Here is a 72,089-nt window from a genome sequence, read left to right on the forward strand (position 1 = left end):
AGAAATCATCCTGCAAATTGAGATTGGATCTCATACACATTCCAGAGAGAAGAGAAGCACTTCAGCCATCTTCGTCCAAGGAGTTCTCCTCCAGCCACCGCCATTCTTTCTTACAAGAATTGATCTTTGAAGAAGAAAGAAATCAAGAAATTGTTTCTTGACATCAGTTTTGCAGAAAAGACTGAAAAGATTTGGTGCTTAGAGTTTCCAGTGGATTCTTGCGAAGGATTCAGTGTGTAGGATGCACCCTGCTGGTTCCGTTCCACATACAGCTGTGTCATCTTCAGCAGGAGCGGATCTTGGTATCCTCTTTGGGCGTGAACACCAAATTTGGGAGATACTACATCTCTGGATCAGGTATATTTCCTCCCATCCCTTTTGGTTCAGATCTGGTTCAATTATAGTTCAAGTAGGATCCTTGAATATTGTATTCTTAAATTAGGGAATATGATTGCTAGTTGGAAAAAGGAAGGAAAATTTTTGAAATTCGCCCACCCATTCCGCAACCTTCATGGCATCCATTAGATGGATCCTACCATTCTTTCAGTGGTATCAGAGCCACAAGTTCAAATCTTGAACCAAAAGAAAATCAGATCTGAACCTGCGCAGATGAACAGAAGATGTTCTGCCAAGATTTACACAGATTGTTTTCTTTACTTCAAGAAACTGTCTTTTGTTAAGGGCGATTGATTTGAAATTAATCTCTGTTAAATCCAAAATTTATTTAGAACTGTTCTTTATTTATTTTGATTTAATGGACTGTTCGAACCTGGAGATCGCAGTGCAGATTTGGCGCAGATGGTCTGCGCACCCTTTTTCCTTTTTATTCATTTATTTTATTTAATTCGGTTTGTAAATAATTTTTTTTTATTATTTTCTAGACTGAATGTATAGGATTTGATCAAGCATGTAATTAATTAATAGAAATAGGATTTCTATAATTTTTTATTTTCTTGATTAAAGAAAATAACTTGTGATACAGTGAATCCCAAGAAATATGTTCTATATCCTTCTCTGGAAACTAACTTAACCGAAACTACGTCGATCGAAAATCCCAAGAAAAAGACTCGTGATACAGTGAATCCCACATGCCTCTGGAATTACCGACTTGGCCATATCGGTGTTGATCGAATAACAAGGCTGGTAAAGGATGGTCCTTTGGATTTTCTAACCGTAGAAAATCTTCCCACTTGTGAGCCTTGCCTCCAAGGTAAGATATCTAAGCGGCCATTTGACGGTAAACCTGAGAGATCTGCAGGCACACTTGACCTAATACATACTGATGTATGTGGTCCCCTGAGTGTTAGGACACGGAATCAACACGTGTATTTCATCTCCTTTACAGATGATTTTTCACGATATGGTTACGTGTACCTAATGAGACACAAGTCTAAAACCTTTGAAAAGTTCAAAGAGTTCAGATAGGAAGTCGAGAAACAGTTAGGGAGAGAAATTAAGGCCCTTCGATCGGATCGAGGTGGCGAGTATCTCTCTGACGAATTCAGGGACTACTTGAAGGTCAACGGGATACTATCACAATTAGCTCCTCCTGCCACACCTCAACTCAATGGTGTTTCAGAGAGGAGGAATAGGACCTTGTTGGACATGGTCCGGTCACTTCTTGTACGCTCAGAATTACCCACATCCTTTTGGGGATACGCATTAGAGACTGCTATCTACGTGTTAAATCGGGTTCCAACCAAATCGGTTCCGAAAGCTCCATATGAACTATGGACCGGAAGGAAGTCAAGTGTGAGACACTTGAAGATTTGGGGTTGTCCTACACACGTTAAAAGAACAAGTGCGGACAAGTTGGAGTCCAAACCAGTCGTTGCCTACTCATAGGCTCCCCAAAAGATTCGGTGGGTTATCTATTCTATCACCCAAGTGAGCAGAAAGTGTTCTGCAGTCGAAACGCCCAATTCTTAGAAACCGAATACATCCTGGACACCCATCGTCAGGAAATAGTTCTTGATGAGGAGAGCTCAGGAGCAGTGGGAGATGTCCTACAAGTTCCAGGTAGTGACCAACCTAGAAGATCCACTCGGGTATCCAGACCACTAGTCCGATATGGTTATGACCAGGGTAGTTACCTGGTGGAAGCCTTGACTAGTGAGGAGGATCCCATAACTTACGCGGAAGCTATGTTAGACATAGATTCCCAGAAGTGAGTGGAGGCCATTAGAGCTGAGATAAACTCGATAGAGACCAATGGGGTCTGGACTCTAGTAGATCCGCCCTCCGGGGTAAAAGCAATTGGTTGCAAATGGATCTACAAGAGGAAGAAGGGCCCCGATGGCAGCATTGAGACCTACAAAGCTCGTTTGGTGGCGAAAGGGTATAATCAAAAAGAAGGCATCGATTATGAGGAAACATTTTTGCCGTGGCCATGCTTAAATCCATTAGGATCCTGCTAGCTGTAGCAGCATACCATGACTACGAGATTTGGCAGATGGATGTCAAAACCGCGTTCCTGAATGAAGATCTTAGTGAAGATTTCTACATGCAGCAGCCGTAAGGCTTCATTGTTGCTGGTCAGGAACACATGGTATGTAAGATTAATAGATCCATATATGAACTTAAGCAGGCTTCTAAGAGTTAGAACATTCGTTTTGATTCTGTCGTCCAAACGTTTGACTTTTAGTAGAATCTGGATGAGCCCTGTGTTTACAGGAAGTCAAGTGGGGATAAGATCACCTTCTTGGTGTTGTACGTTGACGATATCCTACTCATTGGGAATGATGTAGGAATGTTGACTTCGGTCAAGGTATGGTTATCACAGCAGTTCTCCATGAAAGATCTTGGAGAAGCTTCATATATACAGGGTCTTCGACTCTATAGAGATAGATCGAAGCGAATAATTGGATTATCCCAGGCCGCTTACATTGACAAAATTGTCAACAGCATGGAGAACTCCAAGAAAGGAAACGTTCCTTTCAGGCATGGAGTCACTCTCTCCAAGAAGATGTCTCCCAAGACTTCTGAGGAGATTGAGGGTATGAGAGACGTTCCCTATGCCACAGCCGTAGGGAGCATCATGTATGCCATGCTGTGCACTCACCCGGACATTGCTCAGGCGGTGAGTGTGGTAAGCAGATTCTAGGCCAACCCAGGGCAGGAGCATTGGACTGCTATGAAGAACATACTCAAATACCTTCGAAGGACAAAAGAGTTTTTTCTGGTATTCGATGGTAATTCACTAAAAGTTCTAGGGTATACTGATGCCGATTTCCAGTCGGATCCAGATGATAGAAAGTCTACATCTGAGTATGTTTTCAAGATAGGATCGTGTGCTGTTTGCTGGAAAAGCAGCAAATAGGGGTCCACTGCAGATTCCACAACCGAGGCCGAGTACATTGCCGCAAGTGAAGCTGCCAAGGAAGCCGTGTGGATGAAGAAATTCATACACGAATTGGGAGTGATTTCGTCCAGCAAATCACCCATTCCGTTCTTGTGTGACAACAATGGAGCGATCGCCCAGGCTAAAGAGCCTCGGGCCCACTGGAAGTCAAAGCACATCGAGAGGAAGTACCACGTACTACGGGAGATCGTTGGTAGAGGGGACGTCCTAATTCAAAATGTAGCATCAGCGGATAATGTGGCAGACCCATTGACTAACTGACACAGAAGGTGTTTGAGAAACACGTAGAAAGTATGGGACTCTGGCTTGTACCAGATTGGACCTAAGTGCAAGTGGGAGCTGTTAGACAGTTATATATGCCCTTAGCTTCAATCCGATTTGATGTACTTTTGACATTTAGTGTAAACAAATAAAATGCATGTTTGATTCATGTTGTTTGGTATAATTCTGTGTAAGACCTTAAAACTGGACACTTATTGAGGCTCGTGTTAGTTTTAAATGTTCACAACCACTGGATAAGTCTGGGGAGATTTATCCTGCCATGGCTGATACTGGTGTGCCACCAAGTGTTGGGATAGTCTGTCTCGGCCACCAGGGTAAGACCTAAGGCACATGCAGTATGGGATTACTCAAATCCTTGAACCAGACCAGATTTTCAGTATTGCCCTGGACCTTGGAGACAGATGGGCAAAACTGAAAAGTTACACCTGACCCCTAGAATCGATTATGATTCTTCACTAGTTGTCGGATCAGGCTGTCTTTGATATGCCAATCAGTGAGATCCTTAGCGTGGACCAAAACCTGGGTATGTTGGGACAGTCTGAGAATTCATCTGAGTGGGTGATCATAGTGACAGGATCAGCCCCTTTGTCGGACAAAGGTAATGATAGGGAATGCACTCTCTCTGATGGAAACCAAACTGCCGGCAGTTGATATCAATCGTTGGAATTTTGTTTTGCAAAATTAATATACATATATATATATGGTTTCAAAATTGTTTGCAAATGATTTTAATTCCCGGGATCCATGTGAGTAGAGAGTGTGGCACTGTTCCTTGCAGCCGAGGGAGAGGTCCTCTCTTGTCGGGCAGTGCTTGATCATTAAGGGCTGAGAGGTTTAGTGTAAGGCCATTTAGGATAGTACCTGATGGGCTAATCTTGCACCAGCCCACAGTCCCTGGGTTTTTATAAGATGGCTTGGCCAAGGGACCACTTAATGTAAGTGTTGGGCCCATAGGGTCCATGTGATGGGCTTAGGGGTTCACTGAGCTTTTCAGTGAATTCGGCTAGGCCTTGTAATAAAGGTTGGGCCTGTTAGACAGTTTTGTATGCCCTTAGCTTCAATCAGAATGATGTACTTTATGAGTTTATGGTAAATGAATAAAGATACATATTTGATTCATGTTCCCTCGTGTTAGTTTAGAATATTCACAGCCAGTGGGTCGGTCTGGGGAGACCTATCCTGACAAGGCTGACACTGTAGTGCCACCAAGTCGGTTGGGGTGGCTTGTCTCAGCTACCAGGGTGAGACCCTACGCACATACAGTGTAGGATTAGTTGAATCTTTGAACTGGACCAGATTTCCAGTATTGCCCTGGACCTTGGAGATTGATGGGCAAAACTGGAAAGTTACACCCGACCCCTAGACTCGATTATGATACTGCACTAGGTGTCGGATTGGGCTATCTTTGATGTACCAATCAGTGAGATCCGTAGCGGGGGTCAAAACCTGGGTATGTTGGGACAGTCCGAGAATTCATCTGAGTGGGTGATCATAGTGACAGGATCAGCCCCTTTGTCGGACAGAGGTAATGATCGGGGATGCACTCTCACTGATGGAAACCAAGACTGCCGGCAGCCGATTTCAACCGTTGAGATTTGTTTTGCAAAATATATTTTATATAAGATATAAAAGTATATATATATATATGGTTTCTAAATTGTTTGCAAGAAGGTTTTAATTCCCGTGATCCTTATGAGTGGAGAGTGCAACACTGTTCCTTGCAGCCGAGGGAGAGGTCCTCTCTTGTCGGGCAGTGTATGATCATTATGGGCTGAGAGGTTAAGTGTAAGACCATTGAGGATAATACCTGATGGGCTAATCTTGCATCTGCCCACAGTCCCTGGGTGTTACAAGGTGGTTTGGCCAAGGGACCACTTAGTGTAAGTGTTGGGCCCATAGAGCTCATTTGATGGGTTTCAGGGGGTACACTGTCTTGAGCAGTGCATTCGGCCAGGCCTTGTAACAAAGGCTGGGCTGAACCCATGTGGCTGATGTGTAGATCAATGCTTGGGTCCCACGCCATACAAGGAAGCCCAACTGGGCAGCAATTTGGAAGGTTTTGAGTACATAACCTTAAATGGGCCTTAAGCCCATTTCAAACTGGGCTGATTTGATCAGTCATCTAAAGGGGGCGAATTCTGAAGTGGGTCAGCTAAAAGGATTGGGCTTAGACCCTATCCACTCAGAGAGTCCAAGATCTAAATAAGATTAAGATCTGGAAACCTCCTAATTAGATTAGGAGACAGCTGATCTGATCTGCAGATAAGATAAGGATTATCCCTTATCACTAAGGGACTTCTAACCCAAATATGATTTGGATTAGCAACTCCTAATCTGATTAGGAGCTGATCCCTTTAAGATTATAAAAGGGGAAGGGGGGCGGCAGCCTTGAAAAACACAATAACATCAATAGCATTCTTCTCTTTAAGAAAGAGAGATTAAGAGATTTCCTGCATACTGCAAATTCTCTTCTGCCGCCACCTTCCTGCCATTGCCATTCCTTCAGTTCGATCTCCAGTTCTTGGAAGCAATCAAGATTGGATCTTGATTTCAATCTTTTGGGAAAAGATTGATTGGAGCTATACTCACAAGCCGTCCAGTTGATTCTTGCGAAGGGTCAAGTTCTTTTGAAGAACATTGCTGATTCTGTTCCATCCTTCACAGCGCCATTTTCAGTGGGAGCAGATTTTGGATCCTTCTTTGGGCGTGAACACCTCCATTGGGAGATAGTATTTCTCCGTATCAGGTATAATCCTCTCCCACTCCTTTTGGTTCAGATCTGGTTCAGTTTATGGTTCAAGATTGATCCTTGAAAATATGATTTTCTAAATGGGGAATACGATTCCCAGTTGAAGGGAGAGAAAATTTTTTGAAATTCGCCCCTTATTCCGCAATCTTTTGGGCGTCCTCGGATGGATCTCTCATCCCTTCAGTGTTATCAGAGCCATGGTTCAAATCTTGAACCATCTTGTTTCAGATCTGAACCTGCGCAAATGGGCAGAAGGTGTTCTACCCAATTTGCGCAGATATGGGTTTTGGGAAATTTGTTCCCAAAATTAATGGGCGAATAATCTGAAATTAATTATATATAAATCTGATTATTATTTAGAATTGTTCTTTATGATTTTCTTGATTTATGGGCTGTTCGTACAAGAGGAGATCGAAATCTTGGTTTGCGCAGGGAACCTGCAAGATTTGCAGTTTCTTGATTTATTTATTACATTTGGTCTGTAAATAATTTTTTTTATTTCCTAGACTCAATGTATAGGTATTCGATCTGTTGTAATTATTAATAGAAATATGATTTCTATTTATTTTGATTATGAATTGAAGATGGCGGCGCAGAAAGGGAGATTTCGCAGAGAAGAAGATTTCGCAGATGGGAGAATCGCTATATGCGATTTGCAGATTGTGAAACTGCATTCTGTGATCTAACCTCTGTTTTGCAGGATGGATTGTGCGAACAGCCCTAATTTACTGATTCTTGTTTTTCTTTTATCAGTAATTAATTTCAGATTATTTTCTTGAATTAAAGATTTGATTAAAAATCAAACCCTAGACCCATTCGAACCAAGATTGGTTCAAACTGTTTGAACCAAATCTAGGGTTTAATCAAGGCTGAAAGTCAGCCCTAATTTTCCCACTAATGGGCCTAAGGATTGATATTTAATTAAATGGTTAATTCGGCCCAACCTGTAAAGGCCCAGTTTTAAATAGTTAAAACTGCTATAAGCCCACTTAACCCTTAAAGCTATATGGGTTGAACCGTTCGGCCCATATACCTAGATAATGTTAATGGTTAATATTATGGATTTAAAATGGGCTTCAAATGGGCATTACAGATAATTAATTGATTGGATCAATTTATCCCTGCATGTGATGTATGGATGTGTGATGTGCTACGTACATGGGCCATAAGTGCTTGGCCCATGCTCAATCGACAGTGGCTCTTGCGCACACCATGGCTGAATGCACATCATTGCCATGGTGTCCCTTTTGGTCATTGGATGACCTCCCTCAGTGGTGGGCCCCACACCTCATCATGAGGTCTCGTGCGGAACCCTAGCCGATTTAGGCCCACCAAAATCTGGCTTTATGAAAGTCAGTGGGAGCCACTTTGGTTTGACCTAAAGATAGAACTAGGGCGTAATTATCCATTCCCTCCAGATAATATGAGTGCATGTGATAGGGAGATTCATATGATGAACTCTCTAAAGGCCTTCCATCTTTAGCACGAAGATGGGTCCTTCAGTAATGAGGAAACGCACCAGAAAATGGGCTATCCGTTTGCTGTTGGGCTTGTCTAAGTGTTTCATAAGATGATAGGGGCATCATAGACCGATGTGGGAGGGGCTTCACCAGAAAATGGGAACTCTCTCATGGTACCTTGGCGTTCACGAATATGATGGGTAAGCACTCACTGGACAGAAAGGTTTACCTGAAAATGGCTCTGAACCTTGTCTGACAGAGGCCAAAGGGAAAAGTCATATGATGAGTGGATATGATCCTTCACAGAAAGGTGGTGGGGTTATGCAGCTGAAACAGTTGGCTTCATGCACCCTATGTGATTTCCCACATTTCCAGAGACAACCCGTAGTCTCCGTCACTGAGAAAGGAGGGAAATCTCAGAGATGAATAAATGGAAATGGATCGTAGATTAAAATCCATATCTATGAAATGAACATGAATCAAATTAGGTCGTGGACTGATGTTTGCTTTTTTATCAGAAAATGGCAAACGGATCTTTTGCAAAGCTACTTGATGACAACAAGTTGAAGGGCCCAAACTATGCTGACTGGTATAGGAACCTTATGTTGGTCTTAACCTCTGAGAAATTGGACAAGGTAGCAAAGAATCCTGCCTCGGATCGTCCGGGAGATAGGGCTTCTGAGGCCCGAAGAAGAGAATACCAAGAATGGGAGGAGAAAAACTCCCTTGCCCGCTGCTATATCATTGCCTCCTTAGACAATCCAATTCAGAGGCAGTTCGATCAGATTGAACTTGCTAAGGACGTATTGGACAGTCTTAGGACAATGTAAGAAGAGCAGAATCATTCTACTCGGCAGAAGGTCTTGAAACAGTTCATGACCGCGCAGATGTCCAAGGGCCAACAAGTTCACGACCATTATCTTCGGATGATGGGCTATATCAACGAACAAGAGGCTCTTGGATCCGGGCTGGATCTGGTAACTCAGATCGATGCTATTCTCAACTCTCTGCCTCCATCCTTTAATCCATTCATCATGAACTACAACATGAACAAGCTGAATGTCAGCTTGCAGGAACTCAGCAATATGTTGCAGAGGGCCGAAGAATTGATTAAAAAGGATGAGCCCATTGCCATGCTTGTTGAAACTGGAAAATCAGGCAAGAAAAGGAAGGCAAAGAGAAAGCCCCAGAAAAGGGCTGCCAAACCCAAGAAACAGAGGAAGGACAAGGCATCAGATGCCTGTCATTTTTGCAAGAAGACCGGCCACTGGAAAAGGAATTGTCCTGCCTACCTGGAATCCAAGAAAGGTAACTTCAAAACTTGTGTTATAGAAACCAATTTGTTGGTAGCTTCTGCGTCCTGGTGTATTGACTCTGGGGCTTCAACTCATGCATGTAACTCACTGCAGGGGTTCAAGGTAAGCAGAAGGCTGAGTGAAGGAGAAGTCACACTCTACTTGGTGACTACTGCAACTGTTGCAGCCGCGGCCATAGGAACCGTTGAACTATATTTTAGAGAAGGAATAATTGTACTCAAAAGATTGTCTTTATGTACAAAATTTAAGAAGAAATTTGATTTTTGTCTCAAAACTATGTGCAGATGGTTATTCTGTCTTCTTTAGTAATACGATTACTATTAAAAGAAATAACAGATTCATCGCATACGGGGAACTGGAGAACGGTCTCTATGTTCTACATCCTTCTCTAGAAACTAACAAAACCGAAACTACGTCGGTTGAAAACCCCAAGAAGAGAGCCCGTGATACAGTTAATCCCACGTGTCTGTGGCATTACCGACTTGGCCACATCGGTGTTGACCGAATCACAAGGTTGGTAAAGGATGGTCCTTTGGACTTTCTAGCTGTAGAAGATCTTCCCACCTGTGAGCCTTGCCTACAAGGCAAGATGACGAAACGGCCATTTAACGGTAAGCCTGAAAGATGTACAGGCACACTTGACCTAATACATACTGATGTATGTGGTCCCCTGAGTGTTAGGACACGAAATCAACACGTGTATTTCATCACCTTCACAGATGATTTTTCACGATATGGTTACGTGTACCTAATGAGACACAAGTCTGAATCCTTTGAAAAGTTCAAAGAGTTTAGACAAGAGGTCGAGAAACAGTTAGGGAGAGAAATTAAAGGCCTTCGATCAGATCGAGGTGGCGAATATCTCTCTGACTAATTCAGGGACTACTTAAAGGACAATGGGATAGTATCACAATTAGCTCATCCTGCTACACCACAACTTAACGGTGTTTCAGAGAGGAGGAATAGGACCTTATTAGATATGGTCCGGTCGCTTCTCATACACTCAGAGTTACCCACATCCTTTTGGGGTTACGCATTAGAGACTGCGATTTACATGCTGAATCGGGTTCCAACCAAATAGGTTCTGAATACTCCATATGAACTTTGGACCGGAAAGAAACCAAGTGTCAGACACTTGAAGATTTGGGGTTGTCCAGCACACGTTAAAAGAACGAGTGCAGACAAGTTGGAATCTAAGACCAGTCGTTGTCTATTTGTAGGCTACCCAAAAGGCTCTGTAGGTTACCTTTTCTATGACCCAAGTCAGCAGAAAGTGTTCTGCAGTCGAAATGCGCAATTCTTGGAAACCGACTATATCCTGGACACCCATCGTCAGGAAGTTGTTCTTGATTAGGAGAGCTCAGGAGCAGTGGGAGATGTCACACAAGTTCCAGGTAGTGACCAACTTAGAAGATCCACTAGGGCATCCAGGCCACCAGTCCGTTATGGTTATGACCAGGATAGTTACCTGGTGGAAACCTTGACTAGTGAGGAGGATCCCGTGACTTACGCGGAAGCTATGTTGGACATAGATTCCCAGAAGTGGGTGGAGGCCATGAGGGCAGAGATGGACTCAATGGAGACCAATGGAGTCTGGACTCTAGTAGATCCGCCCTCCGGGGTAAAGGCAATCGGTTGCAAATGGATTTACAAGAGGAAGAAGGGCCCCGATGGTAAAGTTGAGACCTTCAAGGCTCGTCTGGTGGCGAAAGGGTACACTCAGAAAGAGGGCATCGATTATGAGGAAACCTTTTCGCCTGTGGCCATGCTTAAATCCATTAGGATCCTGCTAGTTGTAGCAGCATACCATGATTATGAGATTTGGCAGATGGATGTCAAAACTGCATTCCTGAATGGAGATCTTACTGAAGATATCTATATGCAGCAACCGCAAGGCTTCATTGCTGCAGGTCAGGAAAACATGGTATGTAAACTTAATAGATCCATATATGGGCTTAAGCAAGCTTCTAGAAGTTGGAACATCCGTTTTAACTCTGTTGTCAAATCGTTTGACTTCGAGCAGAATCCGGATGAACCCTGTGTCTACAGGAAGTACAGTGGGGATAAGGTTACCTTCTTGGTTCTGTATGTAGATGACATTCTACTCAATGGGAATGATGTAGGAATGTTAACTACAGTGAAAGTATGGCTTTCGCAGCAATTCTCCATGAAAGATCTTGGAGAAGCCTCCTATATACAGGGTCTTCGACCCTATAGAGATAGATCGAAGCGGATAATTGGATTATCCCAATCTGCTTATATTGACAAAATAGTCAAAAGATACAGCATGGAAAACTCCAAGAAAGGAAATGTTCCTTTCAGGCACGGAGTCACTCTCTCCAAGAAGATGTCTCCCAAGACTTCTGAGGAGATTGATGGCATGAAAGACGTACCCTATGCCTCTGCCGTAGGGAGCATCATGTATGCCATGCTGTGCACTCGTCCTGACATTGCTCAGGCAGTGAGTGTAGTAAGCAGATTTCAGGCCAAACCCAGGACAGGAGCATTGGACTGCTGTGAAAAACAAACTTAAGTACCTTCGAAGGACAAAAGAGTTTTGTCTGGTGATCGACGGTAGATCACTACAGATCCAAGGGTATACAGATGCCGATTTCCAGTCAGACCCAGATGATAGAAAGTCTACATCTGGATATGTTTTCACGATAGGATCGTGTGTTGTTTGCTGGAAAAGCAGCAAACAGGGGTCCACTGCAGACTCCACGACCGAGGCCGAATACATTGCCGCAAGTGAGGCTGCCAAAGAAGCTGTATGGATGAAGAAGTTCGTTCACAAGTTGGGAGTTGTTCCGTCCAGCACATCACCCATCCCATTGTTGTGTGACAACAATGGAGCCATTGCTCAGGCTAAGGAGTCACGAGCCCACTCGAAGTCGAAGCACATCGAGAGGAAGTACCACGTATTGCGGGAGATTGTTGGTAGAGGGGATGTCTTGATACAGAAGGTAGCGTCAGCGGAAAATGTAGTAGACCCATTGACAAAGCCACTATCACAGAAAGTGTTTGAGAAACACGTTGAAAGCATGGTACTCCGGCTAGTACCTGATTGGACCTAAGTGCAAGTGGGAGCTGTTAGACAGTTTTGTATGCCCTTAGCTTCAATCAGAATGATGTACTTTATGAGTTTATTGTAAATGAATAAAGATACATATTTGATTCATGTTCCCTTGGTATGTTTCAGTGTAATACCCTTAAACTGGACACTTAATGAGACTCGTGTTAGTTTAGAATGTTCACAGCCAGTGGTTCGGTCTGGGGAGACCTATCCTGACAAGGCTGACACTGTAGTGCCACCAAGTCGGTTAGGGTGGCTTGTCTCAGCTGCCAGGGTGAGACACTACGCACATACAGTGTAGGATTAATTGAATCTTTGAACTGGATCAGATTTCCAGTATTGCCCTGGACCTTGGAGATTGATGGGCAAAACTGGAAAGTTACACCCGACCCCTAGACTCGATTATGATACTGCACTAGGTGTCGGATTGGGCTATCTTTGATGTACCAATCAGTGAGATCCTTAGCGGGGGTCAAAACCTGGGTATGTTGGGACAGTCCGAGAATTCATCTGAGAGGGTGATCATAGTGATAGGATCAGCCCCTTTGTCGGACAAAGGTAATGATCGGGGATGCACTCTCACTGATGGAAACCAAGACTGCCGGCAGCCGATTTCAACCGTTGAGATTTGTTTTGCAAAATATATTTTATATAAGATATAAAAGTATATATATATATGGTTTCTAAATTGTTTGCAAGAAGGTTTTAATTCTCGGGATCCATATGAGTGGAGAGTGCAACACTGTTCCTTGCAGCCGAGGGAGAGGTCCTCTCTTGTCGGGCAGTGTATGATCATTATGGGCTGAGAGGTTAAGTGTAAGACCATTGAGGATAATACCTGATGGACTAATCTTGCATCTGCCCACAGTCCCTGGGTGTTACAAGGTGGCTTGGCCCAGGGACCACTTAGTGTAAGTGTTGGGCCCATAGAGCTCATTTGATGGGTTTCAGGGGGTACACTGTCTTGAGCAGTGCATTCGGCCAGGCCTTGTAACAAAGGCTGGGCTGAACCCATGTGGCTGATGTGTAGATCAATGCTTGGGTCCCACGCCATACAAGGAAGCCCAACTGGGCAGCAATTTGGAAGGTTTTGAGTACATAACCTTAAATGGGCCTTAAGCCCATTTCGAACTGGGCTGATTTGATCAGTCATCTAAAGGGGGCGAATTCTGAAGTGGGTCAGCTAAAAGGATTGGGCTTAGACCCTATCCACTCCGAGAGTCCAAGATCTAAATAAGATTTAGATCTGGAAACCTCCTAATTAGATTAGGAGACAGCTGATCTGATCTGCAGATAAGATAAGGATTATCCCTTATCACTAAGGGACTTCTAACCCAAATATGATTTGGATTAGCAACTCCTAATCTGATTAGGAGCTGATCCCTTTAAGATTATAAAAGGGGAAGGGGGGCGGCAGCCTTGAAAAACACAATAACATCAATAGCATTCTTCTCTTTAAGAAAGAGAGATTAAGAGATTTCCTGTATACTGCGAATTCTCTTCTGCCGCCACCTTCCTGCCATTGCCATTCCTTCAGTTCGATCTCCAGTTCTTGGGAGCAATCAAGATTGGATCTTGATTTCAATCTTTTGGGAAAATATTGATTGGAGCTGTACTCACAAGCCGTCCAGTTGATTCTTGCGAAGGGTCAAGTTCTTTTGAAGAACATTGCTGATTCTGCTCCATCCTTCACTGCGCCATCTTCAGTGGGAGTAGATTTTGGATCCTTCCTTGGGTGTGAACACCTCCATTGGGAGATAGTATTTCTCCGTATCAGGTATAATCCTCTCCCACTCCTTTTGGTTCAGATCTGGTTCAGTTTATGGTTCAAGATTGATCCTTGAAAATATGATTTTCTAAATGGGGAATACGATTCCCAGTTGAAGGGAGAGAAAAATTTTTGAAATTCGCCCCTTATTCTGTAATCTTTTGGGCATCCATAGGATGGATCTCTCATCCCTTCAGAGCCGAACCCATGTGGCTGGTGTGTAGATCAATGCTTGGGTCCCACGCCATACAAAGAAGCCCAACTGGGCAGCAGATTGGGAACTAGTTAAGCACTAAACACTTATTGGGTCAAAAGCCCATTTCGAGCTGAGCTGATATGATCACCCATTTATGGGGCGAGTCTGGGATTGAAGTTAGCAAAAGGATTGGGCCTTTAACCTTATCCACTCTGGGAGACCAAATTCAAATTAGATTTGAATCTGGTAACCTCCTGATAAGATCAGGAGTAAGCTAACCTAATCTGCAAATAGGATTAAGATCATCCCCTATCCAAATACTGATTTGGATTGGGATAACTCCTAATTAAGGGGTTTCTTAAGCAAGAAGAAAAGAGGAGAAACTCTAAGAGAGAAAACAATCAGATTTTGAACCTGGGAATGTGTGCAAGAAATCATCCTGCAAATTGAGATTGGATCTCATACACATTCTAGAGAGAAGAGAAGCAATTAAGCCATCTTCGTCCCAGGAATTCTCCTCCAGCCGCCGCCATTCTTTCTTACAAGATTCGATCTTTGAAGAAGAAAGAAATCAAGAAATTGTTTCTTGACATCAGTTTTGCTGAAAAGACTGAAAAGATTTGGTGGTTAGAGTTTCCAGTGGATTCTTGTGAAGGATTCAGTGTATAGGACGCACCCTGCTGGTTCCGTTCCACATACAGCTGTGTCATCTTCAGCAAGAGCGGATCTTGGTATCCTCTTTGGGCGTGAACACCAACTTTGGGAGATACTGCATCTCTGGATCAAGTATATTTCCTCCCATCCCTTTTGGTTCAGATCTAGTTCGATTATGGTTCAAGTAGGATCCTTGAATATTGTATTCTTAAATTAGGGAATATGATTCCCAATTGAAAGATGGTAGGAAAATTTTTGAAATTCGCCCACCCATTCCGCAACCTTCATGGCGTCCATTAGATGGATCCTACCATTCTTTGGCTATCGGCTCATCCTTCCTTATTAATTCCTCAACTCCTTGCAACATATTGTTGAGCTCTTGGACGCTAACATTCAGCTTGTTCATATTATAATTCATAATGAACTGGTTGAAGGATGGAGGTAAAGAGTTGAGAATAACATTGATCAGTGTAACCAGATCTAGCCCGGAACCAAGGGCCTCCAGCTCATTTATGTAGCCCATCATCCGAAGACAATGGTCATGCACTTGCTGTCCCTTAGTCATCTGCGCGGTCATGAACTGTTTCAGGACCTTTTGTCTAGTAGAACAATTCTACTCTTCGTATATAGCCTTCAGACTATCCAATATGTCTTTGGCGAGTTCGATCTGATCGAACTGCCTCTGTATCGGATTGTCCAAAGAGGCTATGATATAGTAGCGGGCCAGGGAGTTTTTAACCTCCCATTCTTGGTATTCTCTCCTTCGGGCCTCAGAAGCCCTATCCCCCAGACGATCCAGAGCAGGATTTTTAGCCACCTTATCCAATTTTTCTGAAGCTAGGACCAGCATAAGGTTTTTGTACTAGTCGGCATAATTGGGTCCCTTAAGCTTGTTGTCATCAAGCAACTTAGCTAATTGTCCATTTGCCATTTTCTGGTAAAGTAGCAAAACGTTAGTCCACAACCTTTAGTTTGATTCACATTACCTACATAGATATGACTTTTAATCTATGTTCCATTTTCATTAGTTCATCTCTGAGATTTCCCTCCTATCTCAGTGACGAAGACGGCGAGATGTCTCTTGGAAATGTGGGAAATCACATAGGGTGCATGGAGCCAATTGTTTCAGCTGCATAACCTCACCACCTTTCTACCACGGATCACATCCACTCATCGTATGAGCTTCCCTTTAGCCTTTGTCAAACAAGGTTCAAAGCCGTTTTCAGGTAAACCTTTCTGTCCAGTGAGTGCTCACCCATCATATTCAGGTTACGCCAAGGTACCATGAGAGAGTTCCCATTTTCTAGTGAAGCCCCTCCCACATTGGTCTATGACGCCCCTATCATCTTATGAAACACTCTAACAGACCCAACAGCAAATGGATAGCCCAATTTTATGGTGCGTTTCCTCATTACTAAATGACCCATCATCGTGCTAATGATGGAAGGCCTTTAGAGAGTCCATCATATGGATCTCCCTATCATATGCACTCATATTACCGGAGGGAACAAAAAATATGCCATAGTTTTAATTTAGGTCAAACCAAAGTGGCTCCCATTGACTTTCATAAAGTCAGATTTCTGGTGGGCCTAAATCGGCTAGGGTTTCCGCACACTTCCCTTTTCAGGGTTGTGGGGCCCACCAAGTAAAGAGGGGTCATCCAATGACCTTATGGGTCACCATGGCAATGATGTGCATTCAGCCATGGTGTGCGCAAGAGCCACTAACGAGTCATCATGGGCCAAGTGCTTATGGTCCATGGTCGCAGCACATCAAACATCCACACATCACATGACATGGAAGAATTGATCCAATCAATCACTAGCTGTAAAGCCCATTAAACAGCCCAATGAAAACACAATATTAACAATTAATATCATCTAGGTATATGGGCTGAATAGCAGTTAGCAATTCGGCCCATATAGCTTTTCTCACATAAGTGGGCTTTTGTAGTTTTAACTCTTTAAAACTGGGCTTTATAGGTTGGGCCGAATTAATCCCTGCAATTGAACATTAGATTTGGGCCTGATAGAGTGAGAAAATTGGACTGAAAACAATCCCTTTTCAAATCCCAGATTCGGTTCAATCTGGTCCGAGATGATCCGAAACTGATTTTCAATTCAACAATTAATTAAGGAAAGATCTGAAATTAATATTTTTGATTTTTAGACAGTCATAAATCAGATATGGACTGTTCCCACCACCTGCAAAACAGAGGTTAGTCACTAGGGTTGCAGTTTCATAAACTGCAAAACGCAGAACGCGATCCCTCCATCTGCAGACCTCCAACGCCGCCATCTTCTTCAATCAAGAAAATAAAATAGAAATCCTATTTCTATTAATTAATTACATCCTTGATTGAATCCTATAAATTTAGTCTAGAAGAAATAAAAATAATTATTTTACAGACCAAATCGAATAGAAATTACAAAAGAGAATGCGCAGACAATATGCGCCAAATCTGCACTTCGATCTCCAGGTACGAATAGTCCAATAAATCAAGAAATAAATCAAGAACCATTCTAAATAAATTTCAGATTTAAACAAAATTAATTTCAGATCAATCGCCCTTAACAAGAAACAGTTTCTTGAAACAAAACAGCAAACTGCGCAATACCCGGATAGAACAACTTCTACCGAATTACACAGGTTCAGATCTGAATTCTTGGTTCAAGATTCGAACCTGGCTCTGATACCACTGAAAGGGATGGTAGAATCCATCGTATGGACGCCAAAACAATTGCGGAATGGATGGGCGAATTTTAAAAATTTTCTAGCTACCTTTCAACTGGGAATCGCATTCCCTAATTTTAGAATCAAGATTCAAGGATCCTACTTGAACCAGAACCGAACCAGATCTGAACCAAAAGGGAAGGGAGTAATTATACCTGATCCAAAGAAATAATATCTCCCAAAGTTGGTGTTCACGCCTAAAGAAGGTACCAAGATCTGCACCTGCTGAAGATGACAGCAGCAACTATGGAACAGAACCAGCAGGGTGCATCCTACACACTGAATCCTTCAGAAGAATCCTTTGGATGACAATGAGCACCAAATCGAATCAGCCTTTCAACAAAGACTGATATCAAGAACATTTCTTGATATTTCTCTGACAGAAACACAAACTGTGACAGATGGTGGCGGCTGCAACAAGAGGGAGCTAGAGAAAAAGATGGCAAACTGCTTTTCTTTTCTCTAGGATTTCTGAGATCCTATCTTACAAAACTGTAGGGTGTGTTCTATCTCCCTAGGGTTCAAATTCTTGTTTTTTTCGAATAGGGTTTCCTCCAGTTGCTTAATGATTAAGAAAAGATTTCATAATCATATCAGGAGTTGCCCTTATCCAAATCTATATTTGGATTAGGACTCTCCTTAATCCTATCTGCAGATTAGATAAGCTTTTGGGCTCATCCTAATCTCAGATCCGCCCCCTAAAACTGACTGATCAAATCAGCCCAGTTCGAAATGGGCTTTAGGCCCAATAAGGTTATGTGCTCAAATGTCTTCCAAACTACTGCCCAGTTGGGCTTCTTTGTGTGGCATGGGACCCAAGCATTGATCTATACACCAGCCACATGGGTTTAGCCCAGCCTCTGTTACAAGGCCTGGCCGAATTCACTGGAGGGCCCAGTGAACCCCCTGAGCCCATCATATGGACCCCATGGGCCCAACACTTACACTAAGTGGTCCTTGGGCCAACCCATCTTATAAAAACCCAGGGACTGTGGGCAGGTGCAAGAAAAGCCCATCAGGCATCATCCCAAATGGCCTTACACTTAACCTCTCAGCCCATAATGATCAAACACTACCCGAAAAGAGAGGCCTCTCCCTCGGCTGCAAGGAACAGTGCTGCACTCTCTACTTACATGGATCCCGGGAATTAAAACCATTTGCAAACAATTTGAAACCATACTTAAATATATATCACATATATAAATTTTGCAAAACAAAATTCCAATGATTGAAATCGACTGTCGGCAGTTTGGTTTCCATCAGAGATAGTGCATCCCCGATCATTACCTTTGTCCAACAAAGGGGCTGATCCCGTCACTATGATCACCCACTCAAATGAATTCTTAGACTGTCCCAACATACCCAGGTTTGGACCCCCGCTAAGGATCTCATTGATTGGCATATCAAAGACAGCCCAATCCGACACCTAGTGCAGTACCATAATCGGGTCTAGGGGTCAAGTGTAACTTTCCAGTTTTGCCCATCAGTCTCCAAGGTCCAGGGCAATACTAGAAATCTGGTCCGATTCAAGGGTTCAAGTAATCCTACACTGCATGTGCCTTGGGTCTCACCCTGGCGGCTAAGACAAGCCACCCCAATAGTTGGCAGCACACCAGTGTCAGCCTTGGCAGGATAAATCTCCCCAGACTTATCCAACGGCTGTGAACATTTAAAACTAACACAAATCTCATTAAGTGTCCAGTTTTAGGGTCTTACACACAGAAGTATACCACACAACATGAATCAAACATGTACTTCATTTATTTACATTAAATATCAAAAGTACATCAAAACTGATTGAAGCTAAGGGCATACAGAAACTGTCCAACACCCTCGACATGTTCAACCCTCACCTTGGCGGCCAGTGCCCTTTTTCAGGTGCTGCTTGGACTGCTGCGTAAGGGAATGGATCATTGAGTTTACCTGCAAAAGAGAAAAGTTTGCTAAGTATACAAATGGAGCGAGGAGAAGACAAGGTTCCAAGGTTTGGGACATACCACCATGCAGCTACTCGCAGCCTTATCCCCTAGTTGAGCGACAAGCAGCCCAACAAACTTAGAGACCTCGAGGAAGACCGCATCCCTACTCTTGAAGCGGATAGTCCGGGTATTTAGGATGCTTGGGGCCATCTCGGGACCTTCACTAGAAGAACCGACCCTGGATGTAGTGGTCTGAGGCACGAATGCTTGGATTGCCTCGGGTCTGCAAGGCGGAGAATCCTTTCCTTGGTCCTCCTCGACCAAGTTGATGACTGGAGGGTCCTCGGTTACAGTAGGAGCAGCGGGCTCGACTACAGGTTCCTAGGAAGTATTATCTCGGGTCATCTTACTCTTCTTCCTCTTTTTCATGCCCGAGAAGAGGTTGGTTATTGGGACACCCGTCATAATGCCTGAGGAAAGCAAGTACCAAGTCAGTCGAAGTGATAAGAGAAAAGATAAGGTGAAAAAGCTAAGTGTGTGCGTGCCAAGGTGGTAACCTACCCGGAGGACTCAGCCTGGCTTTGACAAGCTTGTCCTCAACCAGATGGTCGTCCAAGTCCAGATCGAGATCAACTAAGGCCAGCATCTTCTTTCTCATCTTCCTACTTAAACGATCTCTTGGGTCACTGATGGCAGTTCTCCACTGAATTGGGAAGGGCCACCCCCCTTCAACGATCACAGTAAAGTACCTAGTCTTCCAGGCCAGCACCTTAGAAGGGTATCTATGGAGCAACTTATATCCAGGTCGGTAAGTGATATAGTAACTGAATTTGTTGACCCCTTTGGGGCCAACAGGATTCTTCTTGATCGAGCAGAGCGAGGTAAAGGTATCTATATCTAAGGCCACGGTCATGGAACAAAGAAATGGTGTCGACCATAGTACGAACCGAGTTCGGGTGAAGCTGATTTATGGTGACACCAAAGAAGTTTAGGACTTCGATAATAAAGGGGTGAAGAGGAAACCGGAGCTCGGTGATCAACTGCTCCTTGAAGACAGTGATCTCACCGTCGTCATGCTCCTAGGGAAAGTTCTCTAGAGGAAGACTATATCCATAGTGGTCGGGAAACTTATAGTGGGCAGGAGCACTAATCCGCTCAGACGTCAAGATCAAAGGACCAAAGCAGTCCGGCCCCCGAAAAGGGCGAGTGCAGTGAGAGGACGAAGCCTTTTTACCAGAAGATTTTCGCTCTTGAACTGTATTTTCCTCGGTTGGGCTGGACTCCGAGATACGGGCTGATGTGACCATCTCGGTCGGGCCAAATTCTGTCTTGGACCGAGGTGCCCACCTCAGCATGACCGGACTCACTACTCATCTCAAACAGGCTATCCGTGCTACCACTAGACATACCGAATTGAATTACTGAAAACAGACTAAGGCGAGGAAAAGAAGGCTTACCCAAGGCAGAAGAAAGGAGACGACCTCAGAGACAAGGCAGAGACCACCGACTTAGAAGATAGTGCGCAACCTCCGGAACGCGAATACCCGAAATGAGACAAGGCAAATGGGACCCCAAGGACCCTATTTATAGCCATAGTAATCAATCTTGGACGGCTCATATCAACATGATCCAGACTCTCATAAAAATCGATCGCATGCCTCCCAAGGCCAAAATTGGTTGAGCGTGCATTTTGACATCCGTGGAGTTTGTAATCCGCATGACGTCAGCGCATCCCCAATACGTGACTTGGCTTTGCAATCGAAACGGTTGGGTCATCATGGTCTGACCTCCAGATCAAACCTTGACCCGAGAGAAGAATGGGCCAATTCCACCTGAGCTCGTCATGAACTCCCCACACCGGGTCAAGACCCCTAGCACTGGGAGTGGGGGGCAACTAATGAGGGGTGATTTGGCCCGACCTACTAATTAGTTGACATGTGGATGTGACCTACTGATTGGACAATAACTTGGCATTTTCTACCACCTCAGTAGGCCAGGTCACCTCAGGTACCTCAGGCACCTTGGGCAGTTCAACAAGGACCAAGGTTCGAGTAGCTTGGGATGGCCCAACCAGCCGAGGTGACACGTAGCAAAATTCTAGAAGCAACCCAGTTGTCTCCAAACTCTTCGGGATCACATCGTACAACTGTAGGTCTTATCCTTATCCTGCCCGGATCGGACGAACACGAAGTCCACCTCCTGTGCGGAACGGTCTCCTAACAACGTGGGCCAAGGATCTCGGAGGTGTTTCGTGAGACTTATAGCAACTCACCTATATAAGGGCATCTACCCCAATGACACAAGGTACGCGCGATTTACTGCTTACTAGCATTCCAACATTCAATTATTCAGCTCGCTCAACAAGAGTACTAACTTAAGCATCAAAGTGCCCACACCGGGTAAGCCACCCCTAGTTCTCTAAGTCTTACTCTCCTTGCAATTCGACCGGCCAGCTAAGCAACTGACGTCCAAGCTGCCCTCTAGAAAGAAACAACCAAATCGCGCACCATCAATAATAAATACAATAATTACAAAAATACAATAAATACTATAAATATATTAAATCAGTCAATAATGTAATCCCAAATAATAGTTTAGTCTCTAATAAATATAAATCAATACATTATAAAAAATACATGATTACTACAAAAAAATTGATAACAAAAATACAATAAAAAATTACAATAAATATTAATTTTAGTATATATAAATATAGATTCAGATTGTAAAATTATTATTAGTAAATATTATATTTTTTTTAAAATTTAATTTCTAGAATGATTAATTGATATAAGTGAAATTAGTTATTTACAATATTATATAGTTATTTAAATAGTATCATTATTTAAAATTTTAAAGTATTAATTATTTATTGAATTTAATATTCCATAAAATTATAATTTATGTTATTATCACATAATTTTGTTTAATTTTGTAAAACATTAAATAATTATTAATTTGAATATTATGAAATCCATTATACTTATTTTTCTACTTTTAATAATTTTTTTAAATTTATTACACATTTTTGTTATTTTAACTATTTAAATTTAGTTATGTTAAATATTTAGTTAATTAAAATATCTAGTTATTGAAATATTTAAATAATATGTAAAATATTTGATTTTTTTGTTATTTGAATTTTATTATTTTAAGTTATTATGTAATATTAAATATTTTCTTATATAATTATTTATCTATTTTTAATATTTTCTCATTGAAGATATTATTTATGAAAATATTTAAATAATATTTTACTTTTTAATAATTTTTTTTTTTGAATAACACTTAAATTGAATAATCCATAAAATTATAATTTATATTGTTAGTACATAATTTCATGATGAATTTTGTAAAAATATAGAGCAATTAATAATATAAATCTTTTTAAATCTTTTAAAATTATTTTTTTGTGTTTTTAATAAGTATTTTAAAGTTAGTATATAATTTTGTTGTAATATTAAAATAATTATAAAGTTTTTTAATTCAAATTTTCTTTAGATAGATATGGATAAAAAGTGGGGAGAGGATAAAAAAGAATTAGAGATAATTTAGGAGAGTATCTCTAATAAATTAAAAATAATTAAAGAAATAAATAAGAATTAGAAAATTTAAGAGAAAATAGGGGGTTATGGTGCCACTTGGCTAGACATTAGGAAAGCAAATCCCTCCTTTATTTATATGTTGTTAGAGATAATTTAGCCAATGTTGTTTGTTGTTTCCTTATTGGTTTAATGGATTGCATGAAATTAAAAAAATAAATAAATAAATAAAGAACAAATGGGCAGTCAATTCACTAGGCACCACAGCAAAATATGAAATAGAAGTTGGAATCAAAGTTTGAAACCATAACTGAAAACAGTAAGATTAATAATAATGACTAGTTACAATTTGGATATCTGTAATGAAGTCAACCCAATCTTAACGGGAAATACAGACATAATAGAAACTATCGTTTAAAACTTTACTATTGGAAGAGAGATCCAAAGAAAAACAATCTAGCTACCTAGGTACTACTTTCCTACTCTCCCTAGATGTAATGAAAACAAAGGCCGAAAATAATCCTACAACTCCGACTGTAAATACCTGCAGACATTACAGCAAAATGGTGGAGGGAAACAAGAAAAGTTGAATATCAAATGAAAGCAACATAGAAAAGGGAAGATGTTGGTAGGTACATATCCATCAACTACCCCCCTTCTGCTTGAGAGTGATCTTGTCCCCTAGACTGAGGGCAATCCCTTGGGTCTTGCTCCTTATCCGAATGTATCCACTCAGCTTTCCATCTGCTTGTTTCTCAACACTGACATTTACTAGGGCATCCTCCCCAAAAACGCTCTTCGCATACAAATTAGCAGCAAGGAATCCACAAGCTCCATCCAGTGCAGACCTAAAACCAACAAGCCAAGAAAGACAAGAAAAGAGAAAGTAAAAGAATTTTGGTCAGATACCAGGTGAATGCCCCCAAGAAAATCCCCAGAAAAAGAGGACAAATAAGTATAAAAATATCCACAAAAAAAAAGCTAAAAAGATGAAAAACTTGAAAGCTAAAACAACTATCCAAATGCTCATAGATAAAAGGTTCTCTAACTTCTTAATTAGGAACATTAAATTTAGGCAATTCCCATGGTACCAAAAAGGTACTGTACCTAGAAAACTTTAACCAATCAAATTCTCACATGAATTTAAATGAAAAACACTGATTGATTGGTTATAAATATCTTAGGTACCATAGATTTTCAGAACCATTACAGACTCTTCAATTTCACCAACTTCAGACTAGGAGCATATTCTATATAAGACAACTGAAACACTAGGTTCTTAACTCCTTATCCAGATAAAGGGAATATTTTTAATAGGTCAGACCCTAGTCCAAATATTTTAGGTCTGGATAGAGGTCCAGACAAAGTAAAGTTTTTCCTCCAGTAGATATTTGGTGTAATCTACCACTTTTCAACCGTCTAATAAAAAGCAAGCTTACAAAAGACTTCCCTAACAGAGTAAGAACATACGATGCAGTGAGGCATTTCATATTTGTCGATTTGATGATGTGATTCAAAAAATCCTTCTCATCTTCAAATGTAGTGTTTACAGCCACCTGAAATGCAAAATACTTACTTGAATAGTAGTTCCAAAAGCATTAAGTTTGTAACAATCGGTCACTGATAAAAAACACATTGCGCAACAACAGTTTATCACATGCTGCAATTCTATATTACCCTCTACTAGCCAATCAAATAAAAATGGGTAGCAAAATGTAAAACCTTCTGTTAGCATTAGCACATTACTTAAAAGGTAAAAAAATATGACGTTCAATAACTAACTTATTTTTTGGTAGTTTAGTACTGTTATCATCGCAGACCGCCTTCAATATCTAACTTGTTTTAACTAGACCAAAAAATAATAGAAAAACAAATATAGATAAAAGCACAGTAGCACACCTCATCAGTTTCTAAATATGACTAAAAACAGTATCCAAAATTTATGAGGTACAACCCTGGTAAAGGTGAACGAAATTAGATTTTTGGAAAACCTTCAGTGGGGAGAGTCGATTCTATAACTGAGTTTCACAAGGTTTATATTCCATGTCATCATACAAAAATTTCCTCCTATTTTATTTCCTTCTTGGGCAATTCAATTTGTTGGGATTTTAGTTTAGGAAGACCTTCAAGATCATGAAGCCATGGAAGCATCCGAACTTCTTGATCTCTAGAGAGTTTCTTTTGGACCCTACTGGGATAGACTGGAGAGTGAGTTACAGATCATTTTGGATATTGCTTTTCATCTTCTTTCTTCAAGGCTATATGGATCACTGTAGATATTGCTCATCTTCTTCCTTCAGGGCTCTTAACTGTCCACCGATATTTCTTCTAAAAGCAATTTAGTCAAGCCCTATATTTCCACAGTTTAGTGATGCAGGGCATCAACCTGTGCTGCCCCAACATAGTCAATTGAAACCCATCCAACCTCTCTATCAGACCCCAAGCAGGCAACGAGTTGTTTAAACAGTGGGACCACCCAAGCTATTCATGGTATTTTGCCTCTTATGCTTTCTTATTTCAAATATGAAGTCTGCACGGGAAACAAAGTCTTGTTTTCAGAAGATGTTTGGATTGGTGAAAACTCCCTTAGAGATAGATTCCCTTCTGTTATTCCTTGTCAGAAAACAAAAGAAAAGTAGCCTCAACAGTGTTTGTTGATGATTTGATTACTCAGTTAGGGGCAGTCTTTCTAGATCAATCTTGTAGGGATAGAAGAATTTGGAAACCTTCCCCTTCTTGTTTTTTTTCAATTGCTATTCTTTCTACAATATTTTGCTTCAGACTTCTAACCTTGCAGGGAACTTTCCTTCAAAGGAGGTGTGGGGTAGCCCTGTACCTCCAAAAATGCAGGCCTTTTGCTGGGAAGTGGTACTCCAAAAAATTAATACCTTGGATTTATTGCAAAATAAGAGGCCAAATATGTGGAAGGGTTATGTGGAGAGCCACAAGGGATGATGGAAGCTCTATAGGTAATCCACGCCCATCTGGAATAGGGGGTGTTTTCAGAGATGATGAAGGTAAGATAATGGCTCTGTACTCAGGTCCAGTAGGAGTTGGAGATTCCTTAAGAGCAGAAATCTTGGCACTACACCAAGGAGTAAGATTTGCCAAAATGTTGGGGCTACAACAGACTGAGATAGAGGGGACTCCAAATCGGTAATTGCAAGGATGCAATCAGGGCATCTAGGAATTTGGCAACATAGACAGCTGATAAAGGGAAATTGTTAGTATAACAAGGGACGTGAGTAAGGAGATCAGAAAATGGATTAGCTGAAACCTTGCAGAAGCCAGAGGAGCAAATTCCATCCCATAGGTGATAGGAGGGGACTTCAACGTGGTGAGGTTTATGGATGAATGAAAGGGAGGAATTAGGACAACCAGGGATATGAGAAGGCCTGCAGAATATGTGAATCAGTTTGAGCTGATGGACCTCCCCCCTTCTCGAGGCTCAGTTCACCTGGACAAATAATAAAGAATCCCCAGTCTTGATGAAGTTAAAGAGAGGTTCTTGATTTCTCCAGGTTGGGAAGACAATTTTCAGCACATAAAACAGGTGGCTCTCCTGCGACCTGTCTTGGATCACTCCCCCATTCAGCTGGTTTGTGGAACTCGAGGGACTAGAAAATGACCATTCAAGACGGAAAACACCTGGTTTGAAGAGGAAGGGCTGGTCCCTTTACTATCAGCAAAATGGTCAGATTTACAATATGAGGGAACCAGCTCTTTTATCTTGCCAAAAAAGATCAATCAAATTAAGGAATTTCTGAAATCCTGGAGGCTGGAATATCAAGGTATTCAGAATCAGAGAAAAAAAAAAAAAGAATTGTTTAGAGGCATTTAAGAAAGTGGATTTGGCTGAAGAAAATGGCCCTTCATCAGAAGAGGAGAGAAGAAGAAGAGTATCAGCAAAAATGTCCCTTGACAAGCTAGCCTATAAAGATGAAGTGAAATGGAGGCAAAGAGCCAGAGTTAAGTGGCTTAAAGCAGGGGATAAAAATTCTAGTTTTTTCCACAATATGGCTAATGCAAGGAAAAGGCTAAACCATTTGGAGAGGCTGGAACTAGGAGATCAGATAGGAGAGAGTTGGCCAGAAATGAAAAGCATTGCTGACAAGACCTCTCCCAGTTGATCTTGAAATAAAAAGACGAGCACATAAGGTGATAAGATACCACCCGAGAGAAAAAAAAGACTGACTGCTGACATAGAACCTCCACCAACTACAAGACTTAAAATAAAGAGACAGACTAGTACATGAGCATCAACAATCCTAGTGGGATCAAGGCCCTACTCTTCCCCTTCAAACACCTCCTCCTGATCGTCGTCACCTTCATTCCACCTCCCACCTCTATTTGCCTTTCTTCGGGGTTCTTCTCTCTTCTTCCTCTCAAACTCTTCGAAGGTTTTCCTAGCAAATTCCTCGCCACCCTAGAAAAACAGACCCAAGCTTTTTCCAATCTCTACATCTTTTTCAGCCACCCTCAATGGAGATACTTCCTGAACTCACCACCTTCCTTTCCATGATTTTATCGCATTCTCTTACAGAGGAATAGAATTGTTCCCTAATGCTTCCCCCCACTGTTGAGTCCCCAACTGCTTGTCCAGGTTAGAACCAGCCCGGGAGTCGTTACCAGCAGCACCTTCATTTGTCGAATTTGTAAGACTGCTGCCCCTTCTCTTGTAAACCTTCTTGTGTTTCTTAGTAGGCCCAGTCCCAATCAAACCACCTTTTAGTTGAGAGAAATTTGGTAACATGAACAGTATGAGAGTATCTTACTCCTGACGTTCTGCAGGGTCTTTTGGACTTCATTGATTCAGCAGCATCTCAAATATTCTTAGCCTCCCCCCTCCTACCCAAGTCCACACCTATCTTTCTAATCACCACCTCCTCAAAGACAATGATCTTCCACTGTGCTCTCAGATTGGGGCAGGGCACAATGACTCTAGCCCACAGTTCCACTTCTTTCAACATCAATAGCATGACCATCTCCTATATCGGTGTTAGGAACCTGCCTAACTCAGGACTCTTCGAGGGGCCAACCTCCTGAATTCTTGGAAGGAGAGAGAGAGAGAGAGAGAGAGAGAGGGGAGAGAGAGTTTTAATGCTGAAAGAGTCAATGTCCTATTCCTTTTCTGCTCTACTACTTGTGTTACAATCTTGATTGTTACAGTTGTTACAAGTGGATGGCAGTTGTTACAATTGGATGGAAGTTGTTACAAGTGGATGGTTAGTTGTGCTGATGTGGCCTCCTCTTGTAAAACTGATTAACTGCCTTCTGTTGGTCTGTTTCAACAGTTTTGACAATCCTCCCTTCCTTTAGAGCGACCTTGCCCTCAAGGTCTAATGTAGGAAAATTTGATTGCAGATCTAAGTAGGATTCCCAGGTTGCATCCTCTTCCGGAAGGTTAGACCAAACAACTAATGCTTCTGGTATGACTCTGCCACCCCGGCGCACCCATCTGAAATCAATGATGCGAGCTGGCTCAGTCTGCACTTGTCCTTCTTCTGAAAAAATATGGGAAGGGTTGTACTTGTAATGACTCCTGACTTCGGCCCTTCCTTTAGTAAGGAGATATGGAATACAGGGTGCAGTTTGGATGTTGCCGGAAGGTCCAGTTTGTAGGCCACTGATCCTATTCTCTCCAGGATTTTAAATGGGCCAAAATAGCGCGGGCTGAGTTTGTTCCACTGTCGGCTTGCAACTGAAATCTGCCTGAAAGGTTGTAATTTGAGAAATACCCAATCACCTACTTCATATTGGACATTCTTGTGGTGTTTATCATAGGTGTGCTTCATCCATTGCTGTGCCTGTAAGAGATGATGTCTCAGTTCCCTTAGCACCTCATCTCGTTGTGTTAGCTGTTCTTCAACGGCCGCTACTGTGGTGGTTCCTTTTTCATAAGGAAGTAGAGGGGTGGGTCCCGACCATATAAAGCTCTGAAGGGTGTCATCCCCGCGGCGCTATGGAAAGTGGTGTTGTACCACCATTCGGCCCAGTGGATCCACTTCACCCATTGTCTTGGTCGATCTCCTGCGAAGCATCTCAGATATGTTTCGAGACTCTTGTTAACCGCCTCTGTCTGTCCATCAGATTGGGGATGGTAGCTAGTTGACTTGAACAGTTTAACCCCGTGTAGGCGGAAGAGCTCAGCCCAGAAACGGCACATAAAGATAGGGTCCCTGTCTGATACAATTGAGCTGGGGAGCCCATGTAGGCGCACAATTTCCCGGAGGAATAATTTAGCAACTATGGCTGCTGTAAATGGGTGTGATAGAGGTAGGAAATGACTGTATTTCGTCAGTCTATCTACTACCACAAGGATAACTGTTTGGACGGTAGAAACGGGCAATCCCGTGATGAAATCCATTGATATATCATCCCAGACTTGGGTTGGTATTGGGAGTGGTTGCAAGAGGCCTGCTGGTGCTGTAGTGGCTGACTTGTTTTGTTGGCATACTGCACACCCGGCTATGAAGTTCTGGATAGATGTACGCATGCCTTTCCAATGAAATTGTGTGGCGACGCGCTTTTGTGTTCGTAGGATGCTGGAGTGGCCACCTATGGGTGAGACATGGAATAATTCCAGGAGCTTCCTGAGATGAGCAGAGGCTGTCGGTATTTCCAGGCGTCCCTTGAAGAAGAGTAGATCATTCTTAATTGTGTACCCGGGGTGCAATGAGGGATTTGCCAATACTTGGGCCTTCAACCGCTGTAACTCCTTATGGGATTGGGCTTCTTTTCGCAGTAGATCCAGGAGTGGAGAAGTTGGGGAAGATACTAGTAACTGAAATGACTGTGGGTGCCATGAGAGGGCGTCCGCCACTCGGTTAGCAGCCCCTGCTTTGTATTCAATTCTGTAGTCATACCCCAGTAGCTTGGATATCCAGCGTTGTTGTTCCGAGGATAGAACTGATTGATCCAATAAGAACTTCAGACTTTGATGGTCGGTCCGAATTGTGAACCGTCTACCGATCAAGTAGGATCGCCAATGTTGGACTGCTAAGACTATTGCTATTAATTCTCGCTCATAAACTGATTTGGCCCACTTTTGTGATGTTAAGGTCTTGCTGAAAAAGGCTAGTGGTCGCCCTTCTTGCATGAGAACAGCCCCAACACCTTGACCGGAGGCATCACACTCAATGATGAAATCTTTTGTGAAATCGGGCAGTGCTAATGTTGGAGGGCTCGCAACTGCCTGTTTCAATTGCTCAAAAGCTTGTTGGGCCTGGGTTGACCAGTTAAAAGCGTCTTGTTTCAGCAATTGGGTCAATGGGGTAGCTATTAAGCCGTAGTTTCTGATGAAGCGGCGATAGTACCCGGACAGGCCCAAGAAGGCCCTCGATTCTTTCACACATTTGGGTTGCGGCCAGCCCAGTATACTGGAGATTTTATCTGGGTCAGCCGCTACAGTCCCCTTTTCTACAACATGTCCTAAGTAGTGAACTTGGTTTTGTCCAAAGGAGCACTTGGACTCTTTAGCGAACAGCTGGTGGGCCTCAAGTGTTGCAAGGGTGACCTGTAGATGGTTCAGATGTTCCTCCCAATTGGGGCTATAGACCAATATGTCATCAAAGAAAACAAGGATGAACTTACGTAAATATGACTGGAATATGTCATTCATCAATGCTTGAAATGTCGCTGGAGCATTGGTCATCCCAAATGGCATGACCCCATCATGTGTCCTGAAAGTTGTTTTGTGAACATCCTCCTTATGTACCCTTATTTGATGATACCCAGCTCGTAAATCCAGTTTTGAGAATATGGTGGCTTGACTGAGTTCATCAAGCAGCTCATCAATGACTGGTATCGGAAATCGGTCTTTAATGGTGATGTTGTTAAGGGATCTGTAATCAATACAGAACCGCCACGTCCCATCTTTTTACTTGACTAATAGTACCGGTGAAGAGAATGGGCTGTGACTGAGTTGTATTATCCTTTGCTTAAGCATATCTTGAACTTGCTTCTCGATTTCAGATTTTTGAAAGTAAGGGTATCGGTAGGGTTCTTTGAACACGTTGTGGCAGTCCTTGGAGTTCTTTGAACACGTTGCCATAGTGCTGAAGGAGTTGTTGTAGGCGGCTTTGGAAGTCTCTAGGCCCATCTGGGCTGTTGTTAGCTAAGGATGGCCTGGTCCAATTTGAGTCCATGTGCATGAATATGGGCTGATCTGGATCTCCTCTTTGCTTTGTCAGTGTTGCAAGACTGATGGGCCTTGGGCCCTTGCATGTTTGCCCTTGTAGATGGACTGTAGAGTTTCCTGATGTGAAGTCCATGGTGAGATGGGCCCAGTCACAGACCACGGGCCCTAGTTGTCTTAACCATTGAATGCCTAGTACCACGTCTGCTCCACTGAGATGGAGAAGATATAGGTCCACCGCAAACTGATGACCCTGAATCTTTAGTGGTAGGCCCATGCAAATGCTATTGCAAGATAGGCTGTTACCGTTGGCCACATGAAAGGCCGTTGTTGGTTGAACCGGAAGTCCCATTTTATCCACCAAGACTTGAGTTATGAAGTTAAGGGAGCTGCCACTGTCTATGAGGATTGACACTTGGCGTCCTAGAATCAGCCCTGCAACTCTCATTGTTTGAGGGGATGCAAGTCCCATAAGGGCTTGTAAGGATATTTCGGGCGTGCCATTGGATTGTATTTCCCAACCTGGGTTAGATTCTCCGCAACCGGTGATGTCGTCTTCCTCTTCGGCATCTGTTTGGAGGAGAAATGCTTGTTGTTTCTTGCAGCGATGGCCCGGCCCAAATTTCTCTTTGCAGTTGTAACAGAGACCTTTGTCTTTGTAGGCTTGCATCTCTGCCCAGGTCAGCCGTTTGAAAGGAACTAGTGGGCCTGGGCCCAGTACTCCTTCCTCCTTGTCTGGTGTTGTCGTTCTTTCTTGCTCCCTTCTTGCTCCTGGACCCCATGGTCGTTGCACCTTTCTTGCTCGACTGAACTTGTCCTCATACAATCTTGCTAGTGTTGCCGCATTGATGACCGAAGTGGGCTGCATCGCTTTCACTTCCAGTCGTAGTTCTTCTTTTAGGCCGCCAACAAAGCTTTCCACCAACGCCTTCTCCGTCCACCCTTGGACTCTCACGGCCAGCCTTTCGAACTCCATTCGGTATTCCTTTACTGATCCCACCTTCTGCAGCTTTGCCAAATTTTCATCAAGATCTTCGAACCCAGATGATCCAAAACGGACAGTCATGGCGTTCGTGAAGTCTGCCCAGGTTTGACGAGGGTGCCCCCTTCGGTACCATTGAAACCAGAGGATGGCTTCTCCTTCAAGATGCGCAGAAGCCAGAGCTACCCTATCTTGCCCCGATGTTTCATGGTAATCGAAATACCTTTCGGCTTTGAGAATCCAGGGAGTTGGGTCGCCACCTGAGAAGATGGGGAAGTCGATTTTGGCTATTCTTGTTGCCGCCCCTGTTCTACGACTGTTTTCATTGCTGCGCTCTTCTTGGCTTCCTCTGTCAATGTTCGTTGCCCCTTGCTCCAATCGAAGGAGGAGAGCAGTGAAGCCTTCCTTCATTTCTTTGAGATCTGAAGACGTTCGATGGATCTCGACCTCCATCTGATCCACTCGGGTGTCTACTGACGTGTTTCTTGTCTTGGTCATGTTGACTCTGATACCAAATTGTTAGGAACCTGCCTAACTCAGGGCTCTTCGAGGGGCCAACCTCCTGAATTCTTGGAAGGAGAGAGAGAGAGAGAGAGGGGGGGGGAGAGTTCTAATGCTGAAAGAGTCAATGTCCTATTCCTTTTCTACTCTACTACTTATAGTGTTACAATCTTGATTGTTACAGTTGTTACAAGTGGACGGAAGTTGTTACAATTGGACGGCAGTTGTTACAAGTGGATGGCAGTTGTTACAAGTGGATGGTTAGTTGTGCTGATGTGGCCTCCTCTTGTAAAACTGATTAACTGCCTTCTGTTGGTCTGTTCCAACAGTTTTGACAATCGGCATCAGTGGAACCTCTTAAATCCACCTCCTTCTCCTTCAATCCATTCTCAACTTTACTAAAACACTCATTCGCACCACTCAGACCTTCCTTCACCGAAGGGTTAGAACCCGAAGTAAACTTACCATCGAGCACCTTTTGATTTGCAGCTTCCACAACCTCCACATGATCGCCCCTGTTCCAAACACAGCCAGCAAGCTCTTCCACACTATTATTTGGGCTTTGCTCCGCATCACTACAGACAGAAACCTTCGGTAGAATTGCAATATCCTTTTTCTTCCTTTTATCACCACTAAAGACCTCTTGTTCCCCTCGTACCCCTCTCCTATTTCGAAGCTTATCCAGACTAATCTAATTGAACCCTTCCCAATAACAGCCTTTGAATGTTTAAACTTTGCTACATGTTTTCTATTTAACTTAAACCAGAGTGAGTTGAAGTTTTTTCTTCTACTTCTTGATGGAGATTTTGGGAGGTGGGCCCCAGCTGCATCAACATCCTCAAATGGGTCCCACTTCTTTTTCCTTTATTTGAAACCTTCCCCAACTCTCCCTTCTCTACCTTCCCAGAGTCTTGAGAATCAAAAAGTCTCAAGTCGACCCAGCCATCCTCATAATTTTTTTGTTCCCAAACTGCCCTCATCTTTAACCTTCTGCCTTTCCTTTGCTACCATCCCGTTCAACTTACTGTTCGACCCAACCAAACACTGAGAATCTCTCCCCTCCTTCCCAAGAAAAAAAAAAATCATCCAACCAACCACCAAGGTAAGTTCCTTCTACCACCAGATTGGAGCAGCAAAGAAACAAGGACAAGATGAATTTCCTTCACCTCAATTAAAATCCATGCACAAACAAAGTTTTTCCACTCAATGGTTCTTGACTCTGCAAACCTAAAATTTCCATATGCATTCCCAACATCTCTAAATGTTTGGAAACACCAGGCATGTAGAGGAATGCCAAAGACATTTATCCAAACAAAGCTCAACGACCCCATGTTTCTCGACGCTTCAACAAGAGGCTTCCATCTCCCCAACCTTATAACTGGAAACATAAGCAGATCTTGTTCATAAATCATAATCGAGGATGTCAAGAGCTTCTTTCTCACTGCTGAAGGTGAAAAGAAAGAACCCCATGCTAAGCCTCCTCACCTGAAAGGATCTACTTGGATTCCACTTAACCATTGCCCAAACCCACACTTCTTTCACATCTGGCTCAGAATTAACAAAGCGACCAACCAAGCTTCTGTTTAACAGCTTAAGCCAACCAACTGTTCCTCCAGTCGAGCTAGCGACCACCTCTTGCATCATTGAATCATCTCGTGAGCCCACTAGTTACTTGCCTGACACCTCACTCCTTTGTTGATGCATTGTCAGTATCATCAGAACACTCCCCTTCACTAGCAACATTTGCAGCACCAAAGGTCTCTTCAAACTTGCATCAAAGGGAATTGGAAGCCTCCTTCTCAAAAGAAGAAATATGGCATATGATAAAAAATTTGGAAGTGGACAAGTCACCATGTTATGGGCCCAGGCATAGGATCTCGTCACGGGTCAGTCCACGGGTAGAACCTCTAGCTTCCCCTTGCCCCTGCCTTTGCGTGCAGACCCTATCGTGGCGACCTAAGGGGTGATTTGTCCAAGAGATCACCCTAACTCTCCTCAACTCGTCTCTTGACTGAAATTCTTCGATGCCTTATTCTCTAGTCGCAGCTCCTTAAATAGGAGATTACAAGAGGTGAGGGTCCTCCTTGTAGGAAGACTCCTTGTTGAATTCGCCTGCTTACAGATAAGACTCCTAACTTGGGAAGGATAAGGCTTCCCTAAGATAAACAAACTCCTACTACTCTTCTAATAAATAAAGTAAGAACAGATAAGAGAAACTGCTAAAGATAAGTTGTTGCTGGCTAAGGATAAGATAAGCTGATAAGATAAGCTGCTGCCCACGTGGGCCCTGCATCACTGCTGCTGCCGGCGACGGTAAGTCTTCCCCACAAACGCATCCACAACGATAGTATTACCAATCTCTTCTACAAGAAATGTTGGGAGGTGGTAAAAGTGGACCCGTTAAAGGTATTTCAGGACTTCCATCAAAATGCAGCCTTGGAAAGAAGCCTGAATTCTACCTTCATCTCCTTAATCCCAAAGGTGGAAATTGCAACAAACATTAGGGATTTTAGACCGATTAGTTTGTTAAACAGTTTCTATAAAATCATGGTTAAGGTCCTTGCAGAGAGATTGAAAAAGGTATTAAATTTTGTGATAGAAAAAAAAAAAAACAGTTTGCTTTTGTGTTGAGCAGACAAATGCTAGACAGTGTCTTGGTGGCAAATGAGCTAATTAACTCAAGGAAAAGAGAGGGGAGGCCTGGGATGTAACGTAAACTGGACTTGGAAAAGGCTTACGATCATGTCAACTAGAAATGCCTAGATTTTGTCTTGGAAAGAATGAATTTTGGCCAGAAATGGAGGAATTGGATCAAGGGTTGTATCGCCTCTCCAAAGTTTTCCATCCTGGTGAATGGTCAGTCTGCTGGTTTCTCAAGAGTTCAAGAGGTTTACGGCAAGGGGACCCCTTATCCCCCCTCTTTTTCATTTGTGTGATGGAAATTCTAGCCATCTTTACCAGCCAAGTAGGGGACGAAGGGCTGTAGAATGGTTTTGAAACAACCTCAGGGGGGTAGAAGGTTCAATTGCTTCAATTTGCTGATGACACCCTTTGCTTCATTGTTGCTGATGTGGAACAATTGGAAGTTTTGCTAGGGGTGTTGAGTTGGTTTGAAGTGGTGTTGAATCAAAGTATATTGGTCGAAGAGCAGTTTAATTCCAGTTGGAAGGATAGAGAATTAAGAAGCTCTTACTAATGTGCTGGCTTGTTAGGTTGGTTCTCTGCCTGTAAAGTATCTAGGGCTTCCTTTGAGAGCCAAGTGCACCTCCTCTATAGATGGGATCCTGTGATGAATCGTGCCTCTTGGAAATCTAAATACCTAGCCTTGGGAGGTAGAATTACTCTCATAAAGAGCTCCCTTTCAAATTTACCCTCTTACTTTATTTCTCTTTTCCCAATTCCGATAAAAGTGGCTCAAAGAATTGAGAAGCTACTGAGGAGCTTCTTATGGAGAGGTTGGGAGGAGGAAAAGAAAATCCACATAGTAAATTGAGACCAAGTGTGTGCACCAAAAAGAAAAAGGATTGGGGATCAGAAATCTGAAGACCTTCAACAAGGCTCTATTGGGGAAATGGATTTGGAGATTTGGAAAAGAAAGGGAAAGTTGGTCGAGGAAATTACTAGCATCAAAGTATGGTACAGAAAAAGGTGATTGGGTAACCGTTTCAAACTTCTCTTTGGGGTGTTCTTTATGGAAGAAAATTATGGAGGTTGCTCAACTTCTAAATAGAGAACTGTCCCTTAAACTGGGATCTGGTCACAGACTGAGATTCTAGAAGGACACTTGGTGTAATAGCAAGCCTTTAGCTGAGTCCTTTCCCTAGTTATTCCAGCTTGTAGAAAATCAAGATGCAATGGTAGCTAGTGATTTAAAAGGCACACTTGAGGCGCACCTAGGCACATAGGCAAGGCGTATTTTAAGGTATGCACCCCACCTAGGTACTAGGTGCAGCCCTATCAAAAGGGACATGCTTGGTATGCCTGGTGCACCTAGGCATGCGCCTTGCAAGGATTAAAGTATCAGTATCGCGTATCGTATCGGACAACTTGGATTCGGATACGCTTTGGAAATGCATGGATACGGACAAAAGATTTGGATACGCTAGGGAAACACATAGAAATTCCATAAATGTATCAATAACACCAAATTTAAAATCAAATAACCACAAATAATCTATAAATACCTAGTAAATGTATATTTTAATGGTAAGTATGAAAAATATATTACAATTAATATGTCAAGATGCATAAATATCATACAATTTTATAGATAATGCATCAATCAAGAGTTCAAGACACATAAAATATGTACATATTTTATTTTAATTATTATATCAATTATTTTCTATTTTACTATTTCTTACTTTTTTACATTAACAAAAAAAAAGTCAACCAAATATTAAATTCCCAAACGTAAGTAAAATATAAATTAATAATTTATAAAAATATATAATTTTAATTTAAAATAAATCAAATTTGTTAAAATTTCTAAGATATATAGCAATTAAAAATTAAAAATTATATTATATATAAGTTGCAAATTCTTAATTGCTAATATAATCATTACATATTAGTATTTTTGTTTCTATAGTTTTTCTAAAATTAAAAACCATTTTTGGTATAAATTTTCATTGATAGAATTGATAGATTCTTTTTAATATTATATTCCCAAATATTTTGTAAATATTTAATATGTTGTTATTTAATGTGAGGTAAATTAAAATATTAATTAATAATTTATATATATATATATATATTAATTTTAAGTATTAAAATAATTATTCTATTATTAATATTTCTATTTGCATACACTTCTTGATATCAAAATCATTTTTTGATTTTAATGTGAATTTGATAGGTTATTTATTTGGTTATTGCATTAGTTTATAAAATAACAATTTTTAATATTATTCTTTTAATTTTTAGTAGGATTTGTTAAACATAAATGTGTTATTTAATAGAATTACATGTAGTATGCACATACAGTAAAATAGAATTAATTGTATTTCAATAATTAACATGAGAGTCAAGTTGGACCAATGGTTTAGAGGTGAATTTAGAATCGCATAACGTGTAGGGAGACTTAGGTTCGAATCGCCCCTTCCTCAAAATCTGTTTTTAACAAAAAGGCAGGGCCATGCGATGTATCGGTCCGTATCGCATTGTATTGTACCGGTACACATCGATACGGGCTCATATGCACCCGTATCGACTCGATACGCACTGATACGCACGAATGGCGGGATAAACTTACAGTCGTGACGTATCACGTACCAGGTAGGGTCGATACCGATACAATACACCCCACATCGGGTGTATCGTGTCGATATTTAAATCTATGGCACCATGTGCCTCAGCCTAGGTGTGCGCCTTTTGAAAATTTCACGTTTTTTGTTTTATTTTAACCTAGCGACTAGGTCGGGAGCTCCACTTCGGTTCACTCGCTCACTTATTTTCTAATGTTGTTCATTCATTCATTCTAATAAAATATCTTCTCAAAAGGCAATTAAAGTTATAAAATCATCATTTGTATGTGAGAATTAAGAATTTAAGACCCTAGCATGGACTGGTTTGGGCTTGCCTCGAGGGGCATGGTAAAAAGGCAGCCCGTAGAATCAGAAATGCAATATATTTTACATCACTCTTTTTTGATAAATGATGCTTTACATCACATTAGCTATTTGAAGTAATGTAATTGAGGAAAAAATCAGATTGTGGATATTTTTTGATAATTGAGAATTAAATTTATTAAACAAGAAGAATAAAGCTTTACAAGCATCCCTTGGAGAGGCCCGAGATGCAGCCTCCCCTAAGCATTACAAGCGATCAGAAATAAAGATTACAAAGCTGCCCAAAATAACTGATCCCTAGAGGACCCCTGTTTAGGAAGAAAATCAGCAAGGCATATGACTCCCTACCCACCCATTGGAATCTGCACACTGTGTGTGTTGATAAGCATTTCACTTTTTTTATGAGATCCCTATAACTCTAAACAACTAAGTCTGGATTTGACAACCAGCCGACTATCAGTTTAGAATTGCCTTCAATTAGCAAGTTCTCCACTCCTAATTGTTTGGCAATCTGAATCCCTTGTACTGCGGCCAGCATCTCAGCTCTTATGGAATCCCCTATCCCCACCGGGCCTAAGAAAAAGATGATGTTGCCATTCTCATTCCTCAGGACTCCTATGCCAAACGGCCATGGATTACCTTGACTACTTCCGTCAAAATTCAATTTAATAACCCCTTGTGTTGGAGTTACCCAGCCTTGCACACACTTCGGTTAGGATTCTGGGTTTTACATACTTGAAAATGCTTTATATGTTTGATTTTATTTTTAAATTTTCATTTGAATACGCTTTATAAATGTTATGTTTATGTATTTTAATTTTACATAATTGACTACTTCCGTCAAAATTCTTGACTACTTCCGTCAAGAATTCAATTTAATAACCCCTTGTGATGGAGTTACCCAGCCTTGCACACACTTCGGTTAGGATTCTGGGTTTTACATACTTGAAAATGCTTTATATGTTTGATTTTATTTTTAAATTTTCATTTGAATACGCTTTATAAATGTTATGTTTATGTATTTTAATTTTACATAATTGGTTTTTTAAACCATTTATTTTAAAATTTAAGTTTACACTTTTTATTAATATAATTTTTTTTGAAGAGTAAAAAAAAAAATTATTAGAACTAAAAAAACAAAAGCAGTCCAAATACAAGCATTTCCCAGGTTTAAAAGATAACACCTGCCCAACATAGAGAAGAAACTAAAACAAGAGCTCAAAAAACAAGAAGGTACTGCAAACAGTCCCGAGGTACAGCAAATTAATAGTCTTCTTCAAGGAAATCATCTTCTCCACCTTCCTCATTCCATGCCTCTCCTCCTTCCCCATCCACGATCTTCCTTGAGCTTTCCACCCTCTTTTCTTTTTTAAAAACATTGAAAGCCCTTCTAGTGAACTCCTTTCCTCCCCAAAAAAAAACAGGCCTAAGCTCTTACCCACCTGAACTCCCCTGTTAACCAGACATTTAATCTCCATTATTCCCCCCTCTCACCTATAATGGTTGAAGAAGACGCATGTGAATTTTTTCCACTATCTCGATTGCCCTTTTCCACCTTATCCACCATCTCTAACCTCAGTTCCCAACCTTCCTCAGAAGCTGACATCCTCTGCAGCTCTACTCCTTCTAGATCTTGTCCTTTAACTCCCCGAAGCTCAGAACTCTTCGTATTCGAGGCTTTACCCTTTGAATCTCTCTTCTTATAGACTTTCTTAAATTTGTTAGTGGGACCAGCACCGATCAGCCCAACTTTCAGTTGAGAGAAGACTTTAGAGACATGAACAAGGTGAAACCTGCTTTCATCTTTTCCTTTCCTTAAAATCTTTGGAGCAACATCGTCCCTAACCTTGATATCAGTTCTTCTAACCCCAAGTCTTCCAGCTGGGACTTCAAAACATAAACCCTCTTCTAGATCTTCTGAAGAGCCACTTTCTTTTTCTGTGCCTGCTCAACATGACTTCTTTGTTCTAAGCTCTTAATTTGACCTTCTTCAAGACCCTCTCCTTCTCTCCTCCCCTTCTGTGTACTTTCTTCCTCCCTTACACCCTCCTCTCCTTCCTTTAAACCAACCTCCTTTCCTCCCCTATCTTCCTAACACCTAACAACTTCCTTATTAGACAAAACCAATCGCCCCTCCTGAGGCGAAGCAACAGGGATCTCAACTTCAAAAGTACCAAAACAAATAGACTTACCCAGTGGAAGATTAAGCATTTTCTGCTTCAAACTCCCAACACTCTTCTCCCCATGGGCGAGCTTACCTCCAACACCCTCAATTGGGCTAAGCTCATCCTCACTATCTCGGCTCCCCTCAACTCACACTTCTCCTTCCATCTCTGTCAAATTTGGCAATGACCCAAATCCATTCCTCTGTCTTGTCAAAGTGAAGCCTGTGAGAAGCTCTCCTCTTTATCCTCTTAAACTGCTTAAACTTGGTGCCTAATCCATTTCTATCCTTTGTTTCGTTTTGTTTGAACCCCCTATTACTGCCGCTCTTAAACCTCAATCTTAGAGGGTGGTCCCCACTCCCAACACCCAAGGCTTCGATCAAATACCGAGACTCGCTTACCATCCCACCCTCTAAGTCCTGCCTTTCCACATTCTCCTTACCAAAACCATCCATGTGCCTCCCTTCTAACATCATAGCTTTGCATGAAATTACCAATTTACCCCTCGACTCTTCTCCCCCATCATCTCCCTCATTCAAACGACCCTCCATCTTCCCCTCTTCACCAGAGCCATGGACCTGCAACTCCAAACCAACTCAATCTCTTCACCCTTCCTATTTTCTTTTCAGTATGTGCTTTAAGGAACGTGTTGCCTTCCCCCTCAATGAAAATCCTCAGATCGTAATTCTCACCTACAAAAAGCTAGAGATAAGGAGCTTGGGATAACAGAGGCTGCATCGACCTCCACCAGAATTCTCGCAACGTCAATTTTCTCCCAAGTCCTATTCCTTTAATCGGCGTTCAAGAACTTACCGTAGGCATCTCCAATCGTTTTGATTGATTCGACACTCCACACATGCAGGGGGATTCCCAGGACTCCAATCCACATCGCCCTCCTCCTTTTACCTTCTTGAATATGTCCTATTGCAGGAAACCACCAGCTTAAACGTAAACCACAACTCCTCTTCATCTTGCCTTCATGTTCCAACACCCACTCTGCCTCCTCTCTTCCATGAAACATAAATAGAAACAGTCCTCCATTAACCTTTTAACACCCAAAACTTTCTCTTTACCCCACTCAAAAGAGGACCAAGGGTAAGTATGGGGATGAGGCTAGATAGGGTGGTCTCCTTAAAGGACAAAGAAGGATTAGGGTTAAGGTCGCAGGGGGAAATAATGGGTAGGCTTTTGCTTATGGAGAGATTTAGCAAAGTCGGGTAGTAAGAGTAGCCAGGGAGAGTGTCCCTCGGTCGTACTTTACAACCTCTTTTTATAAGGGAGTTCCTAAGACTTTAAGGAGAAGGATTCCAAAAAGGATTTGATTCCCATTAGGAAAGGGAATCCTCATCTTTATGTCGGTTATCAAAGGAACGCCACTAGGGTTTCGCCACGTGTCTGATGAGATCCTCTAAAGACAAAGTTCCCTTTTCCTTGAAGATTCTCACCTAGCACTTGCAAGCTACATCTCATCATGGGTTTCCTCGTGGCCACATGTCAAGGACAAGGTTTGGGTTTGACTGGCATGCTCGGGTGTCCGCTCGATCACCTTCGAGGTGCCTCGTCACAACTCATTGTGACCAAAAAGGATGTCAATCACCCGTAGGTGGGTATTCGCTAGTATCGGGGTGTATCTAATGCTCATTACAGTATGGGCTGCCATTCTACATCCATCGCAAGGTGCTAGTGATATACCTGATTAATATCAGGCCTACGATGTCAATTTAGGTTTGTCATGAGTCTCAGGCAACACTCATTGCAAATCGTAGGTTTGAGGAGGCAATTCATGCTTATCGTAGGCCATGGATGGCTTTCTGAGCTCATCGCAAGTATATATGTGTCTCTATTTCAATACCTTTATCATGATTACGGCAATGGAGGATGGCATGTACTTACACTAGGCTTCCACGTCTTTCTCCTCCAAATCCAGTCGAATGAACCTTCCGATTAAGCTTGCATTTATAATCTTCAACCTCTCGTCAAGCTCTCCAACTTGATTGAAATCGATTTGAATCTCTCCTTGGTTCAATCATTGTGTAGAGAAGGGGTGGGAGCCAATCACTCATCTTCTTTTTCATTACTATGAGACCAAGAAACAATGGTACTTTTTCCTAGGATTTTTGTTTTTTTTAATTTTTGTCTTTTTTTTAATTTTCTTACATTTTTTATTTTCTAGCTTTTTTCGTATTTTTGTCCCTTGCTTCAAAAAGGTGCATGCCTCACCTTGTGCCTTGCACCTCAAGCGCAAATTGCCCCTTGCGTTTTTTTTTTGTGCCTTGCGTTTTTATAACACTGGTGCCACTATATTGGGTTGCTACATCTCGCATTGGCCTATGAACTATTAGGTCTTCCCCTAGGAACCAACCCAAAGGATGCTAGTTTCTGGAGTCCAATTATAGAAAGAATTTAGAAGAGGCTTGATGGTTGGGAAAAAGGGTATCTATCATTGGGAGGTAGAATCACTCTAATTCGATCGACCCTAGATAATCTTTTAGTCTTTAAGGCACTGGTCAATGTGTGTACAAAGATTGAGAAGTTATGAGAGACTTTTTGTGGGAACCAAAGGAGTAAAAGAGATCAGAGTTAGGTGGGACGGTGGAGAGATAAACTTTGGACAAGGATGGTATTAAGCATACATGGGCTCTCAACTGATGGATGGGATGGTGGAGCACTAAATTGGGCACTCATGCCTCTCCTTAGAAGGCCATCAATGGTATCTTACCTTCCTTTGGTTAAGTATGATCTATGTAGTGGAGACCATATTAAATTCTAAGAACATGTGTGGCTGGGTCCCTCCCCTTTAAAAGATCAATTGCCATCTCTTTTTGCTCTGAGCCGCTTCAAAAACAAGCCAGTTTCTAATTTCCTTGTCCTTCTAGCTCTACTTGTGGCATTGGTTGGGATCTGGGTTTTCGTAGGGGTTTAAGGGATTCAAAAACTCCTCATGTCTCTAACTTGTTACAACTATTAGAAGATGTTTTCCTTGATTCTTCCAAACCTGATGGCCAAATTTGGACTAGGGATGCAATGAAGAAGCCAGATATTCAGATCTGATCCAATCCGATTTAATTTCATAAGAAATTAATAAATTATTAAAAGAAAAATAAAATATAATAATTTAAATAAAGAAAAACAAAAAATACAAGTATCTTTTCAACTACTTTCATCATATATATACATGTTTTTATAAATAAATAAATAATATAACAAATTTACAAAAATGCAATATAAATAATATATTTATAAATAAATAAATATATTATATGATCCGATCTGATTTCTGATTGGATCCTATTATATGATCCAATCCGAAGATCTGAACTAGGGAGATCCGAATTCGACAAAATAGGATCAGATCGAAACATGATCTGATCCATTTGCACCCCTAATTTGGACTTCTTTCCCCTCCAGTTCCTTTACTTGTGCTTCATTTTTCCAAGCCTTGTCTCATTCTGATATGGCTTCTTCGCAACCTTTCCCAGTTAAGGAGGTTTGTTGTAAGCCTATTCCGCCCAAGGTTAGTGCATTTTGTTGGGAAGTTGTTCATGGAAAGATTAATACCAGTGATTTATTCAAAAGAAGCGACCACAATGGTGTTTATCCCCCCCCCCTAGATGTTTTTTTGTGAAAGGCCAATGGTGAGAACTGTTATCACTTGCTAATTTCTTGTTCTTTTACTACTTGTATTTGGGAATGGTTTCTCTCTTTATTCGGCTGCAGGTGGACTCTGCCAAATAATGTTCAAAGCCTATTTGCCTCGTCATTCTTTGAATGGCCACACAAAAGGAGTAGGATTATGTGGAAATGTATAAGGGTGGCGACTGTTTCAACTGTATGGGAAGAAAGGAATGCAAGGCTGTTTCAGGACAAGGAAAGCTCCAAAGAGGCTATAATTTAAACTGTCCTGATCAGAAAAGCTAATTGGTTAAATTCCATGGATAAATTCTTTAATATGTTAATGGATAATCCTCAAAGGAGCTGGAAGGCAGTGGCTGAATCACAACCTAGTAGATCAGTAGCTAATCTAATATGGTGCCCACCAGACAGGGGATTCATGAAACTCAATTTTGATGGAAGTTGTATGGGTAATCCAGGACCTTCAGGCATAGGAGGTCTGTTCAGAGATGAGAAAGGTAATGTTATGGCACTTTATTCAGGACCAGTTGGGGAAGGAGATTCACTTAGAGCAGAGGTGCTGGCTGCAATGGAAGGAATACAAAGAGCTAAGTCTGCTAAACATCAGAAAATTAGTTACTGAAGGAGAATGCAAACTGGTGGTGAATTGGTTGCAGTGCAATGATCAGAGGATGCAGATTTTTAGCTCTCTAAAACAGAAATTCAAATGGACAACAAAAGATATGGAAGTAAAGGTCCAATGGGTTAAGCAGTCTGCTAACTCTAGGGCAGATGGTTTAGCCAAGCAAGGGGTGGAGAGGGAGAATCTGTTTTGTAAAACTTTTATAGGTTTTCAGAGAGAGACAAGTCTGTCTCTCAATGTCTGTGTGTATATTGTACCTCTTGTATCTATCTTTTTATCTTTAATATAAATCTTGTTGTTATTGATCGAATAAAAAAACTACCACCAATGCTACTGCAATTGTAACAAAATCATGGCAAAGAAATATCTATGGTAAGTTTGTTTAAATTGTTGGACTAATGTTCTAAACCATTCTCTTTTATATGGAAATACATACAACTCATCCATCAGTCATAGCAAAAAATGCCTCCACCCAACAAGAAAATCACAAATAAACAAACAAGAAAAATGACACTTTCCACTATTTTAGGCAATTCTATCAAGAGAAAAAGAAATAATTATTGCATTGAAAATAATTCATGCAATAAAATGATATACATACCTTGTTTTCCCACTCAAACTCAGCCCACATAGTTCTGAATGCCACATCAGCGCATGTTGCAGGAGATATGTAGTCCATTATATCAATGTGGATGTCATTAAGGACAATAACAGTTCGCTCAAGCACATTTGAAGTTTCATAAACAATGTTCCCAAATATAACTCCTGTTTCAGTTGAAGAAACCTTAATGTTGGCTCTTATCTGTTTACTTGATTCTGGAGCTAGTGTATAATTCTGTGGGCGATCAACTAGTTTAAGATCACCCATGGTGGCCAACTCCAAACACAAATTCTGGAGAGTCTCCTTAGTTCGGTTGATAACTGTAACATCAAGCACAATGTCATAATGATGGACTGTCACATAAGCTTCAGCATATACAGGATCACTGAATCCTGTAAGCTGAAGAATGCGATTCAGCTTATTCTCATCATCTCCATCCTTAGTGAATTCTCCTGTTGCACGTTTCAAATCATCCTGGACTTCATCTTCCAATTCTAGCTGGCTCATACCCTGGAAAATCAAATTTATTTGACAAATTACCATAGTTGTTATATATTAAGATCAAAACCACCAAATTGGAAGATAAAAGTACAAAATAACCTTCTAGACAAAAAAAAAAACACCAAATAAGTTCACATGTAAATGTCTCATATATGAAACACCAAAACATTTCAGATCCAATATTTAACATGCCCACATAAGTACCAATTCTGAGTACTTCAACTTATAACAGGGGAAAAAACTAAAAGAAATGAAAGCTAAGCTCTCCCCAGGATCCAATATTTGAGATCCTGGACAGAAGTGGTAATAAACAGTAGCTAGACCTGTTGAAAGTGTAAGATTGGTTTGGAAACCTCCAGCTTTTAACATGTTAAAGTTGAACTTTGATGGCAGTTCGTTGGGTAATCCAGTAAGGGCAGGAATACGAATTTTTAGAAACCACTAAGGAGTGGTGCTGGCCCTATTCTCAGGACCAGTTGGTTTTGGAGATTCAGTTCAGGCTGAAATTCTGGCTCTCTTACAAGGTTTGAGACCTGCAGTACAGCTAGAAGTAAGAGAGTTGGAAATCAAAGAGACTCACAATTAGACCTCTCCCCCCATGTTTGTTGCCTTTGCTTGGGCTGTGGAGAGACAATTACACATCTTTTATTATCCTGTCCTCTTGCTTCTTTTGTGTGGAATTGGTTTTCTTCTCTGTTTAGTTGCAGGTGGACTCCTCCTCCGGATGTGGTCGTCACTCCTTTTGATCTGAGTTTTTTCACATCACCAAAGAAAAGGGACAAAATAATGTAGAGGGCAACAAGAACTGCTATTGTTTGTTCCTTATGGGAAGAGAGGAATAGCAGGATATTCCTCTCTTCCTGTTTAGTTGCAGGTGGACTCCTCCTCCAGCTGTGGCCACTCTTTTTGATCCGAGTTTTTTCACATCACCAAAGAAAAGGGGCAGAATAATGTAGAGGGCAACAAGAGCTGCTATTGTTTGGTCCTTATGGGAAAAGAGGAATAACAGAATAATCCAAGGAGTGGAAAGAACTAAGGAGTAAGTCATTGACTCCATAGTTGTTAGGATCATACATTGGCTGAAAGCAACTAAACTGTTCAAAAATTTCTCAGCTGAGGATATGCTAAGTGGATGGTCAGTATCTTCAGTTGCACAAAGTGTAGTTCAGCCCCTTTGGGCACCTGTAGCACAACAAAGAGTAAAATTGAATTTCGATGGAAGCTCATTGGGAAACCCAGGGCCCTCTAGAATTGGGGGAGTTTTCAGGGATGGGGAGGGCAGAATGCAAGCACTTTATTCTGATCCAAAAGGTATGGGAGACTCCTTAGGGGCTGATGTTATGTCTCTACTTCAAGGTATGAGATTGGCCAAGCAATGGGGATATCAAAACCTTGAGGTAGAAGGAAACTCTAAACTTCTAAGCTTGGGCGTATGGACCCTTAGACAACAGATGAGGGAAATACTTTGCCTAGCAAGAGAAGTGGGAGTAATATTCAAATGGGTAAGGAGATCAGCCAATTCTTTGGTAACAACTTAGCAAAGCAGGGGACTCTCAGGGAAAGCTTGTTTTGAGCTGTACTGTTGAGATTTGTATGGGGTCAACACTCATGCTATAAGTGGTTGACACTTTTGTATTTAACTGTTATTTTAATGAAAGTTACTGTTTCCAATAAAAAAAAATGATATTCTAGCAAGGAGATTCAATTCTACTTTTAGATGGATATGGACTGCAAATGGGTTGGCGGATGTTTTGGCAAAGCAAGGAGTTAATAGGCCGAATTTATTTTGGGCAAAGTTGTGATCTGATGTATTTTGGGGCTTCTATGTAACTTAAATGTGAAATTTGGGGATGACATGTTGATCATCAAATTGTATTAACTATTTTTAATTAAGTTAACTCTGCTGATAAAAAATAGACTATGGAACACCCCCACCCCCCCCCAAAAAAAGAAAAAAGGAAAACAAAAACAAAATCTAGAACCTCCATAACTGGAACTCCAATTGACCACAAGCCAAAATCAGACAGGTAAGTTAGAGTAAGATCATCTTCCATATCCTAATTAAATGTTTGCACTTTGCATCAGTGGTCACAGAGCAGAAAAAAGCATTCAAGACCAGAGCCAGAGCCCTAATCTTGCAACTAACAGGTGTCTATTGCCATGAATCTTTTACTTTCTTATATTAAATATATGGAGTAAAAAACCCAAAAAAAAAAAAAGAAAACTTGCAGACATCCTATAGATAACTTCCAATGCCCATTAATTTTTTTCCAAACTAAATAATACTAGATAAACACTTCCAATGTCTACTGAATACTTTGTTCTAGTGCCAATTAAGGAAAGACCTTTCACAACAGTTGATAACAAAGTATCCCACAAAGCCTACCACCATATCTGAATTTGAAATTTGCAGGACCCCTACCCTTGTACTACATCAATTTGGAATCAGAAACAAATCCATAGGCATCAGAGAAAACCCTAGTAAAACATGTCAATCCATAGCTATGAAGAAGATAAGGATTGACTCCATGGTTAAATTGATCCTGGCATTTAGAGTCACTTCCTTTGGCTATGACTCAAAATTCTTTAATGGATCACAAAGTTGAGCAGAAATTTGTTACAATCAATTGAAAATTTGACATTTTAAATGCCAAGATGGAAGCTTACTCATAAAGAAGGGTATTGTTAATTTGTGAAAGTTCTATAAGTGCCACATCTAATTGAGTATCTCAGCCTACTTTGGAATTGATTTTTTTGTGTTTTTGATCAATAACTCACATATTTCATTAAAATTTGAGAGAAAAAATACAGGTACAAAAAATGGAGATAAACTCTCTTATCTCACCTAACCAAAACAACAAGACAAGAGAAAAATTACAAGATAGCCCAGAATAAAGAGTCCCTAGTTGCCCCTTGTTTAGCTAACCCATCAGCAAAGGAGTTAGGACTTCTTTTAGCCCAACTCATCTTCACCTCAATATTCTTGGTTAACCAATTAAATCTCCTCTTCTCATTGCTGTAGTTCCAAAAATTAGCAGTATCATTTCTCAGCCAATCCACTATCAGTTTAGAACCACCCTCTATGACCAATTTGGTGATGTTCAGTTCAATTTCCCTTTGAGTTCCTTCAATAACAGCTGAAATCTCAGCTTTGGAATTGAATTCTCAGCTCTTTATTCCTACACTACTTCCGGCAAATTTCATTGATGACAACAATGGTTGTTATGCTCAAGCTTTGGATCTAATTTTTATTCTTCCTCACTTCAAAACTGATGAACTATTTCAAACCATGGGAGAATGATGACAGATATGAAAGCAAGGAAAGAATCCAAGGAGAAATAAATCATTTTTTCAATTCCTATACCAATTTCAAATCTATCTATCAATATTTTATAGTTGTAGGTATCATAAGAATAGGGTCTTAAGTTTTCTAGGAATATATTGTTATTAGTATATCAACATCACTATTTATGGTAATTTTTGAATTGCTATTTATATCCATAATTGCTAAAATCACAACTTTCTACTTTTAGTAATTTCTATTTTCTACTGTCTTCACATTGAGTTGGTTTTAGTAGGATTAGTAAAGTGCTATACAATTTTTAGGAGTTAGAGTCTTTATTTAAGATTCCCCAAGGGTTTGTCTTAGTTTTGAAGTTGTTAAAAGTTGTTTTAGGTCGGTTTCCTAGTCCAAACTGGAACCTATAAAGGGACGTCCGTGTGCTTATGATTAATCTATAAATATAGTCGTAATTAAAAATAAAAGAATTGATTTGATGAAATAAAGTTTGGTTTAGTGAATCCTGGTTATTGCCAGGATTTTTTCTATTTTTTCCTCTCAAGTATTTCTTCTTCTATGTGATCTATCTATCTCTTTGTTGTGTACTATAACAAGAGATCTTTTTTTCTAATTTTTTGCTCATTCTTTGGTGGGCAACAAGATGTCTACTTGCTTCTCCATTGCTATTCTTCATTCTTAATGACCCAATGCCCCCCCCCCCCACTCTCACCCCACAAAACCCACCACCAGATTTGAAGTTTGTGGGACCCCCTACTTTGTCCTACTCCTACATTAGTTAGGCAGTCAAGAAATAAACTATCCAAAAAACGTGTACAGCAAAAATGCAAATTCTGATATGGATTAACAGAAAAACTACAAATGGTATGATGAGAAATAATCATATTCATAGGGATTGAATCCCACCTTCACCAGGGTTGGGGAGTTACAGGTTTGGGCGTTGGGGGATGGGTTATCCCCTGTTCTATAGCTCCATAGTACCCAAAAAAAAAAAAGTAATATTGAAGGGTTAAAAGATGAAAACACATTTAGAATTAAAAAGGAAAAAATCAAATCATATCTGAAATAGGAGTCAGAACGAGTCTGCACCATCAAAAATGAATGGAGTCTGCACCAACCAAAGAAACAAACCTGCTCAGAAAATGTATTTCATTCACCATACCTCATTCAAAAGCTTCTGCCCTATTTATAGACTTATATGGTGGAATACTTATTATAAGAGAATATTGACTTCTAATCTATAAGCCAGAATATTTTCTAGGATTTTGTAGAGATCTCCTAAGATCTCTAAAATATTCTCTTAAAGAAAGTAACTATATTGCCAACTAAACTCAAAATAGGAAATAATCTCTTCCAAGTACACTCAAGGTAGACTTAATCTCTTCCAAGTTTACAAAAGAGGAAATTTTGGCAATCTTGCTAACTAAAAGGGTTGATATAGCTACCCACAAAATTTTCTTCATGCATCCAGCTGCTAGTGGATCCATGAATAGCATGTAGCTCATGACAGAATTCTCTTTTTTAGCTGATTGTGCCCTTCATCACCATCTAATTTATCAATCTAACTTAAATCTTCAAGTATTTTAGCATTCTATATATTTTTCTATCTTTTTTTCACATGTATGCTTGTCTTATAGACCAAAAGCATGACTATTTTGAACAAGCAGTTATTCCCATTGTAAAAATCTATACCGGTATGGAACTGTCACTACACAAAATGGCCGCTGTTGTTACTAAATTAGCAACACTAACTACCAAAGAATTCCACTCTCTAAGAATTGATCATATATGTGAACTCTCATGTTGGCCAAGATCTTATGAGCCATATTCCATCAGGATTGCTCAAAAGCAAACAACATTGGTGAGAGAACAGAAGCAAAATAGTAAAAGAAAAACCTATATTTATGTGAAAATAAGAAGACAACAGGAGAACCAAGATAGATGTTAACGTTCATAGCCACCCTCCCCACCCAACACATACAGAAAGGAAGAATGAAAAAAAAAAAAAAAAAACAGCAAAATCATCCCACTATTGTAGTTCAACTGGAGAAGTATATCAATACTTATAGGAAAGCAAAATGTAAGCACGAATCTGACAACTAATTACTTAACTTCTGTAAATATGGAAATAGAAGAATTAAGTATGTAGCCTAAATATGAGAAACCATATTTCATAATTAGCTCTAATAAATAAAAGAAAGACAACTATATGATTTTATCATGTTTATTAAGCTTTTTAGAATCCCAAAAACAGTATTTTCCTCTCACCTTCCTGCTCTTCAAATGGTAGAAGTCTATTAGGTCATCTGGTTGTGCATGAGAAATCTGAGCCTTTGCTTTTATCTCCTCTGTTTCTCGGAACTGCTTATCTGCAAGCATTTTAACAAAACTCTCACGACATGACTGCAACCATATTTTCCTCATCTCATCACCAGTATTGCATAGCAATCTTATGCAAAGAACGATCCTGTCATAAGAATCATTGTCTATTGGATGAGATAGAAATGAAGACTGTCCTAGTTGCAGCATTGAGACCATAGTCAATAAAGCCTGAGTAGTTGCTTTGTTCACTTCAACTTTAGTTGGCTGGACCTCTTCCAACCTTAGAACAAGTTTTGTCAGAGTGCAGGCCATGACTGCACCTAGAAAAAAGTCACCTGTAAGAATTAAGGATCTCAAATTCCCAGAAGAGGTCAAGGACCCTGGAAGAAGGGTGGAAGTTGTCACAGAAGTTTCTGAGGCAGCACTTTGTGTTGCATAGGTCCCATCTGCAAGAATTGCTGGTCTCCTAGAGGATACAGTGATAGAATTTACTTGTTGAAACTGCTTCTGATTATCTGCAATCTCTCCTTCCTCTGTAACTGTGTAGAATGGAAGGTCTCCAAGACATTGCTTAATGGTTGCAATCCCACTCTCAACTTCAGAAAGTGAGATACAGTACTCTCCAATGATCCAGAGAGCACAGGAACAAACACGTGCAGCACGGATCTGGTAAAAAGTGTCCAAGAGTCTGGTTATTATCGAAACTCTCAGTTTTGGATTCGTTTCAATTATCTCCCGGACAAATATAACCACATCAATAGCTGAAGCAACATTGCTGTCCCCTAAGAAATCCATCAACAGATGGACCACTGTGCTTGCAACCTCTGGGAACTTGATTGCACAAGAATGTATGGCTTGAACAAGCATTTGTCTGTACTCTCCATTCTTCTCAAGCTCTGAACTCTGAGTCTTTACAACTTCCTTTTTCAATGTAAGAACAACCTCATCAATATTCCTTGGAGTTATCAGTTCAAGAGCAATGTCAATTGTTTTCCTACGGATGTCAAGGTTCGGGCTTGAGAGTGCCCTAAGTATATCCATGGTCATCTCAACCATGATATCTCTGTGAGAAGATTTTAGCTCATTCAGACGATCAAGAACAATAAGTTTGACATTGTTGTCACTCTGAGAAAGCAAAAGTTGGCAGTAGGTGTTCGCAGCAGCTCTGATAGCTGTTGGTGCAGATGAAAGAGAGACCAATGTCCCAGCACATTCATAAATAACAGCTGTTGATGGGGCATTTAACAGAGAAATAATGATCTTTATATATTTCCCCTTCTCTCCCAGATTTGTTCTGCAGACTTTGCGGATCAGCTCTAGTACAACCATCTGAAGTGGTTCTCCCCACTCAGTTACACTGTCAACATGGGTGAGAAGGTAGTTAATTGCCCGATCCTGAGCACAGTTGAAAAGCATAAGGAAGGCATTCCTCTTGGCTGATGGGTCCTGCTCTGATGTAAGTGCCTTCTCAATCATCTCAGGAGCATCAACCAGAAGCTGATCTCCTTGTGGAAGCTTGTAAATGGACATCACTGCAAGAATTGCATTCCTCCTAATGAAAGGGTGTCTATGTTCCAAGTTAGACAAAACTGATGGGATCAAAGGCTCAATAATCTCAGTCTCATTCAAACGGCAAAGAAATCTGAGAGTAACACCGCGAATGTATTCATTCGGGGACTGAAGATTATTCCTCAAGTTTTGGCAGATCAATATCATTTCTGGGAGGACCTTTCCTTTAGCATCCGTCTTGTCAAGGATCTCCAGGTAGAGAAGCAAAAGCTTTTGGATCGTGTGATCGTCACAGGGCAACACATATCGTAGAATTGTTATGAAAAGATGAGGTAACGTTTCGCCATTTAACAGAAGCATGATAGCTTTCTTCATCGCGTCGATCTTAGCCGGAACATCACCATCTTCAAGAGCACTCTTTATCTCATTCGCAAGAGAAGGAGTTCCTTTGTCGAAGTGAACAAGCAAAGTACAAGATTTCTCCATTTTTCTCTTCTAAACCTACAATGAGTCTCTCGGTTCAAGTTCGGAACTCTTTATGACACAAAAATTACCCTAAAGTCACCAAATCCTAAGCAATTCCGCTAAGTTCACTAAAACCCAGTTTGTCAAGAGTCCATCAGACTTCAATGTCATCAAATAAAAATCACAACAAAAACACTATAAAAATCGAGAACCTAACAACCCTCCAGTTACGAAATCTTCAATTGCAAAACAAGCAATAGAGATTCGAGACATACCTTGTTATAACCAAATCGAAAACCTATACGGAAAAACCCGAGAAATTCGATTACTCCCACTTCCACCCTCAGAATACAGCTAAGTAGTCCTCCAGAGAAAAATGTGAAACAGAGACGAATCCTGTAGAATGACGCAGCTTCTTAATCAATGGCAGGTATTATCACGCAAGCAGATCTAAAGCAACCATATGAAACGAATTTGTGAGATCCAGAGAGAAAAGAAAGGAGAGGGAAAGAGTAAGAGAAAGACAGAGGAGGGGAGAGAGAGAGAGAGAGAGCGAGAGAGAGGTAGTCAGAGGAATTTCCTATCAGATCTGCCGTTTTCTGAGAGTGTTTCGCGAGTATTAAAAAAGAACTATTACAGGAATGCGAAAATTACGAACAGGGAAATACCGTAGATTTCACGAATGAGTATAGAGCATTGAAAGAGAATTTTATATGAGACCCGGTGAAGTTACACGTCAAGAAAGGTAGTCAGAGGAATTTCCTATCAGATCTGCCGTTTTCTGAGAGTGTTTCGCGAGTATTAAAAAAGAACTATTACAGGAATGCTAAAATTACGAACAGGGAAATATCGTAGATTTCACGAATGAGTATAGAGCATTGAAAGAGAATTTTATATGAGACCCGGTGAAGTTACACGTCAAGGCTCTCTAAATATTCTTGACTGGTGGGCGTTTGGCTACAAAGAAAACGAATAAAAATTGATACAAGAAAATTACTTACCTGGAGAAAAAAAAATTAAGAGACTAAGAAGGTAGATTTTCTCTTTCAATCTCTTTTATTTTATTTTATCTCTAAAAAGGAGAAATCCTAGGAAAATTTTCCTCATATTTCTAATTGAAAATTTTTATTTTTTTCTTACTTAATTTATTTTCTCACCTCTTTCCTATCAAAATTAAATTGAGCACCTAGAAATTTACAAGATTGACCCTCAAGTTGGTGAGATGGGTCAATCAGGACAAAATCATGAGAGGGATTCCAAATAGGTCAGAGCGAATTTAGACCCACTCAGCCCAATCTAACGACAAAGGAGACCTAAGACAAAGGTGCTAATTTTTAGGTCGATAAGGATGTTGATAGGGCCGAAGCTTTGGTTGAGTTTTGACTTTTGGCATAGATCAAATTAGTATTTTTCAGATTTTTCTACCAAACATTATTTACAAGCTGTTTGAGTGGGGCCCACATGCCCACATTGCAAAACCAAAGTTGGTCATAAGAATGCCCTCCTAAACAGGCAATCTCTTCTAAGATTAGGGCTAAGATATGGCTAATTAGGGTTGTTAATGGGTCGAGCAGATCGGACAAACCCGAACCAAAGCCAACCCCATTTATGTAGGGTTTTCTCATGACCAAAGCCAATCCCATAATTTTTATTTAGGTGGTGCGTCAATGGTTTAATCATTTGGATTAAATTATTTATGATTAAATAATCAAATTTTAAAAATAGATAAAAGCAAAAGTAGAGGAAATACAAAAAGGCCACATAACTATTATTATATATTTCACAAATTAAACAAAAATAAGTGATAAATAAGAGAATTAATATTGATGTAGCGCGATCTGATTGCTCCCTGTTGGAGGATGATCTGGCTTCCAGTCGGACGGCGAGCTAAGCGGATCTGCAAAATAAGATCAGAGAACCCGGGGCGGCTAACCCGATGAGGTCGCTCCGATGCTTAAATTAGTAGGCTGTTGCGAGCTGAAAATTGCTTTGAGAAAATAGAGAGCTAGAGAGCAGAGAAATCACGCGTACCTTGAACCATTGGGGGTGGAGCCTTTATATAGTTGAGTCCTCACGGGTTTTGCGGATCGATTGCGGGATCTTCGTCACGATGAGATCCATTTCTGCTTTAATTGGGGGATAACGTTGTCAACTGATAAGGCTTATCAATTCCGCCCGAACCGGGCGAGGAGGAGATAAGGCTTGCCGTTACACGGTGTGATCCCGCGAGGTTCGGAATCCGTTGGAGGGATTTTTGGGATCACCATGTAGTGGTCTGTCGGTATCCCCAAGTTGATGCCTTTAAGTTTTGAATTGGGTTGAATGCCGAAGTGCCTTGGGATCGAGGTGATCCTGTTGTGATCTAGTACCGAGGTGATCTCGTCCTGAGGTGACCTTGTCCCATGGTCACCTTATCCCGAGGTGATTGAATATCCGAGCTCGATCTGTTGTGGACTGGTCATGTCAGGCTGAGTTGTCATCTTTTGGTCAGGTCGTGTCCACGTGTCCCCTCTTTACTAAGTCGGGCCAAATCACCCTTCATCAAATATCTTATTAGTGATGAAAGTAGAATAAAAATAAATAAATAAGAGAATTAATATCTTATTCATGACCCTAGTGGCTAGGTCAAATAGTTAAATGGTTTAATTGTTTTGTTTTGGTTCATAATGGTTTTGTAAGTACGTGCATTCCTCTATTGACATAATCACGATGAAGGTACTCAAACAAAACCACATGTACCTACGATGAGCTTAGGAAACCATCCAGGACCTGCTACGAGCAACAAGCATCATCTGAGACTTGCGATGAACATAAGACAATGCAACCAACCTTGAGACAAACCCAACATATCACTAGCACCTCATGATGGTAGCCCACACTGTAACAGTTGATAAACCCTTATGCCAACAACACTTGCCTACAGGAGGGAGGTTAACACAACAAGTTGCAATGAGGCTTCCCGGAGATGACCAAGTGGACACCCGAGTATGACAGTCAAATCCAAAACCTTGTCTTTGACACGTGGCCGCGAGGTAACCTACAACTGAAGGTAGCCTGCACATGCCAGGTGAGAATCTTCAAGGAAAAGGGAACTTTTTCATTAGAGGATCTCGTCAAACACGTGGTGAAACCCTAATGGCGTTCCTTTGATAATTTGCGTAAAGATGAGGACCCCATTTCCTAATAGGAATCAAACCCCTTTTTGGAATCCTTTTCATTAAGGTCTTGGGATCTCCCCTATAAAATGGGATGGCAAAGTACAATGCAGGACACTCCTTCAACAACGATTCTCGTTGTCACTCGGCCTTATTGAAAACCCCTTGTACACACCCTTACCTTACACGACAACCCATTATTTCCCCTATGACCTTGACCCTAGTCCTTCTTCATTCTTCAAGGAGACCACCTCCTTTAACCTTTCCACCATACTTATATTAGAATCTCTAGTTTGATCCTTGATCATGGAGAATCGTCGCTTGAAGAACCAACCTTTCCCCTATTCCTGAAGAACAATACAACGATCCTAAAATCACTAGTGCAGGACTTGAGGACTTGAGTGTTCAAGAAACAACCAAACAAGCGGACATCGAAATCCTCTCTCACAAGGTCTATAGTTTCGAGGCCCATTTTGATTGGCTGGAGTAGTTGCAAGCAGAGATGAGGAGAACACTGGAACTATTGCTACAGATGTTAGCCGCACCCGAACATCTTCCTTTCGTCCCCACCAACCCCCATAGTTGTCCTGAGACCTTGACTGAGTGACATCCATCGGAAGCCAACCACTTGTTTATGCCCAACATAGCACAAAGTGTTAGACAGTGTATGCTCTTAGCTCCCATCAGATTAATGTACATTTTGACATTTATTGTAAATGAATAAAGTACATAATTGATTCTTGCTATCTATGGGGTGTTTCTGTGCAATACCCTTAAATTGGACACTTATGATACTCGTGTTAATTTAGAATCTTCATAGCCGTTAGATAGACTTGGGGAGGTTTATCCTGCTAAGGCTGACACTAATGTGCTACCAAGTCGGTTGGGGTGGCTTGTCTCAGCTTCTAGGGTGAGACCTGAAGCACATGTCGTGTAGGTATGCTTGAAACTCTGAATCGGACCATTTTCCCGATTATGCCTTGGACCTTGGATACAGATGGGCAAAACTGAAAAGTTACACCTAACCCCTTGAATCAATTATGGTACTGCACTAGGTGTAAGATTGGGTTGTCTTTGATATCCCAATCAATGAAATCCTTAGTGGGGGTCAAAACCTGGGTATGTTGGGGCTGTTTGAGAATTCACCTGAGTGGGTGATCATAGTGACAAAATCAGCCCCTTTGTCGAACAAAGTGAATGATTAGGGAATGCACTCTCTTTGATGGAAACCTAAACTGCCGGCAGTTGATTTCAAACTTGTTGAGATTTGTTTTGCAAAATATATTTATATAGAGATATATACATATATATTATGGTTTCACAAAATGTTTGCAAAAGGTTTTAATTCCCAGGATCCATGTGAGCAGAGAGTGCAACACTGTACCTTGCAGCCGAAGGAGAGGTCCTCTCTTGTCAGGCAGTGTTTGATCATTATGGGCTGAGAGGTTAAGTGTAAGATCATTTAGGGCTTTTACCTGATGGGCTAATCTCACTTAAGTCCATAGTCCTTGGGCCTTCATAAGGTGGCTGGACCCAGGGACCATTTAGTGTAAATGTTGGGCCTGCTAAGAGCCCATATTGATGGGCTTAGGGGTTCACTGTTTTCAATAGTGAATTCGGCCAGGCCTTGTAACAGAGTCTAGGCTGAACCCATATGGCTTTTGTGGAGATCAATGTTAGGGTCCCATGCCATACAAAGAGAGCCAAGCTAGCCAACAATTAAAAGGAAGTGAACCTGAAAGCTTAACGGGCCTAAAGCCCAATTCGAATTAGGTTTAATGAGATTAATTAAAAGGGGTGAATTTGAGTTTAGATCTGCTTCTAAATCAACAAGAGGATAAGATATGTCTTATCCACTTAGAAGTTTATATCCAAATAAAGATTTGGATCAAAGAACCCTCTCTTGATATGATTAGGAAGCTGATCCAAGAAGGATTATAAATAGAGGGAGAAATCCTTCTATTAAACATTTTTTGCAAATTCTAGATCTTCTCTCTGCTCTTGTCGCCCTACCCTATTCGATCTCTAGTTCTTGGAGTGATTAAGATTGGATCTTGATATTGTTTTTTGCTGGAAAAAACAATATTGCAGTTGTGCTCACATCCTTGTGTGATTCTTGCTGAAGAATTGGGGTTATTGCTGAAGAATCTCTTTGCTGATCTAACCTCACCCTAAGTTGTGTCATCTTCACTGGATGAAGGATTTGGTGAACTCTTTGGGCATGAACACCTACAGGAACTACTGTTGATTCCATATCAGGTATATCTCTCCCTTAATCTTGGTAACAAATTTGGTCCAGTTTGTTTCAAGATTGAACCTTGAAAAATGTAGTTTTTCTAAAACGGGGAATAGGATTCCCGGAAGGGAGAAAGAAATTTTTGAAATTTCGCCCAACCACCCTGCATGGTTCAGCCATTTATATGATGGATTTGCTTTCCATTCAGTGGTATCAGAGCCAAGTTCAAGTGTTGAACCAAATCTGAACCTACGCAAATGGGTAGAAACCGTTCTACTCGATTCGCGTAAGTTTATTTTTTTTCTGAGAAATTGGTTCTCAGTTTATGGGCGTATGATCTACAAATTAATTCTTTATTTATCTGCAATAATTATATAATTGTTCTATCTTTATTTCTTGATTTTTGGTTTGTTCGTATGGTGGAGACTGAAATTTTTATTAGTGCCAAGATTTGCACACCCTACTGTATTGTTCTATTCAATTCGGTCTGTAAATATTTTTTTTAGACAAAATGTATAGGATTTATTCTAATGTAAATTAATAGAAAATTAGGTTTTTCTATTTCTCTTACATTGGAAGACCTGTTGGAAGCGCACGGAGGAGAAGAAGTTTTGCAAAAATGAATTATGCTATCTGCGATTTGCAGATATCAAACCTGCAATCTAAGACTAACTTTTTTTCTTGCAAGTTTGCAGCCACACGAACAACCCTTTGTTGATGTTCTTACTGATTCTTGATTGTCTTTAATCAACTATAATTAATTCCAGATTATCTTTTTGAATTGGATCTTGCAATGGACACCAAACCCTAGGCCGATTTGACCCAAGATTGGTACAAACTAGTTGGACCAAACCTATGGTTCAATAGGGGTCTATTCTTAGCCCCAAATTCTGATTTGGGCCAGGGGTTTGATGGCCCATTACAAGATGCAATTCGGCTCACCCTGTAAAACCCAGTTTTGTTAAGTTAAAACTGCATTAGCCCTATTTCAACATAAATGTTATATGGGTCGAACTACATTTTGTAGTTCAACCCATATACTTAGATAATGTTATATGATAATATTATGGGCTTTAATGGGCTAATATAGATTTAACTTAAATTAATTAGGGTTTTTCAGTTGATTTAATTGATTAGATCAATTATGTGATTGTTTATGCATGTGGATGTATGAGATGTGGGTATATGGGCCATAAGCTCTTGGCCCATGTTCATCCGTTAGTGGCTCTCTATGCACACTATGGCTGAATGCACATCATTGCCATGGTGCCCTAAAGATCATTGGATGATCTCCCTTTTCAATGGGCCCCAGATCAGCTTCCTCCCCAAGAGGAACCGTGTGGAACTCTAGCCGTTTAGGACCCATTTGAATATGACTTTAAGAAAGTTAGTGGGAGCCACTTTGGTTTGACCTAAATTAGATCTAGGGACATAACAACTTGTTCCCTCCATATATATATAAGTGCACGTGATAGGGAGATTCATATGATGAACTCTCTAAAGGCCTTTTGTCATTAGCATGAGGATGGGTTTATCAATAATGAGGAGATGCACTATAAAATTGGGCTATTTATTTGCTGGTGAGTCTATTTGATTTCTTCATAAGATGATAGGGGTGTCATAGACTAATGTGGGAGGGGCTTATCTTAAAATGGAACACTCTTTCACAGTAGCTTGGCATTCACGAATATGACGGGTCTGCACTTATTGGATAGAAATTTTTAACCTAAAATGGCAATGAACCTTGTCTGACACAGGCCAAAGGGAAAGCTCATAAGATGAGTGGATATGATCATTCACAGAAAGTGGTGGGGTTTTGCAACTGAACCATTTGACTCCATGCACCATATGTGATTTCCCACATTTCCATAGACATAACTGCGTCTCCGTCACTAAGATGGGAAGGAAATCTCAAAGATGAAGAAATGGAAATGGAACATAGATTAAAAGCCTTTTCTATGTAAATAACATGAATTAATTTAGGTTGTTGACTAATAATTTGCATTGCCTTTTATCAAAAATGGCAAACAGATAGTTTGCCAAATTGTTGGACGACAACAAACTTAAGGGCCCAAACTACGCTGACTGGTTCTATCACCTTATGCTGGTGCTAATGTCCGAGAAATTGGACAAGGTGATCAAAACCCTGCACCAGAACGTTCGGGTGGTAGGGCTTCTGAGGCCCAAAAGAAAAAGTATCAAGAATGGGAGGAGAAAAATTCTCTTGCTCGGTGTTATATCATAGCCTCCTTAGACAATCTGATACAGTGACAGTTCGATAAGATCGAAGTGTCCAAGGATATCATGGATAGTCTGAGGACCATGTATGAAGAGCATAATCGTTCTACTCGACAAAAAGGTCCTAAAACTGTTTATCACCATTCAAATGATTGAGAACCAATAGGTTCATGACCATTATCTAAGGATGATGGGCTATATCAATGAATTGGAGACTCTTAGTTCAAGGCTTGATGATGACACTAAAATTGATGCTATTCTAAACTCTTTGCCACCCTTCTTCAATCAGTTTATCATGAACTATAACATGAATAAGCTATAAGTTAGCCTTCAAGAACTCAACATTATGTTGCAAAGGGTTAAAGAACTGATTAAGAAGGATATGCCGATTGCCATGCTTGTTGAAGGTGGCAAATCGGGCAAGAAGAAGAGGAAGGCAAAGAAGAAGCCTCAGAAGAAAGTTGGTAAGACCAAAAAGCAGAAGAAGGATAAGACATCATATGCCTGCCACTTTTGCAAACAGACCGACCACTAGAAGAGGAATTGTCCTCAATATCTAGAGAGTAAGAAGCAAGGTAATTTCGAATCCTTTGTCACAAAAAACAATTTGTTGAATAATTTTGCGTCTTGGTGTATTGACTCTGGGGCTTTTACTCATGCATGTAACACATTGCAAGGGTTCAAGACAAGCAAAAGGCCGAGTGACGGAGAAGTGACTATTTACTTGGGGGACTTCTATAACTATTGCAGCTACAACCATAGGAACTATAGAATTGTATTTTAGAGGAGTTATTTTACTTAAATATTGTCTTTGTGTACCTAACTTGAGAAGAATTTTGATTTCTATTTCAAAACTGTGTATGGATGGTTATTCTATTTTATTCAGTAATGTAATTACTATTAAATGGAATAACAAATTCCTCACTTACGGAGAACTTGAGAATGGTGTTTATGTTCTTCATCCTTCTCTGAAAACTAATTTAATTGAAACTACGTTGTTTGTAAACCCGAAGAAAAGAACGTGTGATACAGTTAATCCCACGTGCTTGTGGCATTACCAACTTGGCTACATTAACATAGATCGTATCACTAGGTTGGTAAATGATGGTCATTTGGATTTTCTATCTATAGAAGATCTTCCAACCTGTGAACCATGCCTTCAGGGTAAGATGACAAAACGATCATTTACAGGTAAGCCTGAAGGATCTACAGGCACACTATACCTGATACATACTGATGTATGTGGTCCCATGAATGTTAGGACATGTAACTAGCATGTTTACTTTAAAACCTTTACTAATGATTTCTCACGGTATGGTCACATGTACCTAATGAGACACAAGTCTGAATCCTTTGAAAATTTCAAGGAGTTCAAACAAGAGGTCGAGAAACAGTCAGGAAACTAATTAAGGCCCTTCGATCAGATCGAGAAGGCAAATATCTATCCGACGAATTCAGGGACTACCTAAGAGAAAATGGGATTGTATTACAACTAGCTCCTCTTGCTACACCACAATTAAGCGTTATATCAGAGAGGAGAAATTGGACTCTATTAGATATGGTCCGTTCACTTCTCATCCACTCGGAATTACTTATATCCTTTTGGGGTTACGCAATAGAGACTATGATTTACGTGCTGAACCGGATCCAACAAAATCCGTTCCTAAGACTCTATATGAGCTATGGACCGGTAAGAAACCAAGTGTAAGACACTTGAAGATTTGGGGTTGTCTAGCACATGTTAAAAGAACAAGTGCTAACAAATTGGAATCTAAGACCAATCATTGCCATTTTGTAGGCTACCCCAAAAGCTCTATAGGTTATTTATTCTATGACCCAAAGGAGGAAAAGCTATTTTGTAGTCAAAATGTCTATTTCTTGGAAGAAGACTATATCTTGGACAATCATTACCAGGAAGTTGTTCTTGATGAGGAGAGCCTAGGGGTAGTGTGATATGTCCTACATGCTCCAGATAGTAACCAACCTAGAAGGTCTACCCGGGTATCTAGGCCTCCAGTTTGTTATGGCTATGATCAAGAAAGTTACTTAATGGAAGCCATGAACAATGAAGAAGATCCCATGACTTATACAAAAGCTATATTGAGCATAGATTCCTTGAAGTGGGTAAATACCATGAAAGTCGAGATGGATTCAATGGAGACCAACAAGGTCTGGACTCTTGTAGACCCACCCCCTGGGGTGAAAGAAATTGGTTGCAAATGGATCTACAAGAGGAAGAAGGGCCTTGATGGTAAGATTTAGACCTATAAAGCTCGTCTTGTGGCGAAAGGGTACACTCAGAAAGAGGGAATTGACTATGAGGAAACCTTTTTGCCAGTGGTCATGCTCAAGTCCATTAGGATCCTGCTAGTTGTAGCAGTACACCATGATTATGAGATTGGACAAATGGATGTCAAAACCACGTTCCTGAATGGAGATCTTACTGCTAGTTGTAATAATACACCGCAAGGATTCATTGCTGCAGGTCAGGAACACATGGTGTGTAAACTCAATCGATCCATATATGAACTTAAGCAAGATTCTAGGAGCTGGAACATCAGGTTTAACTCTACCGTCAAACAGTTTGATTTTGAGCAAAATTCGAATAAACCCTGTGTTTATAGGAAGATAGTGGAAGATAAGGTTATGTTCTTATTTTTGTATGTAGATGACATCCTACTTATTGGGAATGATGTGGAAATGTTAACAACAGTTAAAGTATGGCTTTCACAACAATTCTCTATGAAAGATCTTGGAGAAGCCTCCTACATCTTGGGTCCTTCGACTCTATAAAGATAGATCGAATAGGATAATAGGATTATTCCGTCCACTTACATAGACAAAATTGTCATGAAATACAGCATGGGGAACTCTAAGAAAGGAAATGTTCCTTTCAGGCACGGAGTTACTCTCCAAGGGCATGTCTCATAAGACTCTCGAGGAGATTGAGGGCATGAGAGAGGTTCCCTATACCTCAGTCGTAGGGAGCATCATGTATGCCATGCTGTGCACTCGGCCTCACATTGCTCAAGCAATGAGTGTGGTAAATACATATCAATCAAACCCAGGACAGGAGTACTAGACAACTGTGAAAAACATACTAAAATACCTTTGAAGGACAAAAGAGTTTTGTCTGGTATTTGGTGGTAGTTCACTACAAATCCTAGGGTATATTGATGCCGACTTCTAATCAAACCCAGATAGTAGAAAGTCTACACCTAGTTACATCTTCACTAGGGAGTCATGTGCAGTTAGCTAGAAAAGCAACAAATAGGGGTCCACTATAGATTCCACAACCGAGGTCGAGTACATTGCCGCAAGTGAAACAGACAAGGAAGCCGTTTGGATGAAAAAGTTCATTCAAGAATTAGGAGTTATTCCATCTAGCACATCACCCATTCCACTGTTGTGTGACAACACTAGAGCTATTGCTCAATCTAAAGAGCCACGAGCCCACTCGAAGTGGAAGCACATCGAGAGGAAGTACCACTTATTGTGGGAGATTGATGGTAGAGGGGACATTCAGATTCAGAAGGTAGCATTAGCGGAGAATGTGGCAGACCCATTGACTAAGCCACTCACATAGAAAGTGTTTGAGAAATACATGGAAAGTATGGGACTCCGGCTTGTACCCAATTGGACCTAAGTGCAAGTGGGAGATGTTAGACAATGTATGCCCTTAGCTCCAACCAGATTGATGTACATTTTGACATTTATTATAAATGAATAAAGTACATAATTGATTCATGTTATCTATGGTGTATTTCTATGTAATACCCTTAAACTGGACGCTTATGGGACTCGTGTTAGTTTAGAATCTTCACAGCCGTTGGATAGACCTGGGGAGATTTATCCTGCCAAGGCTAACATTGCCAAGTCGGTTGGGGTGACTTGTCTCAGCCGCCAGGGTCAGACTTAAAGCACATGTATTGTGGGTTTGTTTGAAACCTTGAACCGGACCATTTTCTAATTATGCCCTGGATCTTGGAGAAAGATGGGCAAAATTGGAAAGTTACACTTGACCCTAGACTCGATTATGGTACTGCACTAGGTGTAGGATTGGGTTGTTTTTGATATGTCAATCAGTGAGATCCTTAGCGGGGCTCAAAACCTGGGTATGTTGGGGCAGTCTAAAAATTCACCTGAGTGAGTGATCATAGTGACAGAATCAGCCCTTTTGTTGGACAAAGTGAATGATCGGGGAATGCACTCTCTCTGATGGATACCTAAATTGCCGGTAGTTGATTTCAAACTTGTTGATATTTGTTTTGCAAAATATATTTATATAGAGATATACATATATATTATGGTTTCACAAAATGTTTACAAAATGTTTTAATTCCCGGGATCCATGTGAGCAGAGAGTGCAACACTATACTTTGAAGCCGAGGGAGAGGTCTTCTCTTATCGAGCAGTGTTTGATCATTTTGGGCTGAGAGGTTAAGTGTAAGATCATTTAGGGCTTTTACTTAATGGGATAATCTCACTTAAGTCCATAGTCTTTGGGCCATCATAAGGTGGCTGGACCCAGGGACCATTTAGTGTAAATGTTGGGCCTGCTAAGAGCCCATATTGATGGGTTTAGGGGTTCACTGTTTTCAGTAGTGAATTCGGCCAGGCCTTGTAACAGAGTCTAGGCTGAACCCATATGGCTTGTTTGGAGATCAATGTTAGGGTCCTACGCCATACAAAGAGAGCCAAGCTAGCCAGCAATTAAAACGAAGTGAACCTGAAAGCTTAACGGGCCTAAAGCCCAATTCGAATTAGGTTTAATGAGATTAATTAAAAGGGCAAATTTGAGTTTAATTCTGCTTTAAATCAGCAAGAGGATAAGATATGTCTTATCTACTTAGGAGTTCAGATCCAAATAAAGATTTGGACAAGAGAACCCTCTCCTGATATGATTAGGAAGTTGATCCAAGAAGGATTATAAATAGAGGGAGAAATTCTTCTGTTAAACACTTTTTGCAAATTGCAGATCTTCTCTTTGCTCTTGCCACCTTACCCTGTTCGATCTCCAGTTCTTGGAGTGATCAAGATTTGATCTTGTATTGTTTCTTGCTAGAAGAAACAATCTTGTAGTTGTGCTCACATCTATGCATGATTCTTGTTGAAGAATTGGGGATTTTGCTGATCCTACCTCACCCTAAGTTGTGTTATCTTCAGTGGAGGAAGGATTTGGTGAAATCTTTGGGCATAAACACCTACGTTGGGAACTATTGTTGATTTTGTATCAGGTATATCCCTTTGTTAATCTTCGTTACAGATTTAGTCCAGTTTATTTCAATAACGAACCTTAAAAAATGCAGTTTTTCTAAAACAGTGAATAGGATTCCCAGAAGAGAGAAATAAATTTGTGAAATTTCCCCCAACCACCCTGCATTGTTCGGCCATTCACATGATGGATCTCCCTTCGCTTCACAAAGGACCCAACACTCTACCGCCAAGCAAACTCACACGGTAGTGTGCGACTTAGCAATTGCTGACACACCTGTTAGCCAATTAGAAATTAGGAATACGTATAAGGCTTGATAAAGGAGAGACAGAACAAGACACAATCCACCCTTACACTCTAGAAGCCTTATTCCAGCCGCATCTTATACAAACCATACCCCACTAGTTACACCCTACTACAACAATTGCCCCAATATGAAGGCCAAAGAAGAAGTCCACTGAAGCATGTCAACAAGTTCGAAGATGCACTCGATGCGTTTGCCTTGGATATAGATATGAAAGTCCGTGAGTTCTCCAAGTCATTAACCAGACTGACGTATTCTTGGTTCCTTAATTTGAAGATGCATTGCAATCCTTCAGCAAGGATCACACAGGGGATGTGAGCACAACTTCAGATCTGATTTTCTAGCAAAAAATCAGAATCAAGACCAATTCTTGATCAGTTCAAGACTCTGGAGATCGATTAGGGTAGGGCGGCAAGAAAAGAGGAAAGAATTGGATTCAGTAAAAGTGTTTAACAAAAGGAATTCACCCTCTATTTATAACCTCACAGGATCAACTTCCTAACCCTATCAGGAAAGGGTTCTTTGAGGCAATTCTTTATTTGGATCTGAACTCTTAAGTGGATAAGACATATCTTATCCTCTTGCTGATCTAGAACCAGATCTAAACTCAAATTTGCCCGTATTTAATTATTCAAATTAACCCAGTTCAAAATGGGCTATAGGCCCATTAAGTTATTTGGCTCACTTCAAATTTAATTTGCTGGCTGACTTGGCTATCTTTGTATGGCGTGGGACCTTAACGTTGATATCCACAAAAGCCATATGGGTTCAGCCTAGCCTCTTTTACAAGTCCTGACCGAATTCACTACTAAACACAGTGAACCCCTGAGCCCATCAGTATGGGCTCTTAGCAGGCCCAACATTTACACTAAATGGCTCTTGGGTGTAGCCACCTTATGAAGGCCCAAGGACTATGGTCTTAAGTGAGATTACCCTATCAGGTTTATAAGCCCTAAATGGTCTTACACTTAACCTCTCAGCCCATAACAATCAAACACTACCCAACAAGAGAGTACCTCTCCCTCGGTTGCATGGTACAGTGTCACACTCTCTGCACATGATGGATCCCGAGAATTAAAATCTTTGTAAACCTTTTCATAAATCATAATATATATAAGTATATTTTGCAAAACAAATCTCAAACAAGTTTGAAATCCACTATGGGCAGTTTAGGTTTCCATCAGAGAGAGTGTTCTTCGCGATCATTCACTTTGTCTGACAAAGGGGCTGATTCTGTCACTATGATCACTGACTTAGGTGAATTCTCAAACTACCCCAACATACCTAGGTTTTGACCCCCACTAAGGATCTCAATGATTGGAATATCAAAGACAACCCGATCCAACACATAGTGTAGTACCATAATCGAGTCTAGGGGTTAGTTGTAACTTTCTAATTTTTCCCATCTATCTCAAAGGTCTAGGGCATAACTGAAAATTGGTCCAGTTTAGAGTTTTAAGTAAACCCACACTACATGTTCTTTGGTCTAACCTTGGCAACTGAGACAATCTGCCCCAACCGACTTGGCAGCACATTAGTGTCATGCTTGGTAGGATAAACCTCCACAGGCCTATTCAACGACTATAAGCATTCTAAACTAAAATGAGTCTCATAAGTGTCCAGTTTAAGGGTATTTAAATATGTTCTTTACAGCTGTCCAGTGCTCCTGTCATGGGTTTGACTGGTATTTAAGTACCACACTCACTGTCTGTGCAATGTTTAGTCAAGTGCACAATACGACATACATGATGCTCCCTACGATTGAGGCATAGGGAACCTCCTTCATGCCCTCAATCTCCTTAGGAGTTTTAGGAGACATACCTTTGGAGAGAGTGACTTCGTGCCTGAAAGGGACAATTCCCTTCTTGGAGTTCTCCATGATGTTTTTTTAACAATCTTATCAATGTAAGTAGACTAGGATAATCCTATTATCCTTTTAGATCTATCTCTAAAGAGTCGAAATTCCAAGATATAGGAGGCTTCTCCAAGATCTTTAATGGAGAATTATTGCGAAAGCCACACCTCCACTGTAGTTAACATTCCTACATCATTCCCAATGAGTAGAATGTTATCTACATATAGAACCAAGAACGTAGCCTTATCTCCCACTACCTTCCTGTAAACATAGGGCTCACCCGAATTCTACTCAAAGCCAAACTATTTGACAGTAGAGTCAAATCAGATGTTCCAACTTGTTGAAGCTTACTTAAGTCCATAAATGGATCGATTGATAGTGTGGGCTTGGAAGTAGGGTCTTAGTTTCCGGGCTACTAGCACTAAGGCAAATGCCAACTTTTCTATGTCTGGGTACCTTGTCTCAGTAGTGTGTATGACCTTACTCACATAATAAACAGGTCACAAACTTTATCTACTTCTCTTATTAGGATCAAGTTGACTACCTCGTCACTCGTAGAGAGGTAGAGATTAAGCTTGTCCCTAGTCTCAGGTCTGGTCAATAAGGAAGGCGAACTAAGGCATCTTTTCATCTCATCAAAGGCGAGCTGGCACTCCTCGGTCCACTCAAAGCCTTAGTTTTTCTTTATTGCATTAAAAAAGGGTAAGCATTTCCCAGCCGACTTAGACATAAATCGGTTTAGGGCAGCTATTCAACAAGTTAACTTTTGGGTTTCCTCAACTGAGCTAGGAGGTCGCATATCTAATATCGCCTGGATTTTTTCTAGGTTGGCTTCGATGCCATGTCGTCTAACAATGTATCTAAGGAATTTACCCGACATCACACCAAAGGCGCACTTGCTCGGGTAAGTCTTAAATTGTACCTTCTCAAAATGTTGAAAATGAGGTCTAGGTCGGCGATTAAATCATTTGAAAACTGAGTTTTGACAACCATGTCATCAACATAACACTCAATTTTATTACTAATAAAATCTGAAAATACATGGTTTACAAGTCACTAGAAAGTTGCCTCAGCATTTTTCAAGCCGAAAGGTATGACTTTGTAACAATACACGCCAATTTCGATTGTAAAGGTTGTTTTATCTTCGTCCGCTGGGTCCATCGAGAAGGAGTTGTCGATTATAAACTCAACAGCTCGTACCCTGAGATCGCATCTACCAGGTGGTCTATCCGGGGGAAAGGAAAGTTATCTTTGGGGCAAGCTCGATTCAGGACGGTGTAGTTGACACTCATGCACCAGTTGCCATTGGCCTTTTTCACTAACACTGGATTCGTGATCCAGCTCGGGTACTGGACTTCTCTCATGTAGTCTGTGGTGAGTAGCTTCCCTACTTCTTCATTTACTACCTCCCATCTTTTCAGGGTGAGGTTCCATTTCCTCTACTAGACTGGTCTAATTGTAGGGTCAACATATAATTTATGAGTTATTAGTTTAGGGTCTATGCCGGACATTTCTGTTGCCAACTAGGAGAAAACATCTAAATTACTAAGTAAAAAACCTACCAAACTAGAGCGCACTGGATTTTCAAGCGAGCTCCTATCTAAACTATTTTTTCTTTCTCGTCTTTTAAGACTGGTACTAGAATGGTTTCTTTAGTTGGTCGAGCTCGCTCATCTATGTTTTATAGGGGTGGCTCCAGGTCGATGTCGATGACAATCTTGCCTTTTTCCTTCAGGACGGCTACATAACACTTGTGGGATTCAAGCTGGTCACCCTGTATAACTTTGATGCCACCTTCAGTAGGGAACTTGACTGCCAGGTGATATGTTGAGACTATCGCCCGGAGGGTGTGCAAGATAGGCAGCCCAATATGGCATTGTATGGGAAGGGGGTGGCAATAACTAGGAAGTTGTGATCAAACTGAACCATGTCAGGAGGCGAGCCTGCCTCGACTGGTACCCTCACCCTGCTAACTAGCCGAACTACTTCCCCACTAAAGTCTACCAGGGGTATGTTGGCAAATTGTAGATCTTTCTTTTCGAGTTGCATGCACACGAAGGCCTTTAAGAATATGATGTCGGCTAAGCTGACAGAGTTGACCAAAATTCCTTTTACCTTGAAGTTGTTTATTAGCAGCCTTACCACCAAGGTGTCATCGTGCAGATATTGTACTCCCCGCATGTCATCTTTAATGAAGTAGATTACTTCTCTTTTCTTGAGCGCTTTGGTGGATTGTCATCTTTGTGTTTAAGTTCCCTTATTGAATTTTTTCCTGCCAAGGTGGTGCACCTGGTTACAATTGACCCTCCAGTGGTCAAGTTAATGACTCCCCGGCTAGGTCGCTCTTGTTGCTGGTTTTTGAGAGCTACTTCTTACTCCCTACTGGCTTGAGGCGCCTCCCTATTTTGCTCTTCAGGTTGGCCTTTATCCTTCATGAATTGCTTCAGGTAACCACACTGGATAAGGTCTTTGATCTCATTTTTTAAGTTCTAGCAATTTTCTGTGTCATGGCGAACATCACGATGGAAGTGGCAGTACTTATTGGGGTTCCTAGTGTTTGGGTCACCCTTCATCCTGGGCGGCCACTTTACATAATTTTGCATTTAAATTTCTCCCCTTTTTGTATTCAGGGGGGTGAATGTCCTACTCTACAAAAGTGGGGTACCATGTTGTTGGTTTGAACCCCGTTGAGGTTATTTGCTTTTCCTTCTAGGCGAGCTACTTTGCCTGCTTTTTGGTGATATGCTTCTCTTCCTCTTCATGGATTTGCTACTACTCACTTCTTCTTCATCTCTCTTTCTCTTCCCAAACAGCTCAGACCTCGGCCCTAGGGCTTTTTCTGCTTTGATGAATTTGTCTACGACGGCGATGAACTTCTCCATGGTGGCCAGCGGGTTCAGCTTGATCTCCCAATGCAGGTCGGGATGATGCACGCCATTTTTGGCCGTAGTTAGTTGTACGACTGGGTCTAGGTCAAGAATTTGCAAGCGCTCCATTTTGGATCTTTTTATGTATTCTCATAGTGTTTCATTATATCTTTGAATCACATTGAGTAAGCAAGTGGCAGATTTTGAATGTCTCTTACTTGTGGTAAACTGGTTGATGAACAGACAGGCGAACTGGTTCTAATTTTGAATGGAGCTAGGAGGCAACCTTTTGTACCAGAGCCAGGCTTCTTCTGCCCTTTTCTGTGTCACACTCCCTGTTGGAGCAAGTTGGCTTTTCTTCGCCACGTGGTGTGCACGTCTCCTACGCCTTCTCTTGGACCCAGACGAGTTGGTGTCCTCGGTCCCGATGGAGTCGTTGCTCAGCTTTCCATCAGTAGTTGGTTCTAATTGTTGTTGGGGACCGTGTTGTCGATGTGGGGCTGGTTGTTAACATGCCTAGGTGCCCTGTTGGGGACTTGGACTTGACTATGAACCCGAGCTGGAGCCGGGTTGAAGTTTCCAATTTGATTCAAACCAACAGTCTACTGAGGTACTTATTGGAGAGGCACCTATTGGTTCTGTTGGTGATGAGTTTGGTGTTGCTATTGTTGCTGCTATTGTTGCCCCCATGCCACAGAGGCAAACTTGCTTTCCCATAACTTCATTTGATCACTCATTCCCCACTCACATTGCACCAGATCATAGAAGTAGCGTGCATCAACTACTGTGGGAACTGCTACAGGCTCGACCGCAGGAGGAGGCGCATTCACATTCTCTGGTACGATGGTTGGGTGTAGTGG

At 41.0% G+C, this 72,089-nt stretch overlaps 1 protein-coding gene across 1 annotated transcript; it reads right to left on the reverse strand.

Annotated features, from left to right (window-relative positions):
* Positions 1–23,350: 23,350 nt before the first annotated feature.
* Positions 23,351–53,997, reverse strand: LOC104589685 (coatomer subunit beta-1-like). The gene is made up of 5 exons (XM_010248087.3): positions 53,635–53,997; positions 51,332–53,395; positions 45,265–45,774; positions 24,524–24,609; positions 23,351–23,901 (listed from the first exon to the last, which is right to left on the reverse strand). Exons 2-5 carry the CDS (start codon positions 53,378–53,380, stop codon positions 23,697–23,699), a joined length of 2,850 nt encoding a protein of 949 aa, XP_010246389.1. The 5' UTR covers positions 53,381–53,395; positions 53,635–53,997; the 3' UTR covers positions 23,351–23,696.
* Between the last annotated feature and the right edge of the window lie 18,092 nt (positions 53,998–72,089).

This window comes from Nelumbo nucifera, chromosome 8 (genome assembly GCF_055504915.1).
Source record: "Nelumbo nucifera cultivar China Antique chromosome 8, China Antique-T2T, whole genome shotgun sequence".
In the NCBI taxonomy this organism is placed as follows: Eukaryota; Viridiplantae; Streptophyta; class Magnoliopsida; order Proteales; family Nelumbonaceae; genus Nelumbo; species Nelumbo nucifera.

What these genes read in the sequence shown, in the direction of transcription:
- LOC104589685 (XM_010248087.3), bottom strand. Translation starts at nt 53,380, where the DNA reads ATGGAGAAATCTTGTACTTTGCTTGTTCACTTCGACAAAGGAACTCCT. An exon ending in ACCATTTGAAGAGCAGGAAG is followed by an intron (nt 45,775 to 51,331) that starts GTGAGAGGAAAA and finishes TTGATTTTCCAG; the next exon opens with GGTATGAGCCAGCTAGAATT. An exon ending in AGTTTGAGTGGGAAAACAAG is followed by an intron (nt 24,610 to 45,264) that starts GTATGTATATCA and finishes TTTGCATTTCAG; the next exon opens with GTGGCTGTAAACACTACATT.